Raw genomic sequence first — 71,483 nt, forward strand, 5'->3', positions numbered from 1 at the left:
ATGCACTATTAGTCCTAGAACTTGTCCTTGACGTGAAGTTTAGTCCGCTAACTTGAAAGAGGAGCACCGACCATCCATCAACTTGCTAATCTGTGCAGATTAGGTCCTTGGCCAATTTGATGCCGACATGTGTACTGCCATGGTGGCTAATGATCTCTCATCAGTAATTTTGCACTAGGGTCCCCGAAATCCTGAAATATGCATCACCGGGTCCTTCCACATCTGCCTGCGCTGATTTAGCGGAAGGAGACACCGTTTACTCCTCTCGATTTCTTTTTCCCCGACCCTGCCGTGGTTTCCTTTCGCCCCCAACTCCGGCGCCACCTCGAGGTCCTCGCGGACGTTCCGGAGCTCCGATGCCGGCGGTCATGCGCGAGCGCGAGTGGAGGGAAGACCGGCCCGACTATGGTGAGCCCCGTTTTCGCCCAGAAACTCTCTCCTCGTTGTCTCTGTTGGCGACGAAGACCATGGCCGTGTGCCTTGGCGATGACGATCTGTACTGAATTAAGTTTATTTGGGCATTGTGTGAACTGGTTCACAATCCGTACGTGTTAGGTCAGATCACGTTTCCCTTTGCACTCTGCAGATCAAGCCCTCTGAACTGGTTCACAATCTGTAAGTTTAGTTCAGAAACAGAATTTCGTTCTTGTTTGTTGGGGATAGATGGGCTGTGGCCACGAGTACAGCTACGGTGGATGGCCTTCATGCTGCAGAAAAACCATGGCCGTGTACTTGCAGACGCGCAGCGATCACAGCCAATAAAATTCATGGATTTCGTCGGTTGTGTGTATTTTGTTTCCTGTAGTCTATTTTGTTGATTTGTTGGAGCACAAAAATTGCATAAAATTGTTGGTTTTAGAGATTATTAAGTGGATACACATTGTTTGCAGCAATCTGTAGCATTTTCTGGCATTAAAATTGAGATTTTGTGGTCAAGTTCTAAATTGCGATCACCTATCTGGAGTTTTTAAGCAAGTCTTTAAAAAGTTCTGAATTTTGGCCACGTCTCTGAATCTCACATGTGTGTATGCTTTGATGCAATAGTAGTTGTTACCAGTTTCGATTCTTTCTCGTTTCATGCGAGTGTTCTACGGAGCCGAAGAATCTGACTTCTTCTCGGTAGAGGTTGTGCACAATGAACTCTTCCGTAGTTTGCGCGATAATCCGCAATATGTATCCTGTTCATCTACGAGTCTTCGACTATTGCAATGCTGAAACTTGGTCCTGTCTTTGGATTGATGAAATATTGACAAGATTGGGGTATGTGAGGGATGGAAAACTGCATGTCTACTGGTGTTATCCTGGGAAAGACATAACGAGATGGACTGGTACCGATAGAGTGTGATGTTGATCGTGTTGAAATGATCAAGGCTAGCCGGACTGTGAAGATACTTGCTCTGTTCGTAGATCACACCAATTTCCTAAGAAATATAAGGGACGATGTGATACTGAATGGTGTACCTAATTTGCCTCTTGTCATCAGCCCAAGAAATTGCCAAGAATATTTGATACAACGACTAGTCCATCTTCTAGTTCAGATGTGTTGTTTGCAGATAAGGGGAAATCACCATAATTTGTTCCAGAGGAAGTGCATCTAGATGACAGTGATAGTGAACAAGACAGTGACTTCTATGATAGTGACTACAATGTAGAAGAGGGGATGATGATCTCTTTTCTGAAAATATTGACACCTCTTTGAATGATTACAATGAGAAGGAATTCTTTGATGAAAGAGAGAATGAGGTTGCCCTTGATGATGAGGACCTTAATCTTGGCAATGAAGAGAGGCAGCATTTAAAGAACAAGTTCAAACCTTTCGATCCAGAGATAGACATGGCTAATCCAACCTTCAAAGTAGGAATGACTTTCAGTGGTGTGGAGGAGCTTAGGAAAGCATTGGCTGCATATAGCATAAGAAATAGAATCCCTATCAGAAAGGTGAAGAATGATAAAACAAGACTAAATGTTGTATGTTCAGATGGTTGTCCATGGACGCTCAAAGCATCAACAGACACAAGACAAGGTGGCTTCTATATTACAGCATATTTAGCAAAACATGATTGTGAAGGTGTGTGGCCACTCGAAGCTCTCACTGCAAAAATACTGCAAGAAACATTCATGCATGAGTTCAGAAGGGTCGTTTCAGCAGATTGTTTGTTACCTGATGTAATGGCACTGTAGGATAACGTTGCATAGAAAACAAAATTTTTCCTACCGCGAACACGCAATCCAAGCCAAGATGCAATCTAGAAGACGGTAGCAACGAGGGGGTATCGAGTCTCACCCTTGAAGAGATTCCAAAGCCTACAAGATGAGGCTCTTGTTGCTGCGGTAGACGTTCACTTGCCGCTTGCAAAGCGCGTAGAAGATCTTGATCACGATCGCTTCCGGCGCCACGAACAGGCAGCACCTCCGTACTCGGTCACACGTTCGGTTGTTGATGAAGACGACGTCCACCTCCCGTTCCGGCGGGCAGCGGAAGTAGTAGCTCCTCTTGAATCCGACGAGCACGACGGCGTGGTGTCGGTGGCGGTGGAGAACTCCGGCGGAGCTTCGCTAAAGCTACGCGGGAGATATGGAGGAGAGGTGGCGGCTAGGGTTTGGGAGGGGGTGGCCGGCCACTTCAATGGGGCGGCCATCTTGTGGTCTTGGGGTGGCCGGCCCCCTCCCTTGGCCCCTCATTATATAGGTGGAACCCCAAGTGTTGGACTCCAAGTCTTCGAATAAGACCCGAAACCAAAACCTTCCATATGAAAAGGAAACCTACCTAGGGTGGGAATCCCACTTGGGGTGGGATTCCCCCCTTCCATATGGGGGGGGTGGCCGACCCCTAAGGGGGAGTCCACTTGGGACTCCTCCCCCACTAGGGTTGGCCGGCCATGGAGGTGGAGTCCCACCGGGACTCCACCTTCCTTGGTGGTTTCTTCCGGACTTTTCTAGAACCTTCTAGAACCTTCCATAGAACCTTCCGCATCATTTTAATTCACATAAAATGACATCCTATATATGAATCTTATTCTCCGGACCATTCCGAAACTCCTCGTGATGTCCGGGATCTCATCCGGGACTCCGAACAAATATTCGAACTCCATTCCATATTCAAGTTCTACCATTTCAACATCCAACTTTAAGTGTGTCACCCTACGGTTCGTGAACTATGCGGACATGGTTGAGTACTCACTCCGACCAATAACCAATAGCGGGATCTGGAGATCCATAATGGCTCCCACATATTCAACGATGACTTTAGTGATCGAATGAACCATTCACATACAATACCAATTCCCTTTGTCACGCGATATTTTACTTGTCCGAGGTTTGATCTTCGGTATCACTATATACCTTGTTCATCCTCGTCTCCTGACAAGTACTCTTTACTCGTACCGTGGTATGTGGTCTCTTATGAACTCATTTATATGCTTGCAAGACATTATACGACATTCCACCGAGAGGGCCCAGAGTATATCTATCCGTCATCGGGATGGACAAATCCCACTGTTGATCCATATGCCTCAACTCATACTTTCCGGATACTTAATCCCACCTTTATAACCACCCATTTACGCGAGTGGCGTTTGGTGTAATCAAAGTACCTTTCCGGTATAAGTGATTTACATGATCTCATGGTCATAAGGACTAGGTAACTATGTATCGAAAGCTTATAGCAAATAACTTAATGACGAGATCTTATGCTACGCTTAATTGGGTGTTTCCATTACATCATTCATACAATGATATAACCTTGTTATTAATAACATCCAATGTTCATGATTATGAAACTAATCATCCATTAATCAACAAGATAGTTAAGAGGCATACTAGGGACTTCTTTGTTTGTCTACATATCACACATGTACTAATGTTTCGGTTAATACAATTATAGCATGATATATAAACATTTATCATAAACATAAAGATATAAATAATAACCACTTTATTATTGCCTCTAGGGCATATCTCCTTCGAGTCTCCCACTTGCACTAGAGTCAATAATCTAGATTACATTGTAATATACCTAACACCCATGGCATTACGGTGTTGGTCATGCTTTGCCCTAGGGAGAGCTTTAGTCAACGGCTCTGCTACATTCAGATCAGTGTGTACTTTGCAAATCTTTACTTCTCCATCTTCGATGTACTCGCGAATCGAGTGGTAACGCAGCTTGATATGCTTCAGCCTCTTGTGTGACCTTGGCTCTTGTGCATTGGCGATGGCACCCATGTTATCACAGTAAATGATTAATGTGTCCAATGCACTAGGAACCACACCGAGCTCTACAATGAACCTCTTCATCCATACCGCTTCTGATGAAGCCTGCGAAGCCGCTATGTACTCGATTCGTTGAAGACTTCGCCACCGTGCATCGCTTCGAGCTTGCCCAGCTTACTCGCAGCACCATTCAATATAAACACGTACCCGGACTCGTGACTTAGAGTCATCAGGATCAGTGTTCCAACTTGCATCGGTGTAACCACTTATAACGAGCTCTTGGTCACCTCCATAACAAAGAAACATATCCTTAGTTCTTTTCAAGTACTTCAGGATATTCTTGACCGCTGTCCAGTGTTCCATTCCTGGATCACTTTGATATCTGCTAGTCAAACTAACAGCATGTGCTATATCCGGTCTAGTACATAGCATGGCATACATGATAGATCCTACTGCCGAGGCATAGGGGATATTACTCATCCTTTCTCTTTCTTACTGCCGTAGCTGGTCCTTGAGTCTTACTCAAGACCTTGCACTAGTAATATAGGTAAGAACCCTTTCTTACTTTCGTCCATTCTAAACTTCTTTAGAATCTTGTCCAGGTATGTACTCTATGATAGCCCTATTAGGCGTCTTGATCTATCTCTATAAATCTTGATGCCTAATATATACGATGCTTCACCAAGGTCTTTCATTGAAAAACTATTATTCAAATAACCTTTAACATCTGCTTAATAGTTCTATATCATTCCCGATCAATAATATGTCATCTACATATAATATCGGGAATGCTACGGAGCTCCCACTCACTTTCTTGTAAATACAGGCCTCTCCATGACACTTGTATAAACCCGAAGTCTTTGATCACCTTATCAAAGCGTCGGTTCCAACTTCTCGATGCTTGCTTCGAGTCCATAGATTGAGCGTCTGAAGTTTTCATACTTTGTCGGCATTTTTAGGATCGACAAAACCTTTGGGTTGTACCATATACAACTCTTCCTCAATGTCTCCATTAAGGAACGCCGTTTTGACATCCATACGCCAAATCTCATAATCGAAAAATGCAGCTATTGCTAACAAAATCCTCACAGATTTTAGCTTCGCTACAGGTGAGAAAGTCTCATCGTAGTCAACTCCTTGAATTTGTCGGAAACCCTTTGCGACAAGTCGAGCTTTATAGACAATAATATTACCATCGGCATCTGTTTTTCTCTTGAAGATCCATTTATTCTCGACGACCTTTCGGCTATCGAGGTAAGTCTACCAAAGTCCATACTTTGTTATCATACATGGATCCCATTTCGGATTTCATGGCTTCTTGCCATTTGTTGGAATCTGGGCTCATCATCGCTTCTTCATACGTCGCAGGGTCCTCATCATTGTTATCCACAATCATGACATTTAGACAAGGATCATACCAATCAGGAGTGGTATGTTCCCTTGTCGATCTGCGAGGTTCGATGAGTTTCCTCGTTCGAAGTTTCATGATCATTATCATTAGCTTCCTCTGTTGCCGGTGTAGGCGATACAGGTACAACTTCCGATCTTGCGCTACTCTGATCAACGAGTATAGATTCATCAATCTCATCGAGTTCTACTTTTCTTCCAGTCACTTCTTTAGTGAGAAATTCTTTCCCAAGAAAGGTTCCGTTCTTAGCAACAAAGATTTTGCCTTCGGATTTGTGATAGAAAGTATACCCTATAGTTTCCTTAGGGTATCCTATGAAGATGCATTTCTCCGCTTTGGGTTCTAGCTTGTCCGGTTGTAACTTCTTTACATAGGCTTCGCAACCCCATACTTTCAGGAACGACAGCTTAGGTTTCTTATTAAACCATAATTCATACGGTGTCGTTTCTACGGATTTTGATGGTGATCTATTTAAAGTGAATGTAGCTGTCTCTAATGCATAACTCCAAAATGATAACGGCAAATCAGTAAGAGACATCATAGAACGAACCATATCTAAGAGAGTTCGATTACGACGTTCGGACACACCGTTACGTTGAGGTGTTCCCGGCGGTGTCAATTGTGAAAGTATTCCGCATTTCTTTAAATGCATGCCAAACTCATAACTTAGATATTCACCTCCACGATCAGATCGTAGAAATTTAATCTTCTTGTTACGTTGATTTTCTACTTCACTTTGGAATTCCTTAAACTTCTCGAAAGTTTCGGATTTATGTTTCATGAAATAGATATACCCATATCTACTCAGATCATCTGTTAAGGTTAGAACATAAGGATAACCACCGCGCGATGCTACGCTCATTGATCCGCACACATCGGTACGTATGATTTCCAATAAGTCAGTAGCTCGCTCCATCATACCAGAAAATGGAGTCTTAGTCATTTTTCCCATTAGACATGCTTCGCATCTATCAAGTGACTCAAAGTCAAGTGATTCAAGTAATCCATCGGTATGGAGTTTCTTCATGCGTTTCACTCCAATATGACCAAGACGACAGTGCCACATATAAGTAGAATTATCATTCAATTTAATTCGCTTAGCATCAATGTTATGTATATGTGTATCACTACTATCGAGATCTAACAGAAATAAGCCATTCTTTTGTGGTGCTCGACCATAAAAGATATTATTCATAAAAATAGAACAAACATTATTCTCAGACTTGAATGAATAACCGTCTTGCATTAAACAAGATCCAGATATAATGTTCATGCTCAACGCGGGTACAAAATAACAATTATTTAGGCTTAAAACTAATCCCGAAGGTAGATGTATAGGAAGTGTGCCGACAGCGATCACATCGACTTTGGATCCATTTCCAACGCGCATCGTCACTTCATCTTTCAGTAGTCTTCGTTTATTCTTTAGTTCCTATTTCGAGTTACAAATATGAGCAACCGAACCAGTATCAAATACCCAGGTACTAGAACGAGAACCGAGTGAGATAAACATCTATAACATGTATATCAGATATACCTTCTTTCTTCTTCTTGACAAGGCCGCTCTTTAGATCAGCCAGATACTTGGAGCAATTACGCTTCCAGTGTCCCTTCTCCTTGCGGTAATAGCACTCAGCATCAGGCTTAGGGCCGTTCTTAGGTTTCATAGGAGGCGTGGCAGCTTTCTTGCCACCCTTCTTGAATTTTCCCTTAGACTTGCCCTGTTTCTTGAAGCCGGTGGTCTTTTGACCATCAACACTTGGTGCTCTTTCTTGATCTCAATCTCGGCAGCTTTTAGCATGCCAAAAAGTTCAGAGTAACTCCTTGTTCATGTTCCGCATATTGTAGTTCATCACAAAGTTCTTGTAACTTGGTGGCGGTGATTGAAGGACACGATTAATCCCCAGTCTGTTAGGAATCACTATTCCCAAGTCACTGAGTTTCTTCGCATGCCCGGTCATGGCGAGCATGTGCTCACTAATGGAGCTGCCTTCTTCCATCATACGGCTGAAGAAATGTTTCGATGCTTCATAGCATTCCACGGCCGCATGAGTCTTGAATATAGCTTTCAGCTCATTCATCAACTCATGAGGATCGTGGTGCTCAAAACGTTTTTGAAGATCGGATTCCAGACTGCACAGGATGGCACACTGAACTTGAGAGTACCGAGTTTTCCGAGTCTCGTAAACAGACTTTTACTTCATCGGTTTCGGTTTCGCAGGAGGGTCACCTAGCGGTGCATCAAGCACATATTGCAGATTTCCGCCAGAGAGGAAGATCCTCACATGACGGAACCAGTCGGTGAAGTTGCTACCGTTGCTCTTAAGTTTTTCTTTCTCTAGGAACTGGTTAAAATTTATTGGGGACGCCATCTCTACAACATATATTTGCAAAAGTTTAGACTAAGTTTATGACAAATTGAGTTCAAATTTTAATTCAACATAATTAAAAATCTAGGTGAACTCCCACTCAAAACAATATCCCTCGCATTGTCTTAGTGATCACACGAACCAAATCCACCGCACCTATGTCCGATCATCACGAGACAAGGTGTGATTTCAATAGCGAACACTCAAAGTGTTCATCATATCAACCATATGATTCATGCTCTACCTTTCGGTATCACGTGTTCCGAGACCATGTCTGTACATTCTAGGCTCGTCAAGGCCACCTTAGTATCCGCATGTGCAAAACTGTCTTGCACCCGTTGTATGCACTTGTTGATTCTATCACACCCGATCATCACGAGATGCTTTGAAACGACAAGTCTTGGCAACGGTGCTACTAAGGATGAACACTTCATTATCTTGAGATTTTAGTGAGGGATCATCTTATAATGCTACCGTCGCGATCTAAGTAAAATAAGATGCATAAAAGGATTTACATCACATGCAGTTCATATGTGATATGATATGGCCCTTTTGTCTTTGTGCCTTTGATCTTCATCTCCAAAGTACGGACATGATCCCCATCATCTTCGGGCATGATCTCCATCATCGTCGGCGTAGCGTCAAGGTCAATGGCGCCGTCTTCATGATTGTCCTCCATGTAGCAACTATTACAACTACTTTGAAATACTACTCAACATGAAATTTAAAGACAACCATAAGGCTCTCGCCGGTTGCCACAATACAATAATGATCATCTCATACATATTCATCATCACATTATGGCCAAATCACATCACCAAACCCTGCAAAAACAAGTTAGACGTCTCTAATTTGGTTTGCATATTTTACGTGGTTTAGGGTTTTCGAGAGAGATCTAATCTACCTACGAACATGAACCACAACGTTGATACTAATGTTTTCAATAGAAGAGTAAATTGAATCTTCACTATAGTAGGAGAGACAGACACCCGCAAAGCCTCTTATGCAATACAAGTTGCATGTCGAACGAGGAACAAGTCTCATGAACGCGGTCATGTAAAGTTAGTCCGAGCCGCTTCATCCCACTATGCCACGAAGATGCAAAGTACTCAAACTAAAGATAACAAGAGCATCAACGCTCACAAACCATTGTGTTCTACTCGTGCAACCATCTATGCATAGACACGGCTCTGATACCACTGTAGGATAACGTTGCATAGAAAACAAAAAATTTCCTACCGCGAACACGCAATCCAAGCCAAGATGCAATCACTACAAGAGATTTGATATACTGTGACGAAAATCCTCATGACGGTGATCCGTAACGTCACGAAATATCATAATATATGACGTTTTACTCATCGCGTCATGGATTCGCAAAATCCGTGACGGCCGTGAAATCACCGTCACATATTAGCACATTCTGTGACGACCTCGATAGCTTCCATGACGAGTGTGGATGGGTCACAGAAACATTACGGAAGATAAAGGCGAGCTAGTAATTAATAAATCATATAATCTAGGAAAGCGAGAATTGAACTATCTTACCCAGGACCTTTACGATTGAGAGTTAGAACCGAGGCCATATCTGTTTTGCAAAAGAAAAAAACTAGGTCTTACTCTTGGGTTTCATCTCCTCCTCTCCTCGCACACGCCCGTGTTGCCCTGCACTTGCCGACCGTGCGCCCGCATCCGCGTGGCCCACTCCTCCCGCTCGCGCACGTGCAACAGCCCCTCCTACTAGCCAGGCTAGGTTCCTGCGCCCTGCTTGATTCCTCCGCGATCTGCTTCCTCTCCCCGATCATCGGTGATGCAGCATTGTTGCCCTAGCAGATGGCCCCCTATTCCCTGCATCACAAGTGATTGTCACTATTGGTCGCGGCTGCCGGTTCCTGTACGTGTCGTCACTGTTCCAAAGTTCACATCATAGATTGATTTGATTGTGGGGAATTCATCTTGGTGACTGAACTTGGAGTATTTATGTAGTAGTAGTAGTAGAAGATAGCATTTGAATCATCATTTTTTATGTCTCATTGACTGAACCTAATTTTATCCTAGCTAGCAGCCTGTCTAAATAGTCATGCACCTTATATTGTTCAGCACAAAAGCCATACCCCTTTGCCTCCTTCTAGCGCATTTAAATCTACTTTTTTTTTGGTTTTACACGTGACTCCTAGGGCTTGAATAGACCCGTTGCAAAACATTTTGGCTTTTTCTAAACTTCCAGAATATTTGTCGCACAATATATAAAACTTAAATGTGAATAAAGGAAAAATATTTTTCCCTCCACAGAAAGTCCACTCCCTCCAATTTTCCCACCAAAAATTATATTTTCCCTCCACTTCTTTTATTTCCATCGATTATATCTATGTTCCCACGTCTCACGTAGTTGAAAATTTTCCAACCTATATCTAATCGTGCGTGGAGGCAGCACCCACTTCCCCTATTCTCCTGCTCCTCTCCCCCAATTCTCTCCACACATCAGATCAATCGGAGGCGTCCTCCGATCTGTCCGCCCCAGCAAGTCGAACGGCGCTGCCCTCCCCATCTGCAGGTTCCACCGTGGGCCTCGCCCGCAACCTTCTCCTCTGCGCCCCAGCCCGCTCGAACGCCACTGCCCTCCTCGCCGGCGGGATCGGAGCCGCCGGCCTCAGCCCCGTTGTCCTCCTGTGCGCCACTTCCATGTTCCCTCCGACGAGTGCTGGTCTATTCGCGATCACGATAACGCCTGCACTCCGACTGAGTGGTGTGTTAATTTTTTTCTCTCCCCTTGCAGGTTGTGTTCCGATTCCTATATGTCGTACATTAATTTGTGTTGACAAAAGCCATGGAGGCTAGCTAGCAATGCTACTCGTTTATAGTATTCCAAATGAGATATACCTCCATGGTAGTTAATCCATCCACTAAAAGCACTAGGTACTCTGTTCCAGAAAATTAAACTTCAGCTGAAGAAAGTTGTTTTGACGCTATAAAACTTGTTGTTTGTCGAAGGTCTTAATATGGCAGAAAACAGTTTAGCTGTGCATGGTGTTGGTATGAGGGGATGGGTACATGTGAATCCTGGTTTGGCTATTTCACAAAATTTGTAATAGACGTTGTATTTGGCGATTCAGCCGGCATGTACTAGTAATGGAATACATGGCGTTCCTTTCCAAAAATAAATAAGGTATTCTATTCTGGGTACATATTTCTTTTACTGTATTTAGTGAAGTTTATTGAATTAGAAAAACAATATTGTGTATGCTTCTCTCATCAATCAATATATACATATATACTCAACCTTATTAATAGCATCTAGTACAAGAAGATCCAGTGTGGAAGAGATTTTTTTCTAATAAGTAAATTCAGTCATGATGATATATCATTAGTTAGTACTAGTTGACAGCATAACAGCCATGATGATATTACTGAATCTCAACATGACTTCTATTGGATTACCTACAGTGTTTTCTTGTACAGGGAGTAGCTCCTATTTTAATTGAAAGCTTAAGCTACAGTTGCATGATTTTTGTGTTTTAAGTAGTTTAGTTAAACATTTTTTTAAATATACACACAGACTGTGAGAACCGGAACTTAACATTCCGACCCCCCTGTGTTACTCGTCAATCCAGGATTAACTTGACGACACAGCGAAATAAATATCATTGCAGAACGTGCAAAAAAATAATTATTACAAAGTTTGAGCCACAAAGTGTAATGTCTTGTGACATTTATTACAACCAGAAAGCACAGCGGATAATAAAATGCGAAGTAGCTCCATCTCAGCCACAGGCGATCGATGTAGTCCACGAGGCCTCACTCCTCAGCGTCGTCGTAGTCGCCATAGTCTTCACCATCTTCATAGTACTCTGAATATCAACAAAAGTATGCCATGAGTACATTTCGTACTCAACATGCCCCCTCGTGCAAACCTACTAAATCTACATGAGGCTTCAAAGAAAGGCTATATGGTTCTTTTGCGGAAAAGCCAGTTTTATTTGCAATACAACACTAGATTTGATAAAAGCAGTTTTAGACGAAAACATGTTTTATATTCAGTGTAATATTTCTCATCAATGTGACTGTCCACGACAACTCACATATATCATAGGATTCAGATTCCAAGGAAAGGATGGAGGCAAAGAGGGAAATAGCAAAACAGGTTCCTGTATGTCAAGAAGGATTCATGTGTCGTCCATGACCGTGGACACGGCTATTCGAATAGGTTTAACTCTGCGGAGGTGGTACACTTTCACCACATGTCACAATCTCGCCTAGTTGCAACCAGCCGTCGCTAGCATAGCAACAGGGATTTTGTGACGAGGTCTTTTAGCTAGATCCCCCAAAGATGTGACATGCCCACCGGGTATGGCGCACGGAAGCGGAGTACGTCCCCAAACCGGTCCCCCCATCCGTACCGAAGGTTCCCCGTAGGCGGACACCTCATCAGCGGTACGGCGACATCGACACCTAAGGCTGACTAACATACTCAACCAAGCCAGTGCCCATATAGCATGTGGTTGTACGGTTGTCACAATCTTCAAATCCAAGACTTATCAGGATCCTTATGCGGCACGGACGACGGATTGTTCCCTCCAACAAATGAAGGGCAGCCAACCGCTCCGTCAACATCTGATCCAGCTGTCGCCCGCGCCATGTTTAGATGGTAAGTTTCACCCAGAGTAGCATAGAGTAGAGGAAACAACAATGGCTAACTAGCCCAGCTCAACGAGCTCAACAAATGTTCAAAGGGGTGTTTTGACCTATAGGTCGATCAATTCCTCCAGAGAGGCAACATGAAGTTTCCTAATGATTATTTAGCATGGCTAAGCATTCTACTCTATCGAGGATTATATATAATCACTACTCAGGGTATCAAGTAAAAGGCGACAAAGAGATCAAGTTGGTGTGTCAATCGACACGCTAGATACTGGAATAAAATAGCATATATTTGTAAAACATAAAATAACATGCAAGTTGTAAAACTGGGATAAATATGATGAGAGGGCATGCCTTCGTTGTCGTCGAAAAACCCTCCTTCGTAGTCCTGGTTCGACCCGTTCCCGTCACTCCCTACTCGTCATAACGATGAACCACAATAAATACCAACTTCAAATAAACGCCAATAAAATCCAAATAGAAAGCTCCAAATAAATAATATGTGTCGGTCATGCGGCATAAATAGTACATAGTACAAGAACGGGACTGGAATGACTCGTACCGGATTTGGGTTAACTAGGGTACAACGCATGGTGATCTCTCTAAATTGGGTAATGAAATATTTTAGAAAACATATTGAGCGAACCTACGTAGATGACATAGATTTAAAATGCAATGGCAACCAGACTACATCCTACTAGTCATACTCAAGCATATGTAATTAATCCAGAGTTATAGCAACATGCACATGCCATGGTAAGTAACATCTAACACTAACCTGGCAATAATGCAACATCCAATTAGATCATGCTAACAAAGATACACGTTAAATTCTAGCAAGGTGGCCAGCATGCAATAAAATAAATTATGTGATTGCTCTAGTCTACATACGATGGATTTACCACAATCTGATAACATCTATAAAATCTATACTAGCTAATTACACTAGAAAGACCCCTAAGGCAAAGATTAAATACAGAAATATATACCTGCAAGCTAAGCATGTGAGTGCAAAACCGTCCGAACGGGATATCATCAAATTTTACTGAATGCATCTACATCTAAGTATGTACAGTCGATTTGCAAAAACTACAAAAAAATGACATATGCAACTAGCAGGCTTCCTAGTGAGGCATCCAAACTAGACAGCATGGGTACGTGAAAACAGCAAAGCTACCAAATACGTACGCATGCTGTAGACGGCGACGCAACTACACGGACATGGTCGATAAACAGCGAACGTATGTGTTACCAACAGCACTACTAGCTTCCTGGAGTTCACTGGTACATAACATGAGCTGAAAACAAAAGCTGAAAACGTGTTCTAGATAGGCTAAACTGACGATGTCACTAGATGGCATTCGGTTCACCGCCGACTCGTCAAACTGAAACACTACGGCTGAAAATCATGTCTAGGTGGTAGGCTTAAGGATTTCTAACGTGTGTGCGCAAGGAAATCCTCTAGTTCTCACCGAGCTAGTGGCAGTCCGTGGTTGAAGTTGGTGTCCAGAGTTGACGTTGGTGCCGTGGATGTCGTCGATGGTCAGCAACTCGACCTTCTAGCTTCGTGGATGAACTCCCCTCGTCCCTATGATCCTCCTGGCGCAGCAGTTCTGCCCCTCGTTCCCTGAGTCGCCGGGAACGCGAGCGGCGTTCGGCGGCGGCCTCGCGGAGTTCCGCGAGATTAGATCGATCTAAACCTCTAGGGCTTTGGGTGGCGGCGTAGGGAGGAAAAAGAAGAGCCAGGGGCGCCGACCTGAGGTTTTATAGGCAGATATGAGAGGCGGTATCGTGCCAGGAAAATCGGAACAATGGTTTCCACGCGACGGCGTTATACGTGTTGTGCAAGGAGTCTTGGCCTCGTGCGAACAAGCAAGAGCTGATGGGCTGACTAGGCTGGTTCGGCTGGGCCTTCACTGGGCTAGTTGGGTGCTTCGGTAGCAAGACGAAAATTAAACGACAGAAATTATACGTACACGTACAGACAGATAGAGAAGAAGAACCATGTCGTGATGGTGCAAGGCATGGACGTGCATGCTTGGACCATGTGATTTTGCACAAAGAACCAATAAGAAGCAAATACATGAATTGACCACAGATTCAAATATGACTTCAAGACAAAACAATCTGGGGCTTCAAATAGAAAATCAATTGGAAAGAATAAATCTTCAGAACTCAAATAAAATATTCTTTTATTTTATTTTGCTGCAACATCCGTTTCTAAAAAAAAATTCAGGTCATAAAAATCCGGATGTTACAATTCTACCCCCCTTGCAAGGAATCTCGACCCCGAGATTTGTCCTAAGAGAAAAGATTTGGAAACTCCTCCCGGAGGTCATTTTCCCGCTCCCATGTCGCTTCTTCCTCGCTATGGTTGCTCCATTGAACTTTGCAGAACTTGATCACATTCCTTCTAGTTGTTCTCAACTGTTCGTCGAGAATTTTAACGGGATACTCTTCGTAAGTCAAGTCATCTTGAACTTCTATGGCATCCAACGAGGTTTTCCGAGCCTCTTCTTCCGGCTTATCGAAACATTTCTTTAGCTGGGACACGTGAAACACATTATGCACTTTCGACAACTTCTCGGGTAGTGCTAACTCATAAGCAACCTCGCCGCGCCGGGCGGTGATCGTAAACGGTCCTATGTATCGAGGTGCCAACTTTCCCTTTAGTCCAAAACGTCGCATCCCGCGAAGTGGAGATACTTTCAGGTACACATCGTCACCCTTCTCAAATGATAACTCGTGACGACGTCTATCCGCATAGACCTTTTGCCTAGATTGGGCGGCCCGTAGCCTTTCCCGGATCATCTTTACCTGCTTATCTGCCTCCTCTAGAGTATCGGGTCCAAATACTTGGTTCTCTCCCACCTCATGCCAGTTAAGTGGGGTGCGGCACTTCCGTCCATACAAAGCTTCAAATGGAGACATTTGTAGGCTTGCTTGAAAGCTATGATTGTAAGAGAATTCTGCATACGGCAAACTCTTGTCCCATGTGCGCTGACAGGTTAGAGCACATGCTCGAAGCATGTCTTCCAAAATCTGATTCACTCGCTCAGTTTGTCCATCAGTCTGTGGATGGTAGGCGGTACTAAAATTCAACTGTGTGCCCAAGACTTCATGTATCTTCTTCCAAAACCTCGAGGTAAATTGAGTACCTCGATCAGACACAATCTTTTTCGGGACTCCATGTAAGCAAACAATTCTGGCCATGTATAATTCGGCCAATTTCTCCCCCTTAAAAGTGGTCTTCACCGGGATAAAGTGAGCTGACTTGGTTAATCGATCCACGATGACCCAGATGGAATCATATCCTGCCGTCGTCCTCGGGAGTCCTGTAATGAAGTCCATCCCGATTTCTTCCCATTTCCACTCAGGAACTTTGAGTGGTTGAAGCAGTCCCGCAGGCTTCTGATGCTCGCCTTGACTCTGCGGCATACATCACACCTAGATACATACTCTGCAATCTCTCGCTTCATGCTAGACCACCAGAAACTATCTCGGAGATCGTGATACATCTTTGTGCTTCCCGGGTGTATGGAATATGATGTGTCGTGTGCCTCTTTCATGATTGCATCCTTGAGTTCCTTTTGGTTGGGCACCAATAAGCGATCTCGAAACCAAATGCTTCCACTTTCATCCTCCTTGTATTCAGGCGCTTCTCCTAACTTGATTTTTGCTCGAATATCTTCGACCCCTGTGTCATTTTTCTGGGCTTCTCTAACTTGATCCTCTAGAGTGAACTTGACTTCTAATACCTCCTCATTTTCAGCGAGACTCACATTCAAGTTCAGCTTTCTGAACTCTTCGTGCAATTCTGGTTGAGCTTCTTGAATCATGAGGTTATTGCAATAAACCTTTCTGCTCAACGCATCAGCTACGACATTGGCTTTACCAGGGTGGTAATTTACGCCAATATTGTAGTCCTTAATCAACTCCAGCCATCTCCTTTGCCTCAGGTTCAAGTCCGGTTGAGTGAAAATATACTTCAAACTCTTATGATCCGTATATATTTCACAACGGTTGCCAATAAGGTAGTGCCTCCATATCTTCAAGGCATGAACTACGGCAGCCAACTCTAAGTCATGAGTAGGATAGTTCACTTCATGAGGGCGTAACTGTCTCGATGCATAGGCCACAACCTTACCTTGTTGCATGAGCACACAACCCAATCCTTGTTTAGAAGCATCACAATAAACTTCAAAATCCTTCCGAATATCCGGCAGTATTAGCACCGGAGCCGATGTCAATCTCCTCTTGAGTTCTTGAAAACTGGTTTCACAAGCTGGTGTCCACTCAAACTTTTTATCCTTCTTGATCAATTGTGTCATCGGTCTTGCAATCCGCGAGAAATCCTCTATGAATCGACGGTAATATCCCGCAAGACCAAGGAAACTACGTATCTCTGACACATTCTTCGGCTGCTTCCAACTAAGTACTGATTCCACTTTAGCTGGATCCACTGCTACTCCTTCCGCCGAGATGACATGACCAAGGAAATCCACTTGCTTCAGCCAAAACTCACACTTGCTGAACTTGGCATAGAGTTGATGTTCTCTAAGCCTTTCCAGAACAATCCGAAGGTGCTTCTCGTGATCTTCCTCATTACGAGAGTAAATCAACACATCATCAATGAACACTACGACGAACTTATCCAAGCAATCCATGAACACTTTATTCATGAGATTCATAAAGTAGGCCAGTGCATTCGTGAGTCCAAAGGACATAACTAGAAATTCATACAGACCATACCGAGTGACAAAGGCTGTCTTGGGTATGTCTTCTGGTCGGATCTTCAACTGATGGTATCCTGACCTAAGGTCTATCTTAGAGAAGACAGAAGCTCCCTTCAATTCATCAAACAGATCATCAATCCTAGGCAAAGGGTATTTATTCTTGATGGTCACTTCATTCAGGCCACGGTAATCCACGCACATTCGCATGGTACCATCTTTCTTCTTAACAAACAACACCGGTGCTCCCCAAGGCGAGGTGCTCGGTCTAACATATCCCTTCTCTAAAAGCTCCTCGATTTGCTTCTTCATTTCAGCTAGTTCATTTGCCGGCATCCTATATGGTCTCTTTGCAATAGGAGCAGTGCCGGGACTAACTCGATGGCAAACTCTATCTCACGGTCCGGTGGCGGACCGAGTAACTCATCCCGGGAAAACATCTGGGTATTCCTTAACCACTCTAACATCTGATACAACCATCTCCTTCAAGCTGTTCAGAATACTGTCCACTGCGGTATGAGGTGCTGACTTGGGTTTGTAATCCACCACAGTTCCATTCTTACTAGTCAGCGATACTGCTCCAAGGCCACAGTCTATCATAGCTTTGTGTTTTACTAACCAGTTCATGCCCAGAATAACATCTAACCCTTTAGAGTCTAACACTATGAGGTCTGCTAGAAACTCTACCCCTTCGACCGTTATGATCACCTTAGGACATTTTAAACCCGTAGTAAGAATTCCCCCAGGTGATTGTACAGCCATCTCTCGACTCATACCCTCGGTTTTCAAATGATGTTTTTCAACAAAATGCTTGGAAACGAACGAATGGGAAGCTCCAGAATCGAAAAGTACTGAACCATAACACGAGTTGATTGGAAACATACCAAGGACAACATCTGAAGCTTCATGCGCCTGTTCCGCCGTGACATGGTTGACTTGGCCACGTCCTTGCTGTCCTGAGGTATGAGGTGCGCCTCCCGGGGTAGGCAGTATGCCTCGTCCACGTCCCGCTCGCGGCGTCTTGGCGGCGACCCTAAGTTGAACTTCACCGGCGTTGTCCGGTGTTCTTCTTGCCCGGGCATGCAGCAACAAAGTGACCCTCTTCGCCACAGTTGTAGCATGTCCTCCCAGCAGTGTTGGCATGGTTTCCTCCGACTTCAGCTCTCGGAGTACGATAGGCACCATACGAAGCATTGGGATTAGGCTTCGCCGGCTTTGCACCTGATCCACGGTATCCTAGGTTGTTATTGTTCTTCTGGCGTGAGCTCCCTGCCCCATACTGACTCTGTGGTGCCTTGCGCTTGCGGTGCTCATCAAGTTCGTTCTTTGAATTCTCCTGAAGAATAGCCTTGTTGACCAAACTCTGGAAGTTGGCAAAATCATGAGACACCAACCTATCCTTCAGACCTAGGTTCAGGCCCCTCAGAAACTTAGAAATCTTATCCGCCTCAGTGGGAATATCCGCCCTTCCATAGCGAGATAACTGGGTGAAACGGTCCCAGTACTCAGAGACTGTCATCTTCCCCTGAACCAAAGCTCGAAACTCATCCCTCTTCAGTTCCATAAGACCAGCTGGAATGTGTGCAGTGCGAAATGATTCAGCAAACTCATTCCACGTGATCCCCTCGGCATCATCATGCGCCTCACAATAGTTCTCCCACCAATCCGCGGCCACACCCTGAAGTTGATGCGCAGCATACTTCACACGGTCTTGAGCGTTAACATTCACCAGGTTGAGCTTCCGGCGAATATCCTTCAGCCAATCATCTGCCTCAATAGGGTCCGCTGATCCCGCAAAGGTGGGTGGCTTCGTCCTCATGAACTCTGCAAGCTTGGACTGCGGTGGAGGAGGATTCTGATTCTGGTTTTGGTTTTGGTTCTGATTCTGATTCTGGTTCGCCAGAGTGGCGGCCATCTGCTGCAGTAGCTGTGTCTGCATCAGCATCACTTGCGCAATGTTAACTGGTGGCGGTGGTGGCGGCTGCTCTGGTCCCTCATTCTCGGTGTCAGTGTCCGTGTCATGAACTTCACCCTCGACGAAGTCCTCCTGAAACGCTGGCGCGCGACCACGTCCGCGTCCACGTCCTCCGCGACCACGACCCCGATTTGCATTCATCCTGTGTCGTTGTCCCAAGTTAGGATAGATAAGAGGGAAAAATAAACTAACCCATAACCAAATCTGTAACCAAACATGGAATATCCAATTAAACTTCAATCAAATTACTTTGTAAAACAGGGTTTAGTATGACTACATAAAATAACCAAACAGATGTAGTCAATACTCAAGCAAAATTCCCTAACATACGTAGTACATATCTGAAAGAATTCTATTCAACTCATCCTATATAGTTTGTCTTCTCTCAACTGCGTATTGAAGTATGGAGTACTTGATATATGACTCTTGAATCCATGCGTTCTTGAGATGGCTTTCGCCTAGATAGGATATTGTATACTAAAGAAGTGGTTAGGGAAGAAAATTCAAGAGCAAATGGTGAACAAGGTAAGACAAGGAATAGCAATAGTCAAGAATTAGACTACGAGGACTTTCATAATTAATTTTTTTTTCTTCAAATTGTTATAAAAGTTTTTCCATTCTAACTAAGGCCACGTGACTAGGTCGACGTCGGCTCTGATACCATTGCATTCCGACCCCCCTGTGTTACTCGTCAATCCAGGATTAACTTGACGACACAGCGAAATAAATATCATTGCAGAACGTGCAAAAAAATAATTATTACAAAGTTTGAGCCACAAAGTGTAATGTCTTGTGACATTCATTACAACCAGAAAGCACAGCGGATAATAAAATGCGAAGTAGCTCCATCTCAGCCACAGGCAGTCGATGTAGTCCACGAGGCCTCACTCCTCAGCGTCGTCGTAGTCGCCATAGTCTTCACCATCTTCATAGTACTCTGAATATCAACAAAAGTATGCCATGAGTACATTTCGTACTCAACATGCCCCCTCGTGCAAACCTACTAAATCTACATGAGGCTTCAAAGAAAGGCTATATGGTTCTTTTGCGGAAAAGCCAGTTTTATTTGCAATACAACACTAGATTTGATAAAAGCAGTTTTAGACGAAAACATGTTTTATATTCAGTGTAATATTTCTCATCAATGTGACTGTCCACGACAACTCACATATATCATAGGATTCAGATTCCAAGGAAAGGATGGAGGCAAAGAGGGAAATAGCAAAACAGGTTCCTGTATGTCAAGAAGGATTCATGTGTCGTCCATGACCGTGGACACGGCTATTCGAATAGGTTTAACTCTGCAGAGGTGGTACACTTTCACCACATGTCACAATCTCGCCTAGTTGCAACCAGCCGTCGCTAGCATAGCAACAGGGATTTTGTGACGAGGTCTTTTAGCTAGATCCCCCAAAGATGTGACATGCCCACCGGGTATGGCGCACGGAACTGAGAGTACGTCCCCAAACCGGTCCCCCCATCTGTGCCGAAGGTTCCCCCGTAGGCAGACACCTCATCAGCGGTACGGCGACATCGACACCTAAGGCTGACTAACATACTCAACCAAAACAGTGCCCATATAGCATGTGGTTGTACGGTTGTCACAATCTTCAAATCCAAGACTTATCAGGATCCTTATGCGGCACGGACGACGGATTGTTCCCTCCAACAAATGAAGGGCAGCCAACCCCTCCGTCAACATCTGATCCAGCTGTCGCCCGCGCCATGTTTAGATGGTAAGTTTCACCCAGAGTAGCATAGAGTAGAGGAAACAACAATGGCTAACTATCCCAGCTCAACGAGCTCAACAAATGTTCAAAGGGGTGTTTTGACCTATAGGTCGATCAATTCCTCCAGAGAGGCAACATGAAGTTTCCTAATGATTATTTAGCATGGCTAAGCATTCTACTCTATCAGGATTATATATAATCACTACTCAGGGTATCAAGTAAAAGGCGACAAAGAGATCAAGTTGGTGTGTCAATCGACACGCTAGCTACTGGAATAAAATAGCATATATTTGTAAAACATAAAATAACATGCAAGTTGTAAAACTGGGATAAATATGATGAGAGGGCATGCCTTCGTTGTGGTCGAAAAACCCTCCTTCGTAGTCCTGGTTCGACCCGTTCCCGTCACTCCCTAATCGTCATAACGATGAACCACAATAAATACCAACTTCAAATAAACACCAATAAAATCCAAATAGAAAGCTCCAAATAAATAATATGTGTCGGTCATGCGGCATAAATAGTACATAGTACAAGAACGGGACTGGAATGACTCGTACCGGATTTGGGTTAACTAGGGTACAACGCATGGTGATCTCTCTAAATTGGGTAATGAAATATTTTAGAAAACATATTGAGCGAACCTACGTAGATGACATAGATTTAAAATGCAATGGCAACCAGACTACATCCTACTAGTCATACTCAAGCATATGTAATTAATCCAGAGTTATAGCAACATGCACATGCCATGGTAAGTAACATCTAACACTAACCTGGCAATAATGCAACATCCAATTAGATCATGCTAACAAAGATACACGTTAAATTCTAGCAAGGTGGCCAGCATGCAATAAAATAAATTATGTGATTGCTCTAGTCTACATACGATGGATTTACCACAATCTGATAACATCTATAAAATCTATACTAGCTAATTACACTAGAAAGACCCCTAAGGCAAAGATTAAATACAGAAATATATACCTGCAAGCTAAGCATGTGAGTGCAAAACCGTCCGAACGGGATATCATCAAATTTTACTGAATGCATCTACATCTAAGTATGTACAGTCGATTTGCAAAAACTACAAAAAAATGACATATGCAACTAGCAGGCTTCCTAGTGAGGCATCCAAACTAGACAGCATGGGTACGTGAAAACAGCAAAGCTACCAAATACGTACGCATGCTGTAGACGGCGACGCAACTACACGGACATGGTCGATAAACAGCGAACGTATGTGTTACCAACAGCACTACTAGCTTCCTGGAGTTCACTGGTACATAACATGAGCTGAAAACAAAAGCTGAAAACGTGTTCTAGATAGGCTAAACTGACGATGTCACTAGATGGCATTCGGTTCACCGCCGACTCGTCAAACTGAAACACTACGGCTGGAAATCATGTCTAGGTGGTAGGCTTAAGGATTTCTAACGTGTGTGCGCAAGGAAATCCTCTGGTTCTCACCGAGCTAGTCGCAGTCCGTGGTTGAAGTTGGTGTCCAGAGTTGACGTTGGTGCCGTGGATGTCGTCGATGGTCAGCAACTCGACCTTCTAGCTTCGTGGATGAACTCCCCTCGTCCCTATGATCCTCCTGGCGCAGCAGTTCTGCCCCTCGTTCCCTGAGTCGCCGGGAACGCGAGCGGCGTTCGGCGGCGGCCTCGCGGAGTTCCGCGAGATTAGATCGATCTAAACCTCTAGGGCTTTGGGTGGCGGCGTAGGGAGGAAAAAGAAGAGCTAGGGGCGCCGACCTGAGGTTTTATAGGCAGATATGAGAGGCGGTATCGTGCCAGGAAAATCGGAACAATGGTTTCCACGCGACGGCGTTATACGTGCTGTGCAAGGAGTCTTGGCCTCGTGCGAACAAGCAAGAGCTGATGGGCTGACTAGGCTGGTTCGGCTGGGCCTTCACTGGGCTAGTTGGGTGCTTCGGTAGCAAGACGAAAATTAAACGACAGAAATTATACGTACACGTACAGACAGATAGAGAAGAAGAACCACGTCGTGATGGTGCAAGGCATGGACGTGCATGCTTGGACCATGTGATTTTGCACAAAGAACCAATAAGAAGCAAATACATGAATTGACCACAGATTCAAATATGACTTCAAGACAAAAAAATCTGGGGCTTCAAATAGAAAATCAATTGGAAAGAATAAATCTTCAGAACTCAAATAAAATATTCTTTTATTTTATTTTGCTGCAACATCCGTTTCTAAAAAAAAATTCAGGTCATAAAAATCCGGATGTTACAGACAAGCATGCTGTCATATAAACATGTGTGCTGAAACTACTACAATATGTCCTCAAACTAAATGTTTTTGAGGTGATGCTATGTTTACATGCTTTCCTCATTAAAGAGATAAAGTGAGTCATGATATTGCTAGGAGGGTCAGGTATACATGTACATGATGCCTTTGTTAAATAACTAACTGTATGCTTATGGTCATTGATTTTCTAAATCCTGCCATTATATGTTAACATTTTTTTCTAATGTTTCATCATATCCTTCTTCGCCAAGGTAGTACAATTATGCCCGCAACTCCCGAGTATGAGAGAAACACGTTGGCAAGGATTGCGAAGCGCAAGGCTGAGGAGGCAGGGCATCTTGCAAACATACGAAACATAGCTAGTCAACTGAACAAATGGTCAGATGAAGAAAACAAGGTTTGTACCAACTGAATTTGTGTGGGCACTCTAGTAATGTTCGATTGGTGAACAAATCTCACGAATAGAAGTACAATTCTGATCAATATATATACTGTTGAAAATTATGTGTCAAAGTTTAAACCTTGGAAAATGTAGTTGCCTTACGCTAATCAACAGAGGCATATGTGTTTTTCATTTATAAAGTATTACTGCAGATTACTATTTTTCCATCTGCATCTAACCAATACGTTGCTGGCTTTTCCCTATTATTTTGCCTCGGTACTTCTAGATTTGACCTACATCAGGTCAAAACTTCAATGTATGGTTAACAAATTATTTGTTGGAGCATTGTATTCCAGATGCACATTTTCTTACAAAATGAGATACATAGTTTTGGATAAGGTAATTTAGAAAGAGACATTAAAAACTTCTTACAAATTGCACTCTCATTTTTGGACTCTTTTGTGGAATGCGCTGCTGCAGAAGAGCTGGGAATTACCCACACGTTAGCATCGGCATAAGGCCTGAGAAATGCGTTGTACCATTTCCTGATCCTGCTTGTAGGTAACCCTGTTAGGATTTCAGCAATACCAATGTCGTAATTGTTAAGCATATCTGAAGACATGTATCCCTTTACTGTACTTGCAGTCTGTCATGTATATCTACATTCTTCATCCTTGTAGTGATAGCATGTTTACTGTTTTAACATATATTTCGTTGCTACTTATAATACTAATATTCATTTGCTTCATATAGAAAATCTGTGCGGCGAACAAGGAGAACCAAGAAGCTGTCAAGCATCACCAAACTACATGCTCTAGGTCTTATCCTTCTCATTTCCACCAACTTGTAAGTATCCTGCCCATTTTCCGCACTGTATTTTCTATAGGTGGTTGCACATTTTGGTAACTTTTATATTTGGAATACTAATTATATGAATTGCTACGTCTTGTAGAAAAAAGACAAGTACAACAATGAGGACCCTAGTCCCATTTAATTTTTCAAAGAGACCAATACCAATAGAAAGACGGGATGCATGAGCGCCGCTGCCCTTGAAGCTTATGTGAGATTTCTATCTATTTTTGGTTACTTTGTTGGCTGCTTTCTGCGTTGTTGGCTATTTGATGTGCCCCTGACTGTTTATGTGCTGCTGGGTGTTTGCTATGTCGCTGGTTGCTTGTTGTGCCGCTGATTGCTGCAATATTTGTTGTTTATGTGCTACTGGATACTTGATGACTTGTTGCTGTTGTCGGTTGTTTGCTTCATGAAAGGAAAATATATATTTTATACATGCTTATGGATCTTATACTATGCTTTTGCAAGTTTATTTGAACATATAACCTTTATGCAACCTGAGCAACAATGCTTCTCTTCTACAAACTGACATGGAAAAGAGAAGGAGTGAAGCACAACAAGAAGATGAGCACCTGGTGTCTGGTACACATATTGTGGCTGAAGTTCTACAGGAGCACAACTCCTCAAGCACCTTCCTTTCAACCATGGGGTACCAATCAAGATCTGAGACGTTTAGGACATCATATTCTGAAGAACGTATTCGAGAGTTAGAAGAAAAGGTTGAACAACATAATAGAGAAGCAATAGAGGCAAATGCAATGTACCAACAACATTTAACCGAGAGAGGTCAAATGCAAGAGGCTGCACTAGAAGAGATGCAAAGGAAACAACAAGAAGAATTAGCGGCAATGAAGAAGAGCCAAGAAGAAAAGAATAAAACATATGAAAAAAAGCAAGAAGAACATGGCAGACTTATTAGCTTCCTCTTACAAAAACATGCAACGCAGAATTAGATACCATACTTGATGGTGCATTGATGCATGGTGGTGCTATTCTAGCATGAACTTAGTTGCTCGTCCTTAGTTATGACAAATTTACAGTGCAACCTAAGAACTTATTTAGTTATGTAAAATGGTATTTGGATATGAGATGATATTTGGTCGTGAGTTAGATATATATTGTGATTTCAATGCCAATTAAGTATATGTATTCAAAATTAATTTTGATTCACAATCTAATGTATATTAATTCTATAAATTATTTAAGTAACAATTAAAGAAATAAATATTATTTCTTGAAAATTACACACGAAATAAATATATATTTTTGGGAAAAAATAAAAAAATCGAAAAATATCAGGATTATTTCTAAATTAATGAAATGACATCAGACATGACCTCATTCGCATCCGTGACGTTTCCTAGAAATGGGATGATCTTCTATGTGATGACATCACACATGACGTCATCCATACTCCGTGACGTTTTCTGGCGTGCCGCGTCACTAGGGAGTAATCTGTGACGGGGATTCCGTGACGAGGCCCGTGACGCTCAAACTACGTCATAGAGGGGTCTTCTGTGACGTTTATTGCTATTGCATGACATTTTGAGCTTGTCACAGTAAATCAAATCTCTTGTAGTGAATCTAGAAGACGGTAGCAACGAGGGGGTATCGAGTCTCACCCTTGAAGAGATTCCAAAGCCTACAAGATGAGGCTCTTGTTGCTGCGGTAGACGTTCACTTGCCGCTTGCAAAAGCGCGTAGAAGATCTTGATCACGATCGCTTCCGGCGCCACGAACGGGCAGACACCTCCGTACTCGGTCACACGTTCGGTTGTTGATGAAGACGATGTCCACCTCCCGTTCCGGCGGGTTGCGGAAGTAGTAGCTCCTCTTGAATCCGACGAGCACGACGGCGTGGTGTCGGTGGCGGTGGAGAACTCCGGCGGAGCTTCGCTAAAGCTACGCGGGAGATATGGAGGAGAGGGGGCGGCTAGGGTTTGGGAGGGGTGGCCGGCCACTTCAATGGGGCGGCCAGCTTGTGGTCTTGGGGTGGCCGGCCCCCTCCCTTGGCCCCTCATTATATAGGTGGAACCCCAAGTGTTGGACTCCAAGTCTTCGAATAAGACCCGAAACCAAAACTTCCATATGAAAAGGAAACCTACCTAGGGTGGGAATCCCACTTGGGGTGGGATTCCCCCCTTCCATATGGGGGGGTGGCCGGCCCCCTAAGGGGGAGTCCATTTGGGACTCCTCCCCCACTAGGGTTGGCCGGCCATGGAGGTGGAGTCCCACCGGGACTCCACCTTCCTTGGTGGTTTCTTCCGGACTTTTCTAGAACCTTCTAGAACCTTCCATAGAACCTTCCGCATCATTTTAATTCACATAAAATGACATCCTATATATGAATCTTATTCTCCGGACCATTCCGAAACTCCTCGTGATGTCCGGGATCTCATCCGGGACTCCGAACAAATATTCAAAATCCATTCCATATTCAATTTCTACCATTTCAACATCCAACTTTAAGTGTGTCACCCTACGGTTCGTGAACTATGCGGACATGGTTGAGTACTCACTCCGACCAATAACCAATAGCAGGATCTGGAGATCCATAATGGCTCCCACATATTCAACGATGACTTTAGTGATCGAATGAACCATTCACATACAATACCAATTCCCTTTGTCACGCGATATTTTACTTGTCCGAGGTTTGATCTTCGGTATCACTCTATACCTTGTTCATCCTCGTCTCCGACAAGTACTCTTTACTCGTACCGTGGTATGTGGTCTCTTATGAACTCATTCATATGCTTGCAAGACATTAGACGACATTCCACCGAGAGGGCCCAAAGTATATCTATCCGTCATCGGGATGGACAAATCCCACTGTTGATCCATATGCCTCAACTCATACTTTCCGGATACTTAATCCCACCTTTATAACCACCCCTTTACGCAGTGGCGTTTGGTGTAATCAAAGTACCTTTCCGGTATAAGTGATTTACATGATCTCATGGTCATAAGGACTAGGTAACTATGTATCGAAAGCTTATAGCAAATAACTTAATGACGAAATCTTATGCTACGCTTAATTGGGTGTTTCCATTACATCATTCATACAATGATATAACCTTGTTATTAATAACATCCAATGTTCATGATTATGAAACTAATCATCCATTAATCAACAAGCTAGTTAAGAGGCATACTAGGGACTTCTTTGTTTGTCTACATATCACACATGTACTAATGTTTCGGTTAATACAATTATAGCATGATATATAAACATTTATCATAAACATAAAGATATAAATAATAACCACTTTATTATTGCCTCTAGGGCATATCTCCTTCAGGCACCTGATCCTAGCATTTCAACTTATGAGTATTATTGTGCCCATTGTTTCCCATGAGCCAGAAAGCTAGAGGATTACAAGTTGGTGGACGACAGGTGCTCCTCTTTCAACTTAGTGGACTAATCTGCACGTCAAGGACAAGTTCTGGGACTAACAGTGCATATACCTCCGGTTTTGATGCTTCAGAGTTTGCACAAGACTGTGTGCACTTTTGACCTAAAAGATGACGTTACTCTCAGGGTGCCAGGCGTAGCGGTCAGATATGTTGGTTTCCGTTATCTCAATATCGGTGATAGCCTGGACGTCATGCTCATGGAAAAGCTCTCTCAGCAAGTGTCTTGTGTTGCTCTCGATCACATGGTTAACCCATCTCAGTCTTTGAGTTTTTCTTAACCAAGGTCACCTTTTGACCTCCTTCCCTAGGAATCCAGATATCATGGTGAAACTGGATTTTGCGGCTGTCACCCACACGGCAAGTGATGCCTTCTTTCAGCAGCTCCAGTCCAAACTCGACTCCTTTCCAAACTGGCGGTGGGCCAGAAGCGAAGACGGTGTACAAAATGTTCCCATGTGGGTAGTATCTTGCTTAAAGTACATGGGCACAAAGGCCATCAGGTTTTTGCACTAGCCGCCATTCTAGCCTAGCCACCAAGGCTTGGTTGAAAAGGTTCATAACCCTGAAGCGCATCCCTCCTTTACCTTTTGGCTTAGTGAGATTCCCCCAAGCCATCCAATGGACTTTCCTAAGATCTTAATCATCTCCCCACCAAAAATCACATATTAGTTTCTCATAATTGTCACAAAAGCCAATAGATATCTTGATACGTCTCCAACGTACCTATAATTTCTGATGTTCCATGCTAGTTTTATGACAATACCTACATGTTTTGTTCACACTTTATATAGTTTTGATGCGTTTTCCGGAACTAACCTATTGACAAGATGCCGAAGTGCCAGTTCCTGTTTTCTGCTGTTTTTGGTTTCAGAAATCCTAGTAAGGAAATATTCTCGGAATTGGACGAAATCAACGCCCAGCATCTTATAATTCCACGAAGCTTTCAGAACACCGGAGAGGAACCAGAGGGGAGCCCTGGGGGGCCCACACGTGTGGCCGGCGGGGCCCAAGGGGGGGCGCGCCCCCCTATTGTGTGGCGCCCCCGTAACCCTTACGACTCCGCCTCTTCGCCTATAAGAAGCCCCCTGACCTAAATCTTCGATACGAATAAGCCACGGTACGAGAAACCTTCCAAAGCCGCCGCCATCGCGAAGCCAAGATCTGGGGGACATGAGTCTCTGTTCCGGCACGCTGCCGGGACGGGGAAGTGCCCCCGGAAGGCATCTCCATCGACACCACCGCCATCTTCATCAACGCTGCTGTCTCCCATGAGGAGGGAGTAGTTCTCCCTCGAGGCTAAGGGCTGTACCGGTAGCTATGTGGTTAATCTATCTTCCATGTACTTCAATACAATGATCTCATGAGCTGCCTTACATGATTGAGATTCATAAGAGTTTTGTATCACTATTAATCCATGTGCTACTCTAGTGATGTTATTAAAGTACTCTATTCCTCCTCCATGATATAATGGTGACATTGTGTGCATCATGTAGTACTTGGCGTAGTTTATGATTGTGATCTCTTGTAGATTATGAAGTTAACTATTACTATGATGGTATTGATGTGATCTATTCCTCCTTTCATAGTATGATGGTGACAGTGTGCATGCTATGTTAGTACTCGGTATAATTGCGTTGGTCTATCATGCACTCTAAGGTTATTTAAATATGAACATTGAATGTTGTGGAGCTTGTTAACTCCGGCATTGAGGTGCTCTTGTAGCCCTACACAATTAGTGGTGTTCATCATCCAACAAGAGAGTGTAGAGTGGTTTTATTATGTGATCAATGTTGAGAGTGTCCACTAGTGAAAGTATGATCCCTAGGCCTTGTCTCCGAATAGAAAAGTCACACCACAAAGATTGCTATCTCCCACGTCAATTGCACGCCAGCAAGCATTTTCTGTCGCCGTTGTCACTGTTTGTTTACTGTTCTACTGCATGTTTACTCGCTGCCATATTTTATTCAGATTGCTATTACAACTCATATACATCCATATTACTTGCATCTCATTATCTCTTCGCCGAACTAGTGCACCTATACATCTGACAAGTGTATTAGGTGTGTTGGGGACACAAGAGACTTCTCGCATTGTGATCGCAGGGTTGCTTGAGAGGGATATCTTTGACCTCTTCCTCCCTGAGTTCGATAAACCTTGGGTGATCCACTTAAGGGAAAACTTGCTGCTGTTCTACAAACCTCTGCTCTTGGAGGCCCAACACTGTCTACAGGAAAAGAAGTGTGAGTAGACATCACATCTCCCCACCAAAAATCACGTATTAGTTTCTCATAATTGACACAAAAGCCAATAGACATCTTGAACACACTCATCACATAAGCAGGCAAGGCTTGTACAATAGATTTGACTAAGGTGTCTTTTGCTCCATGGGACATGAGCTTTTCATTCCATTTTGTAAGACTTTTTGTAAACCTTCTCATGATTAACTCGGACGCGGCCATTATTCATCCTACCCTCGAGTGTAAGGGCATCTGCCGTGACCGGAAATGCGTCTGGTACCACCTCCAGCGGGGCGACGCAAAATGACCGGGCTGTCCACGGAGACGCAAACCTAGCCCAAATATGCGCCAGGTTTGCGTCTCTACGGACGCTTCACGAACGCGCAAAGTGTTCGCTCGGTCCTCGCACGGGCCCGCCTGGCAGCGGCACAACTGCTTCGTCTTCCGCGGCATTACTTCCGGGCGGCGCGCTGCAGCCTTTGCAGGGCCACGTTAATAGCGTGCCTCGGCTTCCGCGAGCGTGCGTAGCTAGTAGGCGTTGCACTGGCAGGCCATTGAAGGCGAGATGGCGTCGGAGCCTCTTAAAGGGATGCTGCCGGCGCCCATTTCCCCGACCAAAACCATTGCCAAATCCCACAATATCCACCACACCGACGCCATGTGGAAAAACGGCTGGCCGTTACGGAAGACGAAGAAAGACCAAGAGGCTAGCGGCTCGCATTCCGGCAAGAATGCACGGGTCGGCCGGTACGTCCGCGTTGACCTCGCGCGGCAGCTATGAGAGGAAAACCGGTCGGTCCCATGTCCGGACGCGAACTTGCCGGGAGGGGGCTGGTACCTGAACTCGCGGCGCGTGCCGGTCCCCCCGTGCCGCGCGAGGGCCGAGAGCGGTGGGACGAGGTGCGCCGCCGCCAAGCGATCTTGTCGCCGGATCTGCGGGAGGATCCGGCGTACGGGCTAAACTCCTACAACTGGATTTCCTTCGGGACGTGGGAGTTCGACGCGCGGCGCGGCACTGCCTACCTCACCGACGTAGACTATTTCGAGCGCGAGATCGCCGCCGAAGAAGAAGAGAACGACCAGGAGGATGCGGACGAGGACGGCGACGAGGACGAGGACGCGCACGAGGACGTGACCATGACGCAGTATGACCACGACGAAGACGGGCCTGCGTGGGATCCGGAGACCCAGCCGCCGGACATTTCCGAGGAGGAGGCCATTGCCATGGTACTGTCCAACAGCGAGCAGGACGAGCTCAACGAGCTCGATTTGTGAGACGGGTGAAAGTGCATGGAGCCCACATGTGTGGTTTCGGTAATTAATGACAAATCCCTATGGACTAATGTTTAGATTGAGCTATATTTGTAGGAGTTGTCCATAAACAATGCTTGAACCATATGTTGGCTTCAAGGTTGCAAGAAGAAGAAATTGATGAAGGATATCAAGTGTCAAGTATGTCTTGAAGATGAAGATGGAGTGAGCCCTCAAGTTACTTCAAGACATCAACATGATGAAGAATGAAGAAATGAAGTGCAAGTTCAAGATGAGCCAACTTGAAGAGATCATATGCTTGAAGGCAATGCTTGAACCTTATGTTGGCTTCAAGATTGCAATAAGAAGCAAATGAAGAAGATCAAGTGTCAAGTATGTCTTGAAGATGAAGATGAAGTGAGCTCTCAAGGTTAACTTCAAGACATCAACAAAATGAAGTGCAAGTTCAAGATGAGCCAACTCGAAGAGATCATAAGCTTGAAGCTTGCCATGAAGAAAATGATGTGCAAGTTCAAGATGAGCCATCTCGAAGAGATTCTTTGCTTGACTCTTTCCATCCATATGGTGATCATGGATATGTGAAGATGCGCCGAAGAAGAAGCTCTCTCATGGTGGATTATGGGGGAGCAATCCACAAGACTTCGTCAAGCAAGCACAATCAAGAAAGGCGTTCCATCTTGTTGAGGTCAAGATCGTCATCATCGAGCTCAAGTGGAATGCGCAAGTATAAGGTTTGCTCTTGATAGGGTTTCTTTCTAAACGGTCTCATAGTGTAGTTGGAGACCGGTTTATAGTTTAGTTGACGTACTATCAAGAGGGCTCTCGAGTGAGTAACTCGATCGTATCGTTCGGAGAGAGCTCAAACCTTTGCATCCTTGCATCATCTTTCTTGGTTGTTATTTGGATCTTATCCATGTGATGTTTTAGAGCTTGTGCTTATTCTCATGACAAGCTCTAGTTCATCGAAAACGGACTTCGCATAGATCACTTGTTGCATTTTCAAGGTTGGAGGTTTTTACCGGTATGTCTTTTTTAGGTAGGTAAAACCTTTCATCATTTGTTTCTATCCTACATTGTTGGATTATGATGGTTCCCTGCATGATCTTGTAGAGCTTGTTCCTAGCTTTAAAACAAGCCCAAGATCATCAAAATCGGAGTCCGGATGCTAAAGTTATGCCCGTTTCAGTTTGATGTTTCTGCCAGTTTTCAGGGGGGCGGATATTCCTGCCCAAGTTTGGGGCGGATAATCTCCCCCCCCCCCCCGAAAAATCCGGCCTATGGGAAAATCCGGCCAAATATCCACGCTACCGACAATCACGTACTGGTAGCGTGGGTAAGTTCTGGCCCCGTGTGCGGATGGGGCCCACATTCTAGTAGGGTGTCCTTTTACAGCCTACGCTACTGGTATTGTATTACTGGTAGCGCACTCTTTGGCCGCATGCTCTCTTACTTAAGTAGCAGCAGCGTAGCTCTATTTTGGGCGTGCTACCAGTAGTGTGACACATATAGCCAATTTCCTACTATTGTCATATGCGCTCTATTTCTTCTCTTAGTTCTTGTGTGCTCTCACCAAGGAACAACATCAATAGGAGAAGTACTTGTCAATGAGAGTCATGCCATGGGATTTTTAACAGTAATTGTTTAATGAAAATACCTAAAAATAACCTTCACTTCTGGACAAGATGAGATGGCTATGACTACCCATGCTACCTAGAAATTGTAAGAGGACATAGACATACACTTGTGGAAAAAGTAGTTGAAACCACCCATATTTCTGGACTGGGGAGGGGACCTATAGTGTGTACTATGGTGACTATGGTTTTAAAGGCGTCGCCTAAGCGTCCAAGCGTTCCCCCCCCGCCTTAGAAAAACGCCCGCCTTAGGCGCCTAGGCATCCAAAGCGTCCGCCTAGGCGTCGCCTAAGCGTCGGAGCCCCCCCCCCCCCCCTTCGCCTTAGGACGTCTTGACGCCTTTAAAACCATGATGGTGACCTTTTAATCATATATTGTTTTATACATGTGATCTTTTGCCTTTGAATCTAAATAAAAAATTTGACATCACAGTGGACAAATGGACGCAAATATTTTATTATGGCATCATTAGTGTATACTTAATTTAGCGGTGTAAATCTTGATGATTTATGCTAATACCGACATGGTATATTTTGAAGCACCACATTACAACAGGCAGGCGATAATTCAAAATGCAGTTTTTCAGCTTAGGTAAAAGAGTTCTGTGTATATGTGAGTATTAAACATGTATCCTATTAGTAACATTGTCAATAGCTATACAACAGGCAATTGATGAATCTAAGACTCGCTAAATGCAGTTCTTGTTTCGCTAAAAGAGTTATGTGTTTGTGTGTTCTAAGCATGCATCGTATTAATAACATTTTAAATCGCTAGACTTATAACGATGAAGTTCTATGATTTTACATGAACTAAAGAAACTTATCCACCAGTAAATTTGTAGTTTAGCTTTCCTGCATTCGTGAACATACAAAGGATGCGAAACTTGTATAATTGAAGTATTGTGGTTTGCAGGTAATGTTTGGTGTCCTCTTCAATGATGACCGATGCACGAACATATTTGAAGCATTAGTTGGCACCTTGCGGGCCGCCAAGAAGAGGAAATTTGTCACCTACGATGGTGAACTGCTTCTGCAGGGTGTTCACGACAATGTGGACATAACCCCTCTTCCCTCCTCCCGCTGTAGCTGCTGCTTGAAGTTTGCAGATCTGAAATGTCTATCATGTCATTTTGTTGATGTGCTTATTGTTTGTTGTGCTTAAATTCCTACAAAACACTCTGGTATATTCCCAGAAGAGTACTATTGTGTGATGTATAAACTCATGATCCGTGCAGGTGCTTTGCTCTATTGCTTGCATGGTTGTGTTCGAAACATGTGCTGATATACTATCTCGTGAAAGACACACTCACATGCTCCAGCTTGAAAGTAATGGCCATGTGTTAGTGAAAGCGTACCAAACACTTGCTTGTTTGACAGCGACATCTATTCGTACTTTCATTTGTTTCTTCAGACCATATTATATAAGGTGTCAAATAGTTGTATGAGCAATGTGTATAGAGCTATATGACTAGTTTGTTTTGGCAATGCGGTGTGACTCTTTTTCTTCATGTTAGTAATGAGAATGGGAGATGTTGGGAAGAAAACATCCAGCAGCTGCTTTCTCGCTAGCAGCAGCTGCTAGCGAGAAGAGACATCATACTCTTTCTTAGCATCATCCCTCTTTGGTGGAGAAAAGGGCAATCCGTTTGTTGCAGAAGACGAGCTGTTAATTTTGTTGTAGCGAGCCACAACGTTCGCATGTGACACTCTGCGTTGCGCGGGGCTCTCCGGATTCTGACCAGTAAGGATGTGATTGGTTGCTCGGCTGGATGCTGGAAGTTGTACCAGGAGAAACAGAGTTTAGGATATGTTGTGCACTAGTGGTACCAGCGGAGAAGTAAAGGAGAGACTAATTGGTAGGCCACAAATTATATTTTTCGGCTTCGTTGATACACCACACAATGTTTAGCAGCTCGTATAAGTCTCAATGACTCAATATCGTAACTTTGCACACACTTTGGTAATGTTACCATCAACGAGTTTAGAGCTTAAGGTATTACAAGCGATAACACAAACTTATGACCGCATCAAATATAAGATCCAGACCACGAGGTCGACAAGCTTATGACCACATCAAATACAAGATCCAGACCACGAGGTCGAGGATGACGATGATCAACTTCTTCAGGCTACTGCCTTCATCATGACCTACGATCTTTGGTGGAGCTCCATGAACCTCAACCTGCAGAATCACATAGTAGCCTGACTGTTGCGATAAGAACTGGGAGTAAGCTTCTTCTGCCTTTTACCTAGTCTTGTACCCTTGGTGAAGGTTGTTCTCGCCCATCACAAGAGGCCCAAACTTCTTCCACGAACTGTATACTCCTGGCATTCTCCCATAGTAGACCACATACCAATTGTACTTGTACCAAGACAGAGCATAAGAAACACGGTAGTGAACATACCATTGCAAGACAAGTATTGAACATAAGCTAAGCAACATAAGCATCCATGATCATATAAGCAAAAGCATCACAAAATTTCAATCTATCAGCTAGCGTGATCTTACTAACAACCACACTAGCTACTATGGATTTATCCTACCACCACGTGTTTGAATTGCAAGTAGCCACATGTCGACATGCCAATAGCCCTAGTGTAGACACATGTAAACCTTTGAAATATACTCTACATGGCCATGTGGTGGCAGCAGGTTCGTCCTGAGTGGTCAGCTAGACGACAAGTATGATGTCATGCGACACAACTCACATCACAATCATTGAACTTACATACTTTCCCCCAAGGATCCGATCGAGGGGACAACAATCTGTGACGGCCAATGCCATCCCAGCGGACTGGGCCGGGTGGGCTTTCGGCCAGCGCAAACCATAATGGATCCATGACGGGCAAGCCAAACCGCCAGCCAGGCCATCTGTGACGCGAGGTTGCCCACGGAATTCCAAAACCATCAGCAGCACGTCTCTATGACGGTTTTTGGATATTTGCCGACGAAGTAAAATCGTCAGCGAAACCCGAGAATGTTGTAGTGGATGGAGCCAAAACAGATCCCGCCACCAATAATCATTGAGTTCTTGCTTGGTGAAGAAGGAGCCGCCGAATTCATGATTGCAACGCCTAGGTTTCCCACGAGCGGCGCCAATTGACGAGCAGGTCTATCTCTTTCTCTTGTCCTTTGCTTGGAAACTCCCGTGAGCTTGACCGAGTGCTTCTTTTCGTTTTCTTGAAAAAATCGTGTACGGGGCCTGCTCCTTGCGAGTACCAATTGCTAGCGTGAGTACCCGGTAGTTGTGCTAATTAATGAGCACCTGATAGTTGTACTACTCCTGTGAAGATTTGCTACATCATTGATTAATTCACTTGATTGTCAGCTATGGTGGAGATGATGGGGGAAGCCAGTCTAGTAGTATTTAAAGGAGGGAGAAGGAGATACACCTATTCCATCAACTACTGCAGTTTGGAGAAGATGAAGAGAAAAGGTGGAATCCATCAATGCAATTCATGAGTGGAGAAGAAGATGGGCGTTGGAGAGGAGGAGATGAAGGTGTAGAGGCAAGCAGTTGGATCAGGGAACATAGAGATCTGCGGGGAAGACAATATATATTCTTGGGACAGAACATCAGATTAAGAGAAGTACTGTAATATGCTGAACTTGACGCACCAAATCGCCGGAAAAATGTAACGTGGTTAAATAGGATGACGTGGCTGCACGAAATTGCATATAATTCTTGTAGTGGGGGATTGCTATTTAGACATAAAAGATATGTGGGTTTATTTCTTCAAGTTGAAGAATGAGAGTTAACAAACCTTCATCGGCTTTGCCACCGAAGTGCAACGTAACACAAATTCCTATATTGGCAATAAGAAGTGAAAATGGCTATGAGTTCAAAAACTACGCTCTTAATGGTTTTCTTAGTGACGAGGGGATAAGACATCAATATTCCGTTGCATACACCCTCAACAAAATGGTGTTGCAGAAAGGAAGAACCAGACTCTTATGGATATGACAGGGTTTATCTTGGCGGAGTTTTAATCTCCATTCAACTTTTGGGCCGAGGACATCTCCACCGCATGTCATTCATCTAACCGGCTCCATCTCTGCAAATGCTTGAACAAGACTCGATATGAAATTCCCTCCAGACACAAGCCTGATATTTCCTACTTCAAGGTGTTCGATTGTAAGTGTTTCTATAAAATCAAGGGTGTATGTTTGTCTAAATTTGAATCCAAAGCATTGGATGGTATATTTTTTTGGTTACGGTACCGAATCCCACACGTATAGAATCTATGATAAAGCCTCTGGGATTGTAGTTGATTCTTGTAGTGTGGTGTTCGATGAAAATGATGCCTTTCAAGTGGACCAAGTTGATATTTGTACAGATAATGAAATACCTCAGGACGCCACGGTATCCAAGAGAGACACGAGGTTAATTAGTGAGAAAAAGAGAAATGTGCTCTGATTTGTTTCCAATTTTGTCTAGGAACACTGAGGTGAGCGAGACGTGGTCCCAACCCTATGCGGCCTCACACATCAGCATAAGGGGCATTGCCATTGACCAGGCGATAACACTCATTTGATTTTTTGTGAGAGTTTGTGACAAAATTCTGGGAAAAGTGAAAAAAATTAGATGCAAAGTGTATATATAAAAGGGATTTCTATTTTCGTGCCCTCGGTTCCTTAGTTGTGCTCAGTTTTCCCCAGCTCCTTAGTTTTTCCTCAGTTTTCCCCAAGTCCTTGTTTGAAACCCGCAGAAGCAGCTCCGACGGCAGGAATCCGTTAAGTTGACCGTTCCGTGCTGACGAGTGGGGTCGTGTTGTTTGTGGGGTCGCGTCGTGTGGGGCTAGTAGGAAGGAACCGCGTGGGACAGGACGAGACCATGTTTGTGTGGCCGTGTGGGGCCGTAGCGTGTGGAGCCGTGTGGGTCCGGGACGTGGGCACGAGTGGTTTCTGTCTCTTTCGCCCAGATTAGCAGTTTTCAATGTACCTTTTTCCTCTCTCTCGCTCGATCTCATTCCTATTTGATAGCCCAAATTGGTAGCAAATCTAGAGCAGCTTCTCCTTCTGTTTTTTAACGACATTCATTTCTTTATGCCTTCATTTTTACCCAATCATGTAGAAAATCTAGGGCACAAATCCAGAGAAAATATAGGATAAGCTTGCATAGAGCAGCCAACATAGCATAGATATATTCACGACAGATCCAACAGTAGTACCGATAGAACCCTACAACATAAGCTACATTTTACATGAATTTAAGCTGCTCTACAGATAGAGCAGTCACATACGAAGAGTGCGAGTAGGCATGTTCAACGCCTCTAGGTTGCGCTCGTGACTCGCCCGGAGGTTGCGCGAGTGAATCCCAAGTGCTTTGTGTTTGGCCATGAACGCATGCACGTTCACCGTCGTTCCAACTCTAGCGCCGCATCTGCCAATGGATTCAGCATGGTTCACCAGGCAGTTGAAGTCGGTGGCGCGGAGCTTCCCGTTGCAGAAGGGGCACTTGTAAATGCCTCGAGCAAAGGGGCCATCGTAATGGCCGGACTGCAGCCTCCTGAGGATGTGACGAGTCTTGGTGTGGAAGGACTCGTCGTCGCTGTCGACGTCGCTGCTCTGCACCTGTCACGTAGCACCAAAGATCGTGCAAAAAACATGGAGTCAGTTGCAACGATGATGGAACAGAGAGTGAACAAAGATCATGCATGATAATATGGGCTCGAAAAAAAGAGGTAGCCTCAGTTACATTGGACACACTTATATCCGGGATTTGAGTCGATAAACCAAAGATCATGCACAACAAATTTGAACACACCAATTGTTTACTGACCAAACCCTGAATCAATTTGTGCCCAAATATTCATCATCATCGGCATAAATCTTAAACAAAAGCAAATCACAAGCACTAATAACGCAAGATCTAACACAAAAGGATTGAACTAGGAACAGACGCATCCTAATAACGCTAGATCTAACACAAATGGATTGAACTAGGAACAGACGAACCCTAATAACGCTAGATCTAACACAAATGGATTGAAATGGGATAAGAACAAGGGAGCAAAGGGTTACCTCTGGCTCGTCGTCGACGATGCTGGTGTCGTAGGGGTTCTCCGACGCGACGTACGGCACTGGTTCGTACGGGTCCCAAGCGACGGGGGCCTGGACGGGGGCCTGGACGGTGGCGGCGGCCGATGCGCCGGCGGCTGATGCGTCGACTGCTACGTTGGAAGCAGCGACGAGGGGCCTCGGACGGGGGCGGTGGCCGATGCGCCGGCGGCTGATGCGCCGACAATGGGCATCTCATTCTTCTCCATCGCGGGCGGCTTTCTTCGGGGTTTTTTCTTCGGTTGTGGAGAAGATGATGGGACGGAGAGGCGGTTGCGGTGAGAACGTGCGTCGAGGGAGAGGAAAAGGGCTCTATAAAGACGAAGGTGGCGTGTACCGCAACACGCGTCCGCTATGCACGGCTGCAGCGTGCACTTGCGACACGAGTCTAACCCCGGGACGTTTGGTGTACTCGGTTATAACCTCGGGCCTTATACAGAAATTTTATCCGTACTCGGTTTTCCCCTCGAGTACTTAGACTGGCAAGTGCAATATACTCAGTTTTACCCTCAAGTAGCTAGTCAACAGAGAGTCAACAAATGAGATTAACATATCTAACTGAGGCATTTCATGCGCAAAAAAATTCAAAAAAATAAAAACATAGTGGCACCTACTCATGGAGTCTTCCTACACAACCTGCCACCAAGAAAACCTTAACAAAAATATATAAATCAAGTTTTACCACAAATTGCCACTTCTCAGAATCACTAGTGTAGCTATGAATATGCATGGTTTTCCACTCAAACCCCTTTGCAAAACATCTTCCCCAAAAACATAGTTTGTCTAAATGATGCCATAATTGTCACACTCATGTATATTTGATTTTGCAAATAATTTGATGTATCCCAATATGAATTATATTGAACAAAACATGCATTTTTCATTTTTTAATTCTTTTTGTTTGAATCCCTTAGTCTATTTACTATTTATGTGCCCTTGGATTGTTAGTACTACTCAGTTTTGCCCTCAAGTTCTGTCACAAATGCTCTCAGAAGCCCAAACTTATCCTGATTGGTTGAGCGGTTGTCACACGGATCGACTCCACGAACCGTTGATCAACTGATCTAACGGGTAGTATACCCCTCCCCGTCTCTTCGTGGCCACCCCTCTCTCTCTCTCTTCGTGGCCACCCCTCTCTCTCTTTGTCGGTGGATATAGTTTTGGCTTTCGCTTTCCTTTTTCTTTTAGGGGATATAGTTTTGGCATATAGTTTTAGTAATTTGAAACGGCCCAAAAGTGGTATAATTTTGGTATAAACATGAGGCATACATATTTGCGGATTTCGGTGAATGCATTATTGTCACCCCCTAACAATTATCAACTATCTTTCGCTTTCCTTTTTCTTTTAGGGGATATAGTTTTGGCATATAGTTTCGGTAATTTGAAACGGCCCAAAAGTGGTATAATTTCGGTATAAACATGAGGCATACATATTTGCGGATTTCGGTGAATGCATTATTGTCACCCCTCTAACAATTATCAACTATCTTTCGCTTTCCTTTTTCTTTTAGGGGATATAGTTTTGGCATGTAGTTTCGGTAATTTGAAACGGCACACACTAATATAGTTCGGTGAGCAATGATAAGAATCCCTTGTATAAACATGAGGCATACATAAAGCATTCCAATATAGTTGGTAATTTCGGTGAATGCACACACTAACCATGAAAACAACTACAAGTACATGTAACTGAATAATGAATTTGTAACAAGGTATCCCTTGTAACAACTTCTAGCGCCTGGTGAGCAATGATAAGAGTCCGATCGCAATTATACAACAGAAAAAACAACCAGCTATCAGATTAGCGTGCTTCTTCAACTCGATCAGCTCCCTTAACTGCTTGTTCATTTTCTTCAGTTCTCCCTTCACTTCCACCAGTCCTACATTGGGAGCATTAGGCATAATCGGAACGGCTCCTCTCTCCGCCACATTCTCTACAGCAAGTCCCCCCCTCCCAAATTGCGCTCCCCAATAGCGGCAATTGATTCACCGCAATTGAAGCCTCTGAACGTACACATCGATCCACTCGAAATACCTGCATTTCTTCAGGATCTGAAAACAACAACGGGAACCCTAAATCCCAAATTCGATGGAATAGCAAGAAAATCGAGAGAAAACAGAGAAATTGGAGCGAGATCTAACCTTATCCCCCTCTCTATATGGCAAGCTCTCGCATGCAAGGAACTCACGTCCACGGTTGCCGTTCTCGTCCGTGTTACGGATCGACCGCTTCGAGGCTCTCGGCGTGGGCGATCGGGGCATCTTGCCAAAGGCACCTTGGTCCATACTGCGGCCATGAAGAACGGGAGGTCGAAGAGAAACTAGACATCACCCGCCCGCCGGAGAAGGGCTGCCGGCTGGCGGAGAAGAAGAACAATGGGGCGCGGGAAAAGAAAGGGAAGCAATAGCACGGGCACGGGCGCGAGGGCCGGCTCGGGCTCCCATTTTGCAACGGTCACCTGGGTAAGTTGTGGGTCCGGCGCACTTAACGTGGACAAGTTATGGGTCCCACGATGATCTGGATAAGTGAAGACGTGTCCACTGCGGGGCACCAACAGCGGCCCCACTTGCCAGCACCAACCAACGTCAACTAACGGGATTCACTGGTGAAAAAACAGGCTTCCGGGAAGCCCCATAAGTCGCGAAGGTAAAGGAACCGCGACTAATGGGGTCTTTAGTCGCGGTTCGTGTGGCGAACCGCGACCAAAGGCCTGGGCCCAGGGCGCACGGTGGCCAGCTGGTGCACGTGGGGGGCTTTAGTCGCGGTTGGCCAGCCCAACCGCGACTAAAGGTGTCCGAAGGCCTTTAGTCGCGGTTGGTCAGCCCAACCGGGACTAAAGCCCCTCCCTATATATACCCATCCAGCAGCCAACACTTAGCCATTTGGAGCCATTCTCTTCACAAACTTCACAAGTGAGTGTTAGGTTTGCTTTTGGTTCCTCTTATGCACATAAGGTGTTTGATGAAATGCCCCAAGAGCATGAAACAAACATGATATGAAGTGTTGGAGTCACACTTGAGCTTTCTCATTTATTTTTTCCTCCTCGATCGCGGTTAGCAACTTGAACCTTTGATGTGTCATTGATAAAATATGCATGTGTGTGTAGTTCATTGTTTAATTTATATTGTTTGTAGCTAGTTAGTTTAACAAATGCATGATGGTTAATTATATATTTTATATTATAATAATGCGGATGAATCGGCAATGGATGTACGGTAACCGACTCTCCGGCGAGTTCAAGTACGGGTTTGAAAGATTTCCTCGTAGTGGCTAATGCGAACAAGCGAGGGGGTTTTGTTATCTGTCCATGTGTTAAGTGTAAGAATCGAAGGGTTACTCTTCCTCAAGAGATGTTCACATGCACTGCTTCGGCACGGTTTCATGCCAAGCTATAATTGTTGGACCAAGCATGGAGAAAGAGGGGTTATAATGGAAGAAGATGAAGAAGGGGATGATTTCAATGATGAAAGCTATCTTTCTCATTTCGGTGATACTTTCATGGAGGATGCTTGAAGGTGAAGGGGAAGGTGAAGAAGAGGCACGTGATGATCCCGTTGATGATCTTGGTCGGACCATTGCCGATGCACGGAGACTGCTGCGAAACTGAAAAAGAGAGGGAGAATTTGGATCGCATGTTAGAGGATCACAGGGAAGGCGCCGTACCCCGGATGCGACGATGGTCCGAAAAAGCTGGGCTGCACTGCTGGATTTGTCTGAGATGGAAGGCACGAGCGGTGTAGGCGACTCGGCATTTGAAAACTTGCTGAAAATGTTGAAGAATATGTTTCCAAAGAATAACGAGTTGCCCGCCACTACGTACGAAGCAAAGAAGGTTGTCTGCCCTCTAGGTTTAGAGGTTCCGAAGATACATGCATGCATCAACGATCGCATCCTCTACCGCGGTGAATACGAGAATTTGAATGAATGCCGGTATGCACTCGCATTGCGTTATAAGATCGAGGCGATGACCCCGGTGACGATGTTGAGGGCCGGAAACCCGGGAAGAGGGTTCCCGCCAAGGTGATGTGGTATGCTCCTATAATACCACGGTTGAAACGTCTGTTCGGGAACAAAGAGCATGCCAAGTTGTTGCGATGGCACAAAGAGGACCGTAAGTCGGACGGGGAGTTGAGACACCCCGCGGATGGAACGCAATGGAGAAAGATCGACGAGAGAGTTCAAAGATTTTGCAGCTGACGCAAGGAACATAAGATTTGGTCTAAGTACGGATGGCATGAATCCTTTTGGCGAGCAGAGCTCCGGCCATAGCACCTGGCCCGTGACTCTATGCATCTACAACCTTCCTCCTTGGTTGTGCATGAAGCGGAAGTTCATTATGATGCCGGTGCTCATCCAAGGTCCGAAGCAACCCGGCAACGACATCGATGTGTACCTAAGGCCATTAGTTGATGAGCTTTTACAGCTGTGGGGCAGACACTGGTGTCCGTGTGTGGGATGAGCACAAAGAAGAGGAATTTGACCTACGAGCGTTGCTTTTCGTAACCATCAACGATTGGCCTGCTCTTAGTAACCTTTCGGGACTTGTCAAATAAGGGATACAATGCATGCACGCACCGCTTACATGAGACTGAAAGTGTACATTTGCCAAATTGTAAGAAGAACGTGTACCTTGGGCATCGTCGATTTCTTCCGAAAGGTCATCCGATAAGAAAGAAAGGCAAGCATTACAACGGCAAGGCGGATCACCGGCCGAAGCACTGCGGAACACTACTCGGTCTTCGAGGTATTTGATATGGTCAAGGGTTTGAAAGTCATCTTTGGAAAGGGTCCTGGCGGACAATCGAGTTCCGAAGGGAGCGCGACGGGCACGTAGCCATGTGGAAGAAGAAATCTATATTCCGGGAGCTAGAATATTGGAAAGTCCTAGAAGTCCGCTCTGCAATCGACGTGATGCACGTTACGAAGAATATTTGCGTGAACATCCTAAGCTTCTTGGGCGTGTATGGGAAGTCAAATGATACAAAGGAATCACGGCGAGGACCGAGCAAAGTTTGAAAGACCACGATGACAAGCATCCGGAACGGTTTCAAGGTCGTGCCGACTACGCTCCGACCAAAGAAGAGAAGGTCATCTTTTTTGAATGCACGAGCGAGTATGAAGGTCCCGTCGGATTCTCGTCCAATATAAAGGGAATAATAAACATGGCGGAGAAAAAGTTCCAAAACACGAAGTCTCACGACTCGCCACGTGATTATGACGCAATTGCTTCGATTGCTTTGAGGGGGCTCCTAGCGGAAAATGTTCGAGTAGCCATTGTGAAGCTATGTGCATTCCTCAATGCAATCTCTCGGAAGGTAATCAATCCGGAAGTTCTACCACGGTTACGAACGATGTGATCCAATGTCTTGTCGGTTTCGAGTTGGTGTTCCCGCCATCCTTCTTCAATATTATGACGCACCTCCTGGTTCACCTAGTCGATGAGATTTCCATTCTCGGTCCCGTATTTCTACACAATATGTTCCCCTTCGAGAGGTTCATGGGAGTATTAAAGAAATATGTTCGTAACCGTGCTAGGCCAGAAGGAAGCATCGCCAAGGGCTATGGAAATGAGGAGGTAATTGAGTTTTGTGTTGACTTTGTTCCTGACCTTAAGCCGATTGGTCTTCCTCAATCGCGGCACGAGGGGAGACTAAGTGGAAAAGGCACGATCGGAAGGAAATCAATGATATGTATGGACGGCCATTCTCCGATCGAAGCACACCACACGAGTTCGACCAATTCCAGCTTGGTGGCTCCGTACTTTGAGAAACACAAGAATATTTTACGCTCGGACAACCCTGGGAAGCCTGAATCCCGGATTAGGAAGGCCCACATGGAGACTTTCGGCAGTTGGTTGAGAAAACATTTAATGAGTGACAATAAGGTTGTAGATCAGCTGTACATGTTGGCCAAGACACCATCTTCGACTATAACGACTTTCCAAGGGTACGAGATAAATGGGAATACATTTTACACGATCGCCCAAGATAAAAAGAGCACCAACCAAAACAGTGGTGTCCGCTTTGATGCGGCAACCGAGAATGGGCAAAAGGTCACATATTATGGTTACATAGAGGAGATATGGGAACTTGACTATGGACCCTCCTTTAGGGTCCCTTTGTTCCGGTGCAAATGGTTCAAGCTAACGAGGAGGTGGGGTAAAGGTGGACCAGCAATACGGAATGACAATGGTGGATTTCAACAATCTTGGTTACCTTGACGAACCATTCGTCCTAGCGAAAGATGTCGCTCGGGTTTTCTATGTGAAGGACATGAGTAGCAAGCCGAGGAAACGGAAAGATAAGAAAACGATCGGTACATCATGCGATGATCCAAAGCGCCACATTGTTCTTTCGGGGAAAAGAAACATCGTGGGAGTGGAGGACAAGACAGACATGTCAGAAGATTATAATATGTTTGCTGAAATTCCGCCCTTCAAAGTGAACACCGAGCCCAAGCATTAAGTTAAATGATGAGGATGCTCCATGGATACGGCACAATCGTAAGCAAGCGGGGACACAAGGGAAGAAATGATGTGTAATAATTTATTATTGTACCAAACTTTGTTGAATGAATCATGTGAATTATATTACCCGTGATGTGTTTAATTGGTGTCCATTTTCGAATGATTCAATTGACTCGAGATAGCACCGATGATACATGAAATTTGGAGTGACTAAGTCATACTCCTGCATACATGAAATTTGGAGTGACTAAGTCATACTCCACGCATACATGAAATTTGGAGTGACTAAGTCATACTCCCGCATACATGAAATTTGGAGTGACGATTTAGTCATACTCCCGCCTAGGCGTATAATATGCATACTCGTAGTCTTCATAGCCGCCGCCGTTGTCTGGTAGTCGTCGCCTTCTAAGTTGCCGGCGTCGTCGTCGCTGCTGTCGTCGGCTGTCGTCGGGCGGCGCTCGTGGCTCGAGCCGAGGGTAGCGCAGGCGGGGGATATCGCCGGCCGTGATGTAGTCCATGACGCTCCGCGGAGTCCGGCCGTACCACCATAGCCGACGGCCGGCCTCGTGGAAGTTTCCGGGAGGCGGACCGTCCTCCTCATACCCGGCGAGCGCCCTCTCACGCCGATTGATGAAGAAGGCGTCCCAAGTATGTCGGTTATCGGGATGCCGGCGGGGATTCATCCGCTGCTCCGGCGTGAGGTCGAGGTAGTAGTGGTTCGTGATGGCCGCCCGGCGCGCGGTACCACGAGGGACGGGAGGGACCGGCACGCCGCCGACGCTTAGGCTCCGGCCGGCGGGGACGCGGTAGCCGGTGGGCAAGGGTAGTTCGAGGCGCAAAGCTCCTCCACCTGCTCGGTAGGTTAGAGTGGGTGCGGTGGAAGCCATGAGAGAGTGATGAGAGATTGTAGAGATGTGATAATGCTTGGCCAAGCCGGGCTACATATATGGAGTGACAAATGGCGGAAAAAATGGGAGCGGGAAGAAAGTGGCGGGAAGAAAGAGGCGGGAAGAAAGTGGCGGGAAGAAAGAGGCGGGAAGAAATTGGCGGGAAGAAAGAGGCGGGAAGACGGGGAAGAAATGGCGGGAAGACGAGGCGGGAAGAGGGGGTCGGCGGAAAGACAGAGGCGGGAATTGAATTAGTTTTATTTTTCTGAATTTTTTGATATATTATTTGTATTTTTAAATTTTTGAATTGAATTGGTTTTATTTTTATGAATTTTTTGATATATTATTTGTATTTTTAAAATTTTGAATTGAATTAGTTTTATTTTTCTGTATTTTTTGATATATTATTTGTATTTTTAAAATTTTGAATTGAATTAGTTTTATTTTTCTGTATTTTTTGATATATTATTTGTATTTTTAAAATTTTGAATTGAATTAGTTTTATTTTTCTGTATTTTTTGATATATTATTTGTATTTTTAAAATTTTGAATTGAATTGGTTTTATTTTTCTGAATTTTTTGATATATTATTTGTATTTTTAAAATTTTGAATTGAATTAGTTTTATTTTTCTGTATTTTTTGATATATTATTTGTATTTTTAAAATTTTGAATTGAATTAGTTTTATTTTTACGTATTTTTTGATATATTATTTGTATTTTTAAAATTTTGAATTGAATTAGTTTTATTTTTCCGAGTTTTTTGTATTTTTAACATTTTGAAAAACAAAAAGTAATTCAAAAATACCTTTAGTCGCGGTTGGCCTCGCCAACCGCGACTAAAGGTCTGTGCGCGCGCGGGAACGAAAACCGCTGAAAAAAGCCTTTAGTCGCGGTTGGGTTGGCCAACCGCGACTAAAGGTACCCTTTAGTCGCGGCTCTCCTCCCCAACCGCGACTAAAGGGGGGGGGGCTATAAATAGTTTTCCCGAACCGTCGCCAAACACATCGTCTTCTTCGCCCGCTCCGTCCCTCTGCCGATCGAGAGCTCGCGCGCCCACCGTCGCCGTCGCCGTCGCCGAGCCTCGCCGTCACCGCGCCTCGCCGTCGCTGCGCAGACGCCGTCACCGCCGCTCTGTACGTCGCCGCCGCCCTCCGCGTACGTGTACCGCGCGCCCGTGTCGATCCGTACGGTGTAACGCCCGCGCGCGCGCCAGGCCGCCGCCGCCGCCGCCGCCGCTCTGCTCGCCCAGGGGGCGCTCTGCTCGCCGTCGCCGTGCCCGACAGCCGCCGCCGCCGCCGCCGTCGCCGTGCCCGACAGCCGCCGCGGCCGCCGTCGATCCGGAGATCAGAGAGAGAGAGAGAAGGGCCGGGCGCCGCCCGACCTTTTTTTTTTTCTTTTTTAGTTTTTTTTTTCTTGTAAAATTTTACTAAAATATCACTTAAAAATGAACTAATTAAAATTTGACTTAAAAATATCACTTAAAAATGAACTAATTAAAAATGAACTTAAAAATGAACTAACTAAAAATGAACGCGTACGTGTTCCACGTAGCTAGCTAGACACCGATCGACCCTCCTCCGCCGCTTCCCTTTCCGCTTTAGTTGTTGTTGTTGTTCTTAATTTCCCTCCGCGCCCGCACGTCATGCTGCATCCACCGAGAAGAAAAGAAAAGAAAAGCGGCTCTGCCCTTTCGCCACCGCCACCGCCACCGCCGCCCCCTTTCACCACCGCCACCGCGCGCGTATACTGAGGGGGGAGCGAGCCCCTCGTCGCCCCCTCCGCATACGCCTCCCTCTCCGTGACGCCGTCGTCTACCGCCCCGTCTCTTGCTCTTCCGCGACACCCTCTCCCAACCCCTTCCAGCTCGCCGGCCCCCTCCTTTTTGCCACCGCCCTTTCGCCACCGCCACCGCCCCTTCTTCACTTAATTAATTTGTTTTGACTACATGTTTTCGGGACCGACATATGGCGGGCGATAGAGCTGACCCGATTCTCGGACAACTATGATCCGGACGCTGAAGACCATATGTTCGGCATCATAAAAGGCGATATTCCTTTTGTGCCGACCGGAGAAGAAGAAGATGATATCGCTTCTTATCCGAACTTTGAGTGTGAAGATGAAGGGCGCCGTCAGCAAGCGGATGATGCCGAAGAAACGTCGATAAACGACGATCTTCAATTGGAAGTAGCAACCACCTCCGGCGCCGAGGTATATATATATATACATATTGAGCGTATGGTGATACAACTAACTGATTTGAATAAATGTGTGTGTACTAACGCGCGCGACTCTCTTTCTTATTTTAGCCCTCGGCCGGATCGTCGAAAAAATCGAGTACGTCGTCGTCAAAGCGTGGCGCAACCAAGACGATGAAACCAGGAGAAACATGCACCATCGATGTTGTCGACGAAGAAACCGGCAGGCCGCTGGAGCCCGAGCAAGAACGCCACCAAGTTTGTCAGCCAATGCGGAGCCGTTGTTAGAGACAACGTCTCGATCACCCGCCAGGAGTGGAATGAGCCAAAGAAGGCACGTGTTGGTTTCACTTTTGTCGAACAGAGAGAAAAAAAAGATTGCTTCAAAAAGCTTATGGAACATTTCGTTCTACCTCCGGAATACCGCAAATACGATGAGGAGGGTAACAAGATTGCGGAAAACAAGAAGAGGCGCAAGCTAGTCAAACAGTTCGCTCTTTCTAGGATGGCCAACGCATTCCGGAAATACAAGCAAAATCTAGCCCATGACTTTGTCAACCAGGGCAAGACTCCGGATTTCAAAGGACAATATGAGAAACTGCAACATGATTGGCCAGAATTTGTGAAGCAAAAGAAATCGGAGCAGTTCCTTGAACTATCGAAAAAAATAAGGAAAATGCGGCCAAGAAGGAGTACAATCATAAAATGGGGCCGGGAGGGTATCGCTTTTGGCAGCCTAAGTGGGAGAAGATGGAGAACGAGCCGAGGGCGCGAGGAATCCGTCCGAGTACGGAGGGATGGGACCCAAGGGCCAAAAGCTGGTGGTACGGGCATGGGGGATCGGCTGAACCCGGAGACGAGGGGAGTGTGTTTATCGGGGCAAAATAATTACACCCACCCAAAAGCTTATTGAGGCAATGAGGGAGGCTCAAGAGGGGAGGATCAGGTTCAACGGAGAGAACGACGCCACGACAAAAGCCCTCGGGAATCCCGAACACGGAGGACGTATACGAGGCATGGGGCCCATTCCGTGGAAAATAGGGTTCCCCGGAACGATGACCCGTACGGTTACGAAGCCGTAAGAGAAAGATGGATCGGGATGCGGATGTTGTGGCGAAGTTGGTAACTGAAATGGATGTGATGAAGAAAACCGTGAGTGTACTAGTCGCCGAAAGAGATGCATCTCGGGCGCAGCATGCTCGAAGATCATCCAATGGATCTCGGAAGCCAGCGGCGGAGAAGAAGCGAGCGTGGCTTCCACGGAGGCCTCACCGGCTGGTGCACCGACGATAGAAATTACTGCACCGGAGCCTCGGTGGTCGAAATTACTGCACCGGAGCCTCCTCGCTACCCCGTGGACGATATAAAGGAGATGAAAGCATGTCATCCGTATTATCCTATCGGGAACATGTCCATGAAGGTAGCCATCGGCGGTGCTTTACCACCCGGAGCACTCCACCACAACAACCCCATTCAAGATGGCTATGCTCGTGTGACGGTGGAGGAGATAGTCCAAGGGTTTGAGGACCTGGACATTGACATTGCTACACACTGAAGGGGTGAAAAGACTTGGAGATGTCAAGCGCCGGTTCATTCTATGGCGGAAGAAATTTATCAAGTTTCCGGGCGAGGCGCCAACAAGTCCACCCCCGTACGGTGGTGGTGGTGGCGGTGGCGGTGACGGTGGCGGTGGCGGTGACGGTGGCGGTGGCGGTGACGGTGGCGGTGGTGCTTCACCTAATACACCTCATTCACGTCGGCCGACGCCGCCGCCCCCGGTCCTCGTCCGGCGGGTGATCGGACACCGGTACCGCCCCCAATCCACCTCCGGCGAAGAAGCGGAAGCAGTCCTGGGTTATTAACCCGGACCCTTACGTACCTAAGAAAACAAAGGTACCGGAGGTATCACCGAAGCCTCTCCCCACGAGGCCTTGGGAAAGTAGTGCCGAGGAAGTCGAGGCGGGCGCGGCTGCTGATTTAGAGAAATGGAAGGCGAACGTCAAGAAGAAAATAGAGGGCGAGCCCAAGCCGGTATATTCGACAAGGAAAAGCGGTGGGCTAAGTCATTTTTGAACACACCGTCCCAAGCCGCGAAGAATCTGCCCGACGACTATTTACGTGAACTTCGTAGGCAAGCACTCGCGTTGAAGACCGAGGAAAGAGTTGGCGGAGAAGAAAGCCTTGAAGGAGGACGAGGCCGAGTCAAAATTAGAAAGGGGGAAAGAAGTTGCCCAGCTCGGGGAACAAAGTAAACAATCGATCGCCCCGCTCATAGTGCAAGCCGCCGGTCCGGATGCCCCCGATATCATAGCAGCTGCGGCAGCTCATGGATTGATCGTAGAAAGTGCCGAGAAAACAAGCGGCCGACTTAGGTATCACTCTTCGTGCGGTGTTAGGCCTTGATGAGGCGCCAATGAAGGACGTAGTATTTTCATATGTGAAGAATGGCCCTCTCATCGAGCTCGCGCGAGGAAGAGGATCTACCTCGACAAATGAAAGGTCTGCTAAATTGGTACAAGGCTTACATAAAACATGAAAACGCCAAAGACTATATCTATGCGGAAGTTAAATATGTGCATCACTTCAAACGTTACTGGGTACAAATTCCTCTGAGTGAATTGTTCCAGCTGTTCAATCTGCGCGAGCTCGACAAATCTATCATCGGTTGCTACGTTCGTAAGTGATTTATTAATTTCTACCCCATCTCGTTCATTGCCTGCACTATATATATATATATTGTCCTAACTATCTTGTTGTGTACGCTATATATTATGCGGAATGAAGAAGCGGGAAATGCGAATAAGGAACATCCATGATGTTGGGTTCATTGACCCACACATCGTTAATTCATATGTGTTAGAATACCACCCCGCCGACGTGGAGGAAGACCTGTGGCGGTTTATTAGAAAACAGCAAGAGAAAAGTGATATTCTATTTCCTTACCATTTTGGGTGAGTGTTTCTGTCTTGAGCACATTCTCTTTTGTTTACTCCATGCATGGTATGTGGCTAATCGATGAGTTATGCATGATCGTGCATGTATCGTGTCCGCAGAGTTCCACTGGATTCTTATGGTAATTAAAGTTCAGACCTCCTCGGTTCTCGTCCACGACTCTCCGAATATGGATCCGGCGCTTTGGGGCGACATGAGAAAAATGATGCAAAAGTAATTATTTTCATTCATTTGCGCTCTATATCGATCGGCCTATTTCGTTCATCATTTCCTTATATCAAGTAACTAATTAATAACTCTCTTGTTTATTTAATTTTCTTTGCCTCGTAGGGTTTGGAGACGGTTCGTAGATACCAAGGTCGGTGAATTCAAAAAAGAGCTACATTTTAAAATGGCAGTGCCGACGTATGGGGATACTCAGCCACCGGGGACCAATCTATGTGGATACTATGTTTGTGAGAGGATCCGGAGATACTGCAATGAGCGGGACCGGACGTGTGAGAACAACATCACGAGGAATAACCTCCGGAAGACGCTTAGTCCGAAGCTCGCTTCCGACCACTTCAAGAGGAACTAGGCTGGATGGTTGGCGAGGGAAGTCATCGATCCTAGAGGAGAACACTATTACGATGACGTAGATCTTTATACGCACCGGAATTTGTAACTAACTTGTTCAAAATTGTATATGGTCATCCGATATTGAATATATATTGTATATGGTCATCCGATATTGAATATATATTGTATATTACTCTTGAATTCTTTTTGGTTCTAATTTCAAATTTGTTTGAAATTGTACATTCATATGCATGTATGTATACAGTACCGTAGAATATGTGAAACTCCTTCAAAATTAAAACCCAAAAGAAATAAAATAATACAAATTAAAAAGAAACCAGATTTAGGGGGAGGGGGGGGCTAAACCCTAAACCCTGCGGAGGCCTTTAGTCGCGGTTGGCCGGAAGAACCGCGACGAAAGGTCCTCCGCCACGGCGCTCGCTCGCGGCCCACGTGGATGGGCCTTTAGTCGCGGTTCGTGAGGAACCGCGACTAAAGGGGGGGGCCTTTAGTCGCGCTACTTTGGTCGCGGTTGGGCCACCGCGACTAATGGCAGTTGCCAACCGCGACCAAAGCCCCTTTTTCCACCAGTGATTCCTTCCGTCCGAGCTCCTTCTGCGGGTTTCAGACAAGGTTTTGGGGAAAACTGAGGAAAAACTAAGGGGCTAGGGAAAACTGAGCACAACTAAGGAGCCAGGGGCACGAAAATAGAAATCCCTGTATAAAAAGGGAGATATTAGTGTTAGTAATAGACTCTTCTTTTAGAAATGGGGAGCCCCGACCTGTGCATCATTTAATGCAAATAGCCGTTTTGTTGCAAAGTTTTAGAGGTCCGGAGTTTACATCTCATGGGTCATTGTGTACACAAAGATCAAACTGGGGAATATTGGATTGCATGCACTAGCCAACTATTCCAAAAGCCCGAGCTGATGGAAAGATGTAGGCAATTTATTTCAACACTCACCCTACGTCTTTGCCCTTTGGCCTATTGTGACGCATGTTTGGGGAGCCGCAATATTTCTTTTTAATTCTTGCGTTGGCCAGGATTTGGTCCGAGGACCTCCTGCTCTGATACCATATTGAATTGCATGCACTAGCCAACTATTCCAAAAGCCCGAGCTGATGGAAAGATGTAGGCAATTTATTTCAACAGGGAAGAATAAAAAACGTCTCTAATGCAAAGTGACTTTAATCAAGTAGTTTTTTATTCAAGTCCCGGTTGCCTTTGTGAGTATCTCAATTTCTTAAGTTTCTTTTCAAACTAAAATATGCAATCAAGATCAAAAACAAACGAAACAAAAACACACATAAATATAATAATGACTCCCTTGCTGCGTGACTGTTTTGCTGAGTCAACTTTTATATATAGTGTTCGATCCTTGTTTCATCGACCCTGAATCTCGGTAAGAGTAAAACTGTTCACGGAGTGTTGGATATCATCTCTGACTTGCTCCATTTCAGTGTTGCGCCGTGCAAAGTTGGTGGGGGGTTCGGGGGTTGAAAGTGCAATGCTTCCGTTCTCTAGGACGAACACAACAGATGACATATGCGGTCTGTCATCAGGGTTCTCCTGGACACACAAGAGTGCCAAATGGATGCAAAGCAAAACTTCATCCTCTGAACAAGTATCCATGATAGATGAGTCTGCCAATACTTTTGTCTTCCCTTCCTTCCACATATTCCATGACTGTAGTAATCACGACCATCATATTATAATTGTTGCAACTCTAAAAAATAATTTTTGGAAACTTGAAGTAACACTGATAAACTTGGGAGAAGTTATTTGTGTACTCACATAGACTATGAGGTTTGAGAATCCCATGATTTGACCACTAGAGCTTCTTCTTATACCAGTTACAACCTCTAGTAGTAACACACCAAAACTGTAGACGTCAGACTTGGTAGAGAAGACACCATCCATTGCATACTCAGGAGCCATGTAGCCACTACATGATCATTTTAGTTGCACGCATTAATATCGAATGTGAGTTGAATTTATTCAAAGTTTACCATTCACTTTCTTTCAACAGATACTCACTATGTCCCAACAACGCGTTGTGTATTTGCATTTTGTTGGTTATCCCTGAAGATCCTCGCCATACCAAAATCCGCTATCTTCGGTTTCATTTCTGCATCTAGTAGAACGTTTGCAGCTTTGAGATCTCTGTGGATTATGGTCAATCTTGAATCTTGGTGGAGGTAAAGAAGTCCCCTTGCAACTCCTTTGATTATACTAAACCGTGTTTCCCAATCCAACATTGTTCTTTTCAAATCATCTGTGGATATAAATTAATGTAGGGTAAATGTCTCCAATTTGCATTATGAAATTATGGTGTGTTTCTAGAACAATACCGAAAAGGGTAGCATCTAAGCTCATGTTAGGAAGATACTCATATATCAGCAACATTTCAGCTCCCTCAACACAGTATCCAAGAAGTTGAACCAAGTTTCTATGTTGCAATTTTGCAATCAGAATTACTTCGTTTCTGAATTCTTTTATTCCTTGTAGAGAATCCATACTTAGTCTCTTCGCAGCAATTTCCTTACCACCTAACATTCCCTATAAAATAAAATAAAAACATTTTTCACATAAACAAATAAATTTGGTTAATTTTAGCACTATTAAAGGAAAAGTGAACTGAGTGACCTTGTAAACTTTGCCGAAGCCTCCCTGTCCAATCATACACGTATCAGAGAAATTGTGCGTTGCTAGGGCAATTTCCTCAAATCGTACACACAGAAGTTCATGGTCATGTTGATGGTTTATGTCCTGAAGTTCATAAGAGGTACTCATACCATCGGTTGGTATGTTATGGTCTTTTCTCCGTTTCGTGGACTTGCCTGCTCAAGAATGTTACAGTCATTTCTTCTCTAACTCTTTATGTGTATGACTATATCATAGCCATAAAGATAAAATCTTCATATATTTATATGAACTTAGAAAGGAAGCGGCTATTCTGAACACGAGCTCAGATGAGCTCGTTTTATGGACCGCGCAGCTGGTATAGGAAATACTGTTGTTGTGTCAGATACGGGATTAGAAAAAGTGTGTACTCCAGGTGCTGTTCGTATGTACGCTACCTTCGTCCAAGCGGCAGCAGCGCCGCCGGTGACCAAGCGGCAGCCACGGGGGACCCCATGGTTGGATGTTGCAGTAGCAGCACCATGGACCAAGTGTTACAATCGAGATGCACAATAAACGAAGAACGAAAAATAAAACACTGCAGGGGACACGAGATTTTAACGTGGAAAAACCCTTGCAACACACAAGGGAAAAACCACGGGCGCCAGCCAGCAAAACTTCACTATTTCGGTGGTGTTTACAAACGCCGTGGGTGTACAATGATGCGATAAAACCCTAGCGGCGGCTTACAGGGAATATATATAGACGGTGGCAACGATCCATACGGGCGACGGGCCTCGCTCCGCTCGTCAGAAGTTAGCCTCCTTTTAGTATATGAATTTGGATCACAATATAACAAACTCCACCTTGAGACAAATTCCTTGTAGCATGAACTTCAACAATCACCTGAATCAACAAAGAAAACACTTGCTGGCGCCAATAGCCACTTGGGCTAAACAGTTATACCAACCAAGCTTGAGCAAAGCTCAAACTTGGACACGAGACAGAGCTTAGTCATCATATCAGCAGGATTATCATGAGTACTAATCTTGCATACATTCACTTTACCTTTTGCAACCACATCTCTGATTGCGTGGTACTTAATATCAATGTGCTTTGTCCTCTCATGGAACATCTGATCTTTAGTAAGATAAATAGCACTTTGATCGTCACTCGAATAACTTAATGCGGGCATTATCTCCACAAAGCTCGAGCATATAAACCTTTCAGCCAAACAGCCTCTTTACCTGCCTCAAGCAATAGCCATGTACTCAGCCTCGGTAGTAGATTGTGCAACAACATCCTGCAAAGTAGCCTTCCAGCTAACGAGCACATCCACCAACGAGTAAACACATAACCTGTGAGGGACCTTCTCTTATCCAAATCGCCGACGATAATCTGAATCAACATATCCGGCGAGCCCCTCACCAATCCTGCCAAACCTCAAGCAAGCTTTTGATGTGCCGCGAAGGTACCTGAAAATCCACCGAACAGCTTTCCAATGTTCTTTACCGGGATTAGCCATGTATCGACTGACCAAACTCATAGCATATGAAAGATCGGGACGTGAACAAACCATGGCATACATCAAGGAACCAACGAGCACTAGAATAGGGAACTCGAGACATGTACTTAATATCATCTTCGAGCTAGGACATTGCAAAGCCGACAACTTGAAATGAGAAGCAATAGGAGTAGTAACTGACTTTGCATCATGCATATTAAAACGATGGAGAACTTTCTCAATGTACTTTTCCTGACTAAGAAACAACAAACTAGACTTTCTGTCCCTTTTAATTTCCATGCCTAGTATTTTCTTAGCATGACCAAGATCCTTCATCTCAAACTCACTACTTAATTGATTCTTTAAAATAGTGATCTCTTTCATGCTCTTGGCAGCAATCAACATATCATCAACATATAGCAAGCAAATAAATAGGTGATCCATTAACAAACTTGATATACACACAGCTATCATACCGAGATCTCTCAAAACCATGTGTAAGCATAAATGAATCAAACCTTTTATACCACTTGTCGTGGCGATCGTTTCAGACCATAAAGGGACCTCTTTAATTTGCAAACAAGATCCTCCTTACCAGTGCACAACATAACCTTCAGGTTGGTCCATATATATCTCCTCCTCCAACTCACCATGCAGAAAAGCAGTCTTTACATCTAGCTACTCAAGCTCAAGATCATGCATAGCAACAATACCAAAGAAAGCACGAATAGAACTATGCTTCACAACCGGGGAGAATACATCATTATAATCAACACCTGGAATTTGACTGAAACCTTTTGCTACTAACCTTGCCTTAAACCGTGGAGGCTCATTAGGAGACAAACCTTCCTTTCTTTTAAATATCCACTTGCAGCGGACAGCCTTCTTTTGTTTAGGCAAGTGCACAACATCCCATGTGCCATTCTTCTCAAGCGATTGCATCTCTTCTTGCATCGCATCTACCCACTTCTCTTTATCAGTCGAAGCAATGGCTTCAGTATATGTAGCTGGTTCAATATCATGCTCCACCTGTTCAAGCACAACTCAAAGCATAATCAACAATATCACATTCTTGAATTAATCGGGTAGGAGGTGTAATATTTCTCTTAGGGCGGTCAGCAGCAATAAACCGTCCTTGTCGCTGAACAAAAGGTGGTGAAGATGGAACATCAGTATCATCATTGTTGGTTTCAGGAACCACATTTTCATTCTCCTTTGCGTGCTCCACTCGCACGCCAATTCCGTGCTCGCTCATCATCGAAACATCAGGAGAATCAATAGCATCAGAAATATCAGTAGACGAACTATCATTGAACATAACCGCCTCATTAAAAACGACATTCCCGCTCAACACAATTTTCTTAGTTTCAGGATTCCATAATCTGTATGCCTTAACTCCTGAACCATAACCAAGGAAGATGCACTTAACAGCCCTTGGCTCCAACTTTCCATTATCAACATGAGCGTAAGCAGTGCAACAAAAAACTCTCAAATCTGAATAATCAGCAGGCAAACCAGACCATACCTCAATTGGAGTTTTCTTATCAAGTGGAACAGAAGGTGACCTGTTGATGAGATAACATGCGGTGGAGGCCGCTTCAGCCCAAAAACTTCTATGCATCTTTGCATTAGACAACATGCAGCGAGCCCTCGAAATAATAGTCCCGTTCATGCGTTCAGCCACGCCATTCTGTTGAGGGGTGTACGGAATGGTATGATGTCTTACCATCCCATCATTGCTGCAAAACTCATCAAATTCATTTGAACAAAATTCCATACCATTGTCGAGACGGAGTATCTTAACCTTCTTTTCAGTTTGGGTTTCTACCATAACTTTCCACTTCTTAAAAGCAATAAAAACATCAGATTTATGTTTCAGGAAATATGGCCACACTTTCCTTGAGTAATCATCAATAATAGTAAGCATGTAATTAGCACCACCATTAGAAGTTCTACGGGACGGACCCCAAACATCAGCGTGTACATAATCTAAAATGCCTTTGGTGGTATGAACGGAAGCATTAAATTTTACTCTTTTATGCTTACCAAAGATGCAGTGCTCACAGAACTCAAGCTTACCTAAATCGCATCCATCAATTAGCTCTCTCTTTGCCAATTCTGCCATGCCAAGCTCACTCATATGTCCAAGACGCTTATGCCAAAGGTTAGTCTTACTAGTTTCATCAGAACTAACAGCAGCAGCAATACCAGTGCAAAGTGCTACCTCTAAGGACATATAATTTCGCTGAATTCATATCACCAATCATAATAATGAGAGAACCTGATGATACCTTCAAAAGTTTGTTCCCACCTTTGTACTTGTACCCGTCACAATCAAGGGTACTCAAAGAGATCAAATTCCTCGCCATGGAGGGTATGTGTTTCACTCCTGTCAACGTGCGTGTCATCCCATCATGGGTCTTGATCCGAACAGAACCAATGCCAACAATGCTGCACTCGGTTGTCATTCCCCACACGCACAAAATCTCCACTCGCACGGACTCATAAGAACTGAACCAATCTTTGTTACAGCAAATATGAAACGAACATGCGGTATCAAGAATCCATTCGTCATCACGTGAAACACATGCAGCCAAGATAGCTAAGCAATCTCCATCGGAACTATCACTACCAACAATAACAAGCAGCCTCACCCTTACCGGTGACAACGGCAGCCTTACCATTACCATCATTATTTTTCGGTTGGTAAGTTCCGTTCCTTTTCTCCTTGTTCTGCACCTTCCAACAATCATCAATATTGTGGTTAGATTTCTTACAATACCTGCAGAATTTGTCACGTTATTTGGACTTTGAGCGATCTCTGTCGCCCTTTCTCTTATCTCTGTTGTTGTGGTAGTAGTTATCTCGCTGCTCAGGCCTGCCACGGACCTCTAATGCCTCCGCCTTGGAGGACGAACTTTTAGCTTGCACCATAGATTTCATTTTCTCCTTTTGTTGGAGAGCATCATAAACTTCCGCGAGAGTTAGTTTGTCGCGGCTCAATAATATGGTGTCACGAAAATTACTGAAAGAATTAGGCAGCGAGCATAAAAGAAGAAGACCTAAATCCTCATCCTCATACTTAACTTCTATAGACCGCAAATCGAAACAATCTCTTTCCGGGAAGATAGGTGATTCATTACCGAACCTCCCTCTTGCAACTTATGCGAGAACAGCTTCATCTTCACGTGCAATCTGCCCGTGAGATCCTTGGACAAACGGATCTCCTCTAGTTTGACCCATAACTCGGCGGTGGTTTTCTCCTGCGCAGCACTTCCTCGCAGAATATTATTGGACAGATGGAGTTGAATCAACGATAAAGCCTTACGGTCTTTCCGCTTCTCCGCATCGGTCCATGTATCCTTTGCTTTCTCGCCGAAAGCATCGATCGCTTCATCCAGATCTGAAGATTGGGCGAGAATCGCCCTCATCTTCACTTGCCACAAAGCAAATCTCGTGGTGTAGTCCAGCTGCGGTAGATCAAACTTCAGTGACGACATCTCGTAAACCCTAGATCCAAAGAACACGGGCTCTGATACCACTTGTTACAATCGAGATGCACAATAAACGAAGAACGAAAAATGAAACACTGCAGGGGACACGAGATTTTAACGTGGAATACCCTTGCAACACACAAGGGAAAAACCACGGGCGCCGGCCGACAAAACTTCACTATTTCGGTGGTGTTTACAAACGCCGTGGGTGTACAATGATGCGATAAAACCCTAACGGCGGCTTACGGGGAATATATATAGACGCTTCAGCCCAAGCCTCCGGCGACGGGCCTCGCTCCGCTCGTCAGAAGTTAGCCTCCTTTTAGTATATGAATTTGGATCACAATATAACACCAAGCAGCAGCCACGGAGCCAACGACCAAGTGGAAGTAGCAGAGGACGGACGCCATGGTTACAGCTCCGCTGACCAAGCGGCAGTATCACTGGATGTCATGGTTACGGCAGCGGCGTCTGCGACCAGCCTACTGCATCAGAGGATGCTATGGCTATAGCAGCGGCGTCCGCGCCCAGCCGGCTACAGCAGAGGACGACATGGTTAGGGCGGCGGCACCGGCGACAAACCTGCTGCAGGCGAGGGTGGTTACCGCAGCGGTCGTCGCCAGGAAAGTAGTGTCCTCGTTGCAAGTGAGTCTTCGACTGACTAAAATAATAGGCATACGATAGAGATACGGTGGTGTACCAAAAAATGAGTGGTTCAAAAAACGAGCTCATATGAACCCGAGATCAAATGAGCATTTCCGCTATAGAGATATTATAGTACACAAATATCGTATGCATGATACTACTATATATTACTATCCATTATGGCAAGCCTTAACCTCGAGATGATAATAATTGAAGAAGAGATTATTTAATAGTATGACTTTTATCGCTCATAGATTACTAATAATTTTCTCTACTCCCTCTGGTCCATATAGATTCATATGTATATAGTTAAGTTTTTCGACTAGATACATGTGTATCTAAACAAAGTTGAGTCCATTAAAATGAACATAAGGGAGTATAAAACTTCTCACGTAAAATTTGACTTATATGAATTTTGTTTTTTGTGTACATGGTGCTATGTTACATGGCTCTGTAAAGAAACCTAAGTGTACAAGTTTAGGAAGGTTGTTGATCGAATACCGTTCATTAATCATGGCACAGTTGCAATATATAAGGTTTCATCTGCAGAAAACTGCCAATTAGTTCACTAGTGGAGAAGAGGCCTTTGGACCCAAGCAAATGACCCACTGCTGAACCAAACCGGGTCCAATGCCCCCATTGGACCCGGTTCGTTTCTGCCCAGGACGACCCCACCCGCTGGCGCCTGTCCCGTAGCGGCCTTTGGACCCGGTTTGTAACACAAACCGGGACCAAAGGGTCCACCCGCAGGCGCGGCAGGCCGTGTCAGCCTGGGGAACCCTTTAGTCCCGGTTTGTATGACAAACCGGGTCCAAAGGCCCCCTACGGCTATATAACCTTGCCCTTGCCCAAGTGTGAGCCACACTTAGCCATTTTTTCACTATCTTCACAAGAGGGTGTATTGCTCTCCTCTCTTCTTCACATGCATAAGAGGTGTTTGATGAAATGCTTAAGAGGGTTTGCCACTTGAGTTTACACAAATCAAGCCACACTTAACTTGCTTTTTTCTTCTTCATCGAGGTTAACAACTTTATCCTTTTCATCCGCAATTGATAAAATGCATGTGTATATATACATCGTGATGTTCCGTAATGGTTTTGACCAGCTTAATTATATCATGCGGATGAATCGGCAATGGATGTACATTGACCGACGGTTTGACGAGTTCACTGCGGGCCGGGATAATTTTATGGCCGTGGCGGAGGCAAACAAACATGGTGGCTTCATGTATTGTCCATGTGTGGACTGCAAGAATACCGTAAATTACGCTCGCTCGAGTCTCATTCACAGCCACCTTCTGCGATCCGGTTTCATGCCCCGTTACTATTGTTGGACCAAGCACGGAGAAAGAGGGGTTATGATGGAAGACAATGAAGAAGAGGAAGAGGATGATGACGGTTATCCCAATTTCCCCGAATACGATGATACTGCAGAAGGCAATGAAGACAATGAAGTAGAAGATCAAGAGGCACCAGATGAGCCTGCTGATGATGATCTTGGCCGGGCCATTGCTGATGCAAGGAGAGAATGTGAAACTGAAAAGGAAAGGTTGGCCTTCGACAAGATGATAGAAGATCACAACAAATTGTTATACCCAACTTGCGAAGATGGCCATAAAAAGCTAGGCGAGCTACTTGGAATTGTTGCAATGGAAGGCGGAGAACGGTGTCACCGACTCAGGATTTGGAAAGTTGTTGACAATAATTAAGAGGAAGCTTCCAAGGGGTAACGAATTGCCCGCCGATACGTACGAAGCGAAGAAGATTGTCTGCCCTCTAGGATTAGATGTGCAAAAGATACATGCATGCATTAATGATTGCATCCTCTACCGCGGTGAGTACGAGAATTTGGATGCATGTCCGGTGTGCACTGCATTGCGGTATAAGATCAGACGAGATGACCCTGGTGATGTTGAGGGCGAGCGCCCCAAGAAGAGGGTTCCTGCCAAGGTTATGTGGTATGCTCCTATAATACCACGGCTGAAACGCTTGTTCAGGAATAAAGAGCACGCTAGGTTGTTGCGATGGCACAAAGAAGACCGTAAGAAAGACGTGATGTTGAGGCACCTGCCGATGGATCCCAATGGAGAAAAATCGATAGAGAGTTCCCAAACTTTGCACGGGATGCAAGGAACTTAAGGTTTGGTCTAAGTACAGATGGCATGAATCCTTTTGGAGAGCAGAGCTGCAGCCATAGCACCTGGCCTGTGACTCTTTGTATATATAACCTTCCTCCTTGGTTGTGCATGAAGCGGAAGTTCATTATGATGCCAGTGCTCATACAAGGCCCGAAGCAACCGGGAACGACATTGATGTGTACACGAAGCCATTAGTCGAAGAACTTCTACAGCTGTGGTCCCTAGCAGGTGTACGTGTGTGGGACGAGCACAAGCGGGGAGGAATTTGACCTAAGAGCGATGCTTTTCGTAACCATCAATGAGCTGGCCTGCTCTTGGTAACATTTCGGGACGATCAAACAAGGGATACAATGCATGCACACACTTGTTTACATGAGCTCGAAGGTGATTATTTGGAAAAAGGTCGGAAGGTCGTGTACACGGGGCATCGTCGATTTCTTAGGATTACCCATCCCGTAAGAAAGAAAGGAAAGCATTACGACGGTGAGGCTGATCACCGGAGGAAGCCTCCCCATCGTGATGGTGTTGATATATTTGGTATGGTCAAGGATCTAGATGTAATATTTGGAAAGGGTCCTGGCGGACGGTCCGTTCCGAATGACGCTGCCGGACACGCGCCCATGTGGAAGAAGAAATCTATTTTTTGGGAGCTAGAATATTGGAAAGTCTTAGAAGTCCGCTCTTCAATCGATGTGATGCACGTGACGAAGAATCTTTGCGTGAACCTGCTAGGCTTTACGGGCGTGTACGGGAAGACAAAAGATACACCGAAGCACGGGAGGACCAGCAACGTTGGAAAGACCCCAAAAATCTGCATGAGAGAGTTAAAGGACGTCATTTATCCGGCTACGCTCTTACAAAAGCGAGAGAAGGAGATATTTTTTGAATGTCTTAGCGAGTATCAAGGTCCCGTCGGCTTCTCCTCCAATATAAAGGGAATAATAAATATGGAGAAGAAAACATTCCAGAACACTGAAGTCTCATGGCTGTCACGTGATAATGACACGGTTGCTTCCGATTGCATTGAGGGGGCTTCTACGGAAAATGTTCGATTGCCCATTGTGAAGCTATGTGCATTCCTCAATGCAATTTCTCAAAAGGTAATAAACCCGGAAATTCTACCGAGGTTGCGGAATGATGTGGTCCAATGTCTCGTTAGTTTTGAGCTGGTGTTCCCACCATCCTTCTTCAATATTATGACACATCTCCTCGTTCACCCGGTCGATGAGATTTCCATTCTCGGTCCTGTGTTTCTACACAATATGTTCCCCTTCGAGAGGTTCATGGGAGTCTTGAAGAAATATGTTCATAACCGTGCTAGGCCGGAAGGAAGCATCTCCAAGGGCTATGGAACAGGAGGAGGTCATTGAATTCTGTGTTGACTTTATTCCTGACCTTAAGCCGATTGGTGTTCCTGAATCGCGGCATGAAGGGAGACTAAGTGGAAAAGGCACGCTAGGAAGGAAATCAATGATATGTAGGGACGGGATTTCTTTGACTCAAGCACACTACACAGTTCTACAAAGTTCCACCATGGTGGATCCGTATATCGGTGACCACAAGAACTTTCTACGCTCCCAGAACCCGGGCGGTCGAACGATTGGATTAGACGTGAACACATGTCGACTTTCGGCGGTTGGTTGCAAAAACATCTCCTGAATAACGAAGATATTGAAGATCGAGCTGTACTTGCTGGCCCGAGACACCATCTTCGACTGTAGTGACTTTCCAAGGGTACGAGATAAATGGGAATACATTTTACACGATCGCCCAAGATAAAAGAGCACCAACCAAAACGGTGGTGTCCGCTTTGATGCAATAATGAATGAAGGCCCAAATGACACATATTATGGTTACATAGAGGATATCCGGGAACTTGAGTATGGACCTTCTTTTAAGGTCCCTTTGTTTAGGTGCAAATGGGTCAACAAAACAGGAGGCGGGGTTCGGGTAGACAAGTTGTATGGAATGACAACGAGTGGATCTCAACAATCTTGGGTATAGAGACGAACCATTCGTCCTAGCCAAGGATGTGGCCCGAGGTTTTCTATGTGAAGGATATGTCTAGCAAACCAAGAAAAAGGAAACATAAGGAAACAAATACATCAAACGATGAGCCAAAGCGCCACATAGTTCTTTACGGAAAAAGAAACATCGTGGGAGTGGAGGACAAGACAGACATGTCGGGAAGATTATAATAAGTTTGATGAAATTCCACCCTTCGGAGTGAACATTGATCCAAGCATCAAGTTAAATGATGAAGATGCTCCATGGTTAAGGCCGAAGAAGATTAAATGATGAAGATGCTCCATGGCACAAATGAGTATCTCAACATGGCAATCAATTTCCCATTTATTTTTGTGTAATCATTTAACAGTATGTAAGATATGAAAAGTGGAGATGTGGTTGGCTTTTTGTACCATATATATAGAGGAGATGTAGTCGTTCACGGGTTTGCGGGGAAAAATTCCGAGGCGCGGTTTCCGAAGATGCCGTAGGGCATGTGCACCAACAACATCTTCGAGAACTGCGCCACGGGAGATTTCCCAACCCTTTCCCCAACACTATTAGAGGAGATGTAGTCGTTCGGGGGCTTGCGGAGAAAATTCCGAGGAGCAACTTCCGAAGATGCCGTAAGGCTTGTGCACCAACGACATCTTCGAGAAGTTGCGCCACGGGAGATTTCCCAACCCTTTCCCCAACACTCGTTAGAGGAGATGTAGTCGTTCACGGGCTTGCGGGGAAAAATTCCGAGGCGCAGCTTCCGAAGATGCCGTAGGGCGTGTGCACCAACAACATCTTCGAGAAGCTGCGCCACGGGAGATTTTCCAATCCATGGGAATGAATCTCCGCTTGGCTTGTTGATCCGCTTGGCAAGCCGTATCGATGCTCCTTTTATAGGCACAGCACCGCTTCTACTCGACGGGGCGTCGTGCGCTACATGCTTTATCTCATCGAGCGGTGCGTCCACCCATGCGTTCTTATCCTGCCGACATCTTTAGTCCCGGTTGTACCCACCAGCCGGGACTAAAGGTTACCCACACGTCCTTATCCCACCGACAGTTTTGTTAGATGACAAAAAAAGGATCTTTAGTCCCGGTTGTACCCACCAGCCGGGACTAAAGGTTACCCACACGTCTTTATCCCACCGACAGTTTTGTTAGATGACAAAAAAAGGATCTTTCGTCCCGGTTGTACCCACCAGCCGGGACTAAAGGTTACCCACACGTCTTTATCCCACCGACACTTTTGTTAGATATGACAAAAAAATGATCTTTACTCCCGGTTGTACCCACCAGCCGGGACTAAAGGTTACCCACACGTCCTTATCCCACCGACGAGTTTTGGCGCCACTTGCGTTCCCGCCTATTTTTCTTCCCGCGCTTTCCACTGCTTCCCGCCTCCGTCCTCCCGCCATTTTTTCACTATATATATGTTGGCTTGGCCTCCATTTACATATCACATCTAGACTCATATCTCGCAAACCTCATCACCAGGTCACATGGCTTCCATCGTATCTCTAACCCTCCGGGAGGCGGAGGCGCTTTGCGCGTCGAACTACCCCTGCCCGCCGGGCTACCGCGTCCCTACCGGCTGGTTGCTGAGCGTCGGAGGGGTACCGGTCCCTCCTGTCCCTCTAGGTGTGGCGCGCGAGATGGCCATCACGAACCACTACTACTTCGAGCTCACGCCAGAGCGGCGGAGGAATCCCCGGTGGCATCCCGACTACAGCCCGACTTGGGAGAGCTTCTTCATCAATCGGCGTGAGAGGGCGCTCGCCAGGCACGAGGACGGCGGCCCGCCTCCTTCGAACTTCAACGAGGCCGGCCGTCGGCTGTGGTGGCGCGACCGAACTCTCCAGGGCGTCATGGCCCACCGTGGCCCCCGCCTGCGCTACCCTCGGTCCCAGCCCACGCGTGCTCTCCCGCCGAGGTTTGACTACCGCGACCCCGATGCCGGCGACGATGATGACGGCGACTACGACGACTACGATGGCGAGTACTATAGGGCCAGGCACGAGTATGACCGAATGACTCGAACGGTCGAATCTGGCCATGTATCTTAATTAATTTTCGGTTGAGCTAGGCACGAGTACTATAGGGCTAGGCACGAGTACTATCTGGCCATGTATCTTAATTAATTTTCAGTTGAGTTATGTACTTTAATTCCACATGTAATCTGGCGGGAAACTTTTCTCATCATCGGCGTACGCCACAACGACTTTATTGAAAATACAATAATATAGATAAACAACTAGTCTAGTCGATCTACTCGTCAGTCGGAGGTTGTCTCGGTCCAAATGTCGTCCCACCGAGGGTCGTTGTCGGCCCAAGTTGTATTCGGGTTATCGAGCTCGAACACGGCGACGGCCCGACGATGGCGCCTGTTGGACCTGCGTTGTGCCCGGAGGTCAGCGAAGAACGCGGCGGTGTTGTCGACGTCGTTGGGGAACTGCGCCCTCCACTGGCGCATCAACTCCTCGTCGTGCTCGGCGATTGCGATCCGGCGCTGCACCTGGCGGTGGCGGCGACGGTCCTCGTCGTCGACGAGGCACGGCGTCGGCGCGAGGAACTCCGCCTCCTCTAGCGATTCGACGTCTGGGAAGTTCATGTCGCACCGTGGCCGCCGAAATCGCCATGCGGCCGCGTCGTAAGCGCGCGCCGCCAGCTCCGGGGTGTTGTACGTGCCGAGGGTGAGCCGGAAGCCACCGGCACGCATCTCGGCGTAGAACCTACCGTTCGGCCGCGCTCGGACGCCACGGAAGCCGGACGAGCCGCGACGGCGCGGCGGCATCCCGGCGACGAATGAACGGAGGCGACGGCGACGTGTGGTTCCGCGCGCACGCGGCGCTTTATGGCACGGCGACGCGGCAAGTTTGGCGACAGGTGGCGCGGGGAAGCGGCGGGGCGTGGCACGTGGAAGCGGCGGCGGCAGGTGGCGCGGGGAAGCGGCGGGGCGTGGCACGTGGAAGCGGGATCTACACGTCGCACGGCGGTGGCGGCGGGGCGAGGCACGTGGAAGCGGCGGCGACACGTGGCACGGGGAAGGGACACGTGTGGCGGTGGCGGTGGTGGACAGTACACGGCGGTGCCGACGGTGGCCAGTACACGGCGGTGGCGGTGGTGGGCAGTACACGGCGGTGGCCCGTACATGGCGGTGACGGCGGGGCACGGGGAAGGGACACGTGTGGCGGTGGCGGTGGTGGGCGGTGCGGTGGCTTTTTTTCATTTGAAATAAGGCGGGAATGAAAATTTTTAAAAAAATTTGGCCTTTGGACCCGGTTTGTATTACAAACCGGGACTAAAAGCTATTTTTGCGCGCGCAGCAAAACGCAGCAAAAATGGCCTTTAGTCCGGTTTGTATTACAAACCGGGTCCAAGGGCTTTGGACCCGGTTTGTAACACGCACCGGGTCCAAAGGGAGAGTATATAAGCGACACTTCGTCTCCGCGCGGAGATCAATCGCGCGGAGACGGCCGGAGCGACGCCGCCAGGCTGCCCCGCCCGCGGCCGCCGCCCACCGCGCCGCCGCCCACCGCTCGCCGTCGCCCGCCGCCGTCCGCGCGCGCCGTCCGCCGTCCGCCCACCGCGCCGCCGCCCACGCCACGCCCGCGCGCCGCGGCTGCTGTCCCGCGCGCCGTCCGCCCGCCGCGCGCCGTCCGCCCGCCGCGCGCCGTCCGCCCGCCGCCGTCCGCCCGCCGCCGTCCGCCGCCGTCCGCCCGACCGCCGCCGGCCCGCCGCCGTCCGCCGTGCCGCCCGCCGCGCGCCTCCACTCCGCCCGCGGCGCCAAGGTGAGCCGCCGGCCACCATTTTTTTTAAGTTTTAAGATTTTTAGATTTTTGTTTTTATATATGTTAGATTAATTAGTTTAGTACAAAAATAGTTAGTTTGATTAGTTAGATTAATATATGTTAGATTAATATATGTTAGATTAGTTAGATAAAAAATTAGTGTTAGTGTTAGATAAAAAATTAGTTAGTTTGTTAGTGTTAGTGTTAGTGAAAAAGTTAGTGTTAGATAGAAAATTAGTTAGTTTGTTAGTGTTAGTTTGTTAATTAGTGTTAGTGTTAGTGTTAGAAAATTAGTTAGTTTGTTAGTGTTAGTGTTAGTGAAAAAGTTAGTGTTAGTGTTAGTGAAAAAGTTAGTGTTAGAGTTAGTGTTAGTGAAAAATTAGTTAGTTAGTGTTAGTGTTAGTTAGTAAGTATGTAGTGCCACCGCGCCCCCGGCCCAAAATAAAGTATGTAGTGCAGGCGCCCCCAAACGGTAGTGCCGGCGCCGACTAAGTAGTGAAGTTATTTTTTAATGTATGTTAACGTTGGTACATATATATATGATTTGTTTTCGTAGCTACGATGCCGCGACAAGCGACAGCCGGCGGGCCGTGGTCCGACTCTCACCGAGGAGATGGAGCGAGATGGGGGAGGTCCGGGCCGGGCTCCGCCAGGGTGGCACTGGGAGGTCTTAGCTTCCGGGTCGCGCACCTTGGTGCGGAATCCGGGTCCCGTCGTCGACCCGGATATTCTATGGTGGAGGTCTTATGGGCCACGGTCGTTTCGAGAGGGAGCCGGCCCCGCCGGAGGAGGTAGCTCAGCGCATTGCGGCGGAGGACGAGCACGTTCGCCGTTACATGTACGCGTTAGACAACATGTATAGGACCGGATGGAGCGTTATGCGGGGATCTCATGTTAGCTATGCTCCCGTTGTTGTTCCGTGGCTTTGGGGGCACACCCGAGCGCGGCTCGGGGACCCGGTCGGCGCCCTCTAGGACCCGGTGCTGCGCGGTTGAGTGGTTGTAGTAGTGATTGATATGTATTAGGGTTAAATAAACATGAACCCGATCTATGTATGCATGTAACTGCACTATCTCGCTTTTAGCACTATATTATCGATCCTTAGTTAAGAACTACACATATGTAACTCCATTTTTTCAGTTTTACGCATTATCCTTAATTTGATCATATGATGGTTCCTATGTATAGCTTGCAGGTCGTTGTAGAAAGCATGGAGAGAGATGAAATTCAAGAAAATTTCATGGAGGAACTCATAGCAAACGGTACTCTGGATGATCGCGGCGACGACGTTATTCCGGATGATGGCGGTGACGATGTCACCGCAGCTTATTTGAATGACTCCGGTGAGGGAGCGGAGAATATTGAGGAAGAAGATCCTAGTGGCGCCGGTGAGGAACAAGATCATCATAATGGCTCCCGAACTGTAGTTATCACCGAGGTATATAAACTAATTAAGCCGCTGTTGATCGACTAGATGCATTAACTAATTAAATTGTACTGACTATGAATTATTTCTTTTTTAGCCCTCCGGATCGAGCACTTGTTCTGTAAAGTCGAGGAAGCGAGGCCCGGCCAAAAAGTTGGATGACGGTGTTAGGCACGACATCACCCACATCGAAAATGATGGTAAACCGATTGCTCCGAGAGAAAGGTGCAAAGGCATTTATAGCTCAATGCGGAGTGCTTGTTAGGGACCACGTCCCGATCACCGTTCGAGAATGGCACAAGCCGAAGGGACTAGTGCTTGTCTGCAGAGGAAGAAGGTCAAGGTCTTTATATCGATGATGTAGCCAAAAACAGCATTATGGACAAGCTCATGTCACATTTCAACATAGTACCCGAAGAGGGGGTGACGCTGAAAAGGCCAAGATGGAGCGAGGCCCTCACGCGAGTTTGGCAAGAAGAAGATGGCCGAACTATTCAAGAGCCACAAGAAAAGATTGCGCCGCCTTATCAAGATAAAGAAGACTCCGGACAATGAGAAGGTAAAAACTCACTTGGGAAGAATTCGTGAAGTACAGCACGGAGTCGGAAGAATTTAAGAGAAGGTCGGAAATAAATAAGGCAAATGCTGCGTTGAAGCTATATCACCAAATTACAGGGTCCAGGTGGATACGGGGCTAACCGTCCTAAGTGGCAGGCAGGCTGAGGCGGAACCGACCGATAAAGGGATCAGATTAGGGACACACGGTTGGATCGAACGGTGCAAGGAGTGGTTCTACGGGATTGGGGGAACGTTGGATCCGGAAACGAGGAAGTGCATCTATAAGAAAGCTCATCCGAAGGTTCCCATTGATGCCCTGGAAAAAGCACATAGGGACGTGGAGGCGGGGTTGTTCCAGCCCGAAGAGAGAACGATGAGCTGACACGCGCCCTTGGGAACAAAGAACACGGCGGACGAACACGAGGCACGGCGAGGCTCCGTTCCGGTGGAAGTATGGCTTTCTGCGGAAAGGAAGAGATTTCCGATAAAAGCCATGAGAGGAGGAAGGCAAGGGAAACAGACCGCTGGCTAACTTAGAGGAGGGTATGAGCACCATGCAAGCCCAATTAAGCATGGTAACCCAAGTACTTACATCTCGAGATGGCTCGGGGGCAGGCTGTAGATCCTGCCTTCGCTCAATGCCATCGCCCCGCTGCAATCTCAACCACACGGAAAAGCAGCGTGGCTTCCTCTCGGCGAGGTGGATAATGATGATGATGATGACCGGGTGGTCGAGCCTCCTCGCTACCCCCGTGGATGATCTCACCGAGAGCCGTCCTTGTGAGCTGCATGTTAAAGTTTTCAACCTATCCTTCAAGGCGGCGGTCGGCATCCTCTTACCTACAAGGTCTTACCATTGCCGTTCGGTCCAAGACGACTTTCTTGTTGTGATGGTGGATGAAGTGATGAGCGCTTATGAGGGGTTGGTGCTTGAGCACCACTGCAGGTGAAGATGGGGAAATCAAAGAAGCTGGGAGAAGCCCGTAGAACCACCGTGCAATGGCGGAAGGAGAACATTGTGTTTCCGAGTGAGAAGCCAACAAGCATGCCACCTC

The 71,483-nt window shown here is 45.8% G+C and overlaps 1 protein-coding gene across 1 annotated transcript; it reads right to left on the reverse strand.

Moving 5' to 3' along the window:
• Positions 1-35,187: 35,187 nt before the first annotated feature.
• On the reverse strand, positions 35,188-60,281 carry LOC124696149 (putative cysteine-rich receptor-like protein kinase 20). Its single transcript, XM_047228918.1, has 7 exons — positions 60,252-60,281; positions 54,898-54,972; positions 54,603-54,810; positions 54,289-54,526; positions 54,046-54,196; positions 53,698-53,937; positions 35,188-35,307 (listed from the first exon to the last, which is right to left on the reverse strand). Exons 1-7 carry the CDS (start codon positions 60,279-60,281, stop codon positions 35,188-35,190), a joined length of 1,062 nt encoding a protein of 353 aa, XP_047084874.1.
• Between the last annotated feature and the right edge of the window lie 11,202 nt (positions 60,282-71,483).

This window comes from Lolium rigidum, chromosome 3 (genome assembly GCF_022539505.1).
Source record: "Lolium rigidum isolate FL_2022 chromosome 3, APGP_CSIRO_Lrig_0.1, whole genome shotgun sequence".
Taxonomy (NCBI): Eukaryota; Viridiplantae; Streptophyta; class Magnoliopsida; order Poales; family Poaceae; genus Lolium; species Lolium rigidum.

What these genes read in the sequence shown, in the direction of transcription:
- LOC124696149 (XM_047228918.1), bottom strand. Translation starts at nt 60,281, where the DNA reads ATGGCGTCCGTCCTCTGCTACTTCCACTTG. An exon ending in CTTAGATGCTACCCTTTTCG is followed by an intron (nt 54,527 to 54,602) that starts GTATTGTTCTAG and finishes TTATATCCACAG; the next exon opens with ATGATTTGAAAAGAACAATG. An exon ending in CAACGCGTTGTTGGGACATA is followed by an intron (nt 54,197 to 54,288) that starts GTGAGTATCTGT and finishes ATGATCATGTAG; the next exon opens with TGGCTACATGGCTCCTGAGT.